A 70743-nucleotide genomic window follows, 5' to 3' on the forward strand; every position below is an offset into this window, starting at 1 on the left:
CTGCAGCCAAATTCTCAGGAACCTTCCTCTTCCATGTAGGATCAGGATTATGTTTTGAATTGTTTTATTTTTTTAAAAAGTGCTAAGCAGATGCTACCCTGTAAGAAGAGGAAACAGAAGCAAAAACTGAAAGACTGTTACTAAAACTAATGAAGAGCTGCAGAGAGTGGAGACCCAGCAAAGCAGACAAATGAATACTGTGAGTAAATAACCTGAAAGCAAATGGGGAAGAAAACCTCCTCTGGGTAATTGTGGCTCTTGGGACCAAAATCAGGTTCCTGGTACGTAGCCTGGCTGAGATCATCCCTTTTCCCTGGATCCCAGACCTGGGATTCAAATGTCATTCTCTGTGTGGTGTCCTTATTTTATTCCTAGGGAAAGGATCCCCAAAGGAGGTGTAAGGATCCGGGACTCTAGTGTCTGCCAGAAGCTTCAGCCACCTTCACAGGTAGAAGTCACTGGCTTTCCTACAATGCCACTAGTGCTCTTCCTGCTCTCCAGATCTGCTCCCTCCAGCAGGACAGAGACACCCCTTAACTCCCTGAGTCCTGATTTCCTGCCATTCAAGGGGCTGAGGGTTTGCATTGCCCCCACCCCAACCATCCGAGACTTTTCCTATGGGAATCTCCCTAGAGCAGGGAAGAAATCTGTTCTTTCATTAGAACCAGTCTGCTCAGTAAATCCACCCACACTGACCTCATCTCAGCTGCTTTGTTTATCCGAGATTAGTGGTATCTTTGGAAAACCCTGAGCGTGTCGGGGTGTGAGGTGGAGCAGGGGATGCAGGAGCTCCAGCAGATTCCCCTGAAGAACACCACCCTGTCTTTCTCTGGTCAGGTTAGAGCTCGCCCTCCATTGCGGAGGTGAAGACCGGATGGGAGCTGCTGGATTGACCTTGATGTGCCATGTCCTTGTGTGGATGAAGGACCTACATCTCAGGGGTGGCCAGCAGCAGATGTAACACATGTGTCCAGGAATGGGCTAAATAACCTACCTTGAGAGGTAAGTAAAATCATGGCCACATGTAGACATCACAGGAATTGGTGGGGATTGACCCAGGGTCCTTCAGCACAAGCCCCTCTCATTCACTGTCAACAAATCCAGCTCCACCCACTTCTGCAGCCTCCTACTGACGGGGGTTCCTGGTCCATGGGACCCCAAAGGTTGGCTGCCCCAGGACTCTTCTCCACCTTGTGAGACACTCGAGGGATTTGGAGCCTGGTTCTGGGCCATTGTAAGGGCTCTGGTTCTTTTGGTTTTAGGCCTTTGGCGAGCTGTTCACAGAGGAGCAGAAAAGATCTTTCCTCCAGGAGGGCCTGCTGGCCATTCACCACCCCCTCCTCCGCGTCAGCCAGGCTGGCCTGGTGCTGACGTATTCCATCCTGGGGGAAGCCGGCCAGCTGCTAGAGGACGAGGTAACCAAAGAGGGGTCACCTGGGGAGAGACCCCTAGGGCCTTTCACCTCCAGGCCATTGAAAATCACTCCCATCCCATCCCCATGTGCTGACCAGGGAGCAAGAAGAGGGTGACCCCAGACAGGTGCCATTGGTCGGTGCCAGCTTCTCCCCTGAGCAGCTCAAAGCAGGGCAGACCCAGCTCCCCAGCAAGGCTATTTCCTAACAGGCGTCACATCAGCACGACACGCTGCCATTGCTCATGCTAGGGTCTGCCAACTCCCCTAGTCCCTTCTGTGAGCCTTTCATCCCCCTCGGGGCCTCAGGCTGGTTCCTAGAGCTCTGGTATCGTGATATCCCAGCCCCCACCTGCTCTGGGAGAACTGGAGGAGTCAGTCAGCAGAGGCTGCTTAAGTGCCCCATTCACCAGAGCCACTGGCCATGGCATCACGTTAAGGACATGGGGATCCCTTGGGGAAAGGTGTCCACTTCCTCTCACCCCCCGGCACTACTGCCCAAAGCCTCCCAGCCCCCGGCTGGAGGGGGCGAGGGTGGCTGAGGGGACTCTGTAGAGCGGAGCTGGATTCCCGCTGGGTTGGGAGGTAGAACAGTTCTCGCGGGGGGACTGAGAGGAGTGGGGGCAGGAGTTCATTCCACAATGGTGGGAGAGGGGATGGAAGTCACTAGAGAAGAGAGAAGATTTCGTCTCGGGGGTTGGGCGGGGGAATCCGTCCCTCAGACATGGGGAGGAAATGTTGCTGGCTCCCGGTGCCGTTAATACCCTTCGTTCTCGTGGGTGTCGGAGTCTCTGATTGATCCTTGTTCCCTTGCAACAGGAGGACATCGCAGCCTACATAAAGATCCAGCTGTTTAACATCAGGGTCTTGGGCCAGGTGCCCGACGCCCTGCAGGGGCTGTGCTCCTTGGGGCAGCACTGAAGACCCCCCCCTCGCATGACCAGCTCGGACCCCCTGCCGCAGGTACTGCTCTGTCTCACTGTGCCTGGGGGGAAGGGCTGGGGGGAGCGGCCATAGAGCCCCCCGCAGCACTGAGAGAAACCAAGGCCGAGCACCTCGCTCTGGACACCCTGCCCCACCCCGACCCCTGGGGCTGGGGCCAGGCCAGATACTGGTTGGGAAGAATCAGGCTGTGGGGCTGGCCCAGAAGTGAGAGCATCCGCAGAGCCAGGGGTTGTGCTCAATAGCCATTGCAGTCTGGGAGGGGTGGCCTGACATGGGGCCCCTCCCCCGTCGTCACTGCTCAGACCCTCCCATGACCCCTGTCACCCCTGACACAGCGAATGTCCGACCATCCCCCACCCGGGGCCCAATCCACCCACCTGGTATCTGAGCCCTTCCCAGCCAGGAAGGAAACTCCCCCCGAACACCCTGGGGCAGGGGAGGAGCCTCCCCATCCGGCAGGTGGGAACTGAGATGCAGAGGAAGGGCTGTGGGCCTGGTCACACAATCCTGGGTGTAGATCTGGGAAGTGGACTGGGTCCCGGCCTAGAGCCTTTCCCCCAGGGGCACCTTCGCTTCTGCCCTTTATTCTCCCCTCCAGTCAGGGGGTCTGTGCGTGTGAAATGAACAGGGAGGGTGACGGGGTCCTGGCACACAGCCTGGATGGGAGCTCCCCTTGGCTTGGAGCCCAGTCTCAGAGATATCTTTGTCACCCCGCTGTCCTTCTGGTATTGCTAGGAAGGGAGTCCCCCGATGAGGGGTCTCCAGGGCTCCAGTAAGTCATCCTCATTCCCGCCCGCATGTACCCCCTGCCCTGCCCTGCCCTGCCCTCCGGTTTCTCGCTGTTGACTCTGGCTGGACTCTTGACTCTGGTCTCTGGCTATGACTTTGGTGTGACCCTTCTTGCCTCCAGATTTGGGTTCTGAACCCCGGCTCAGTATTCTCCTTGCCTTTCTCTAGCCTCGCTCCAGGCCCTCCACCCACCCGCTCCAGCCCTGCCACCTCCTTCTCCTCCTGATCTTCCCCAACCCCTTCAATTTTGACTGCATGGCTTCGATCTTTGCATGGATATGGACTTTGCCTCGTATTTCTGACCACCCGGCTTCGACCTCCGGCCTGGACATGGACACTGGCTCCCGTTCTGCCTGCAAACACTCAACACCTGGCAGCAGTAGACAGGCCCCACCATTAATCAAACCCTAACCCCGCCCCATGACCCCTTAGTCCCTCCCACCTGTCTCCGGAAGTCCCGCCCCATGGGGGTATTACTTCGTGGTCAAGGCGGCCATATGACTGGAAGCCAGGTGTGTCATGTGACTCCTCTAAGAACTCCTCCCACCACCCTCTACCAATCAGGATGGGTTTCGTCCCGGAAGGACCACCCCAAGAGGAGATTTGACCAATCAGGGCGAGCTCTGGGGTGGGAGGGTGACCTATCCCGACGTGTGTCTTGTGACCCCTCTAAGAACTCCTCTCACTGCCCTCAACCAATTAGGATCGGTTTTGTCCTGACAGGACCACCCCCAGAGGGGATCCTGACCAATCAGGGCGAGTTCTGGGGGAGGGTGACCTGTCCGGGAGAGGGCTGTTTGACCCCACTAAGAACTCCTCCCAGGGCCCTCTGCCAATCAGGGTGCAGCACCATCACCTCATAAGTCCCAGCGCCGGACGGACGAGGCCATCTCTCGCCAAGGACCCATGGTTTAGAAATCATGGGAAGGCTGCAGAGAGGAAACCTGGACTCCTTCACCACCCCCATGAGAACTTCAGACTCTGTCTTCGCCCCGAGGGTCTTTGACCATCCACGGAGTAAGCGCTACATCAGCGACAGTGCCGAGGAGGAGGAGGGAGCGACCGAGGGGAGCCCTTTGGCCCAGCCGTTGATGGATACGCCGGAACCCGAACCCAAAACCCAACGAGCACCCCAACGAGCATGGTGGCCTCTCTTTCTTCACCCCCTTAGAGGTGGAATGCGACTGCGGCTCGGGGGAGTCACCGGCGCACAAGGTGAACACAGGTAAAGGAATGATTAAGTCAGGGGTGAAAGTAACTTCCAGGACTTACCGGTACTGCCGGAGTCCTGAGGGGGTGTGGCCTCAACCCGAAGGGGCGGGGCCTCTCAAGATTTAAAGATCCTGGAGCATTGGCTGTGACTGGGAGCCCCAGGGCCTTTAAATTCCCCTCGCAGCTCTGGCAGCCGGGTTCGAGAGTGGATTTAATGGGTCCGGAGCTCCCATGGCTGTGAGGAGCCTGAGCCTTACCCGGCTGGAGCCAGGATTTAAAGGGCCCGGAGCTCCTGCCGCTGCGGAGAGCTCTCAGCCCTTTAATTCCCTGCCCCAGCCTGGGTGCTGGAGCTGCGTGGAGGGGAATTAAAGGGCTCTGGGATCTACGCAGCAATGGGGAGCGCTGAGCCCATTAAATCCTGGCCCCAGCCCAGCTGCTGGAGCTGCGGGGGGGGGGGAGGGTGAGATTTAAAGGGCTCTGGATTCCCAGCAACTGCCGGAGCTCTGAGCCCTTTAATTCCCAGCCCCAGCCTGGCAATGCTCTGTCTCCCTGCAGCCGTGGGAGCTCCAGGCCCTTTAAATCCACACCTGAACCCCGCTGCCAGAGCTGAGGGGGAATTTAAAGGGCTCTGGGCTCCCCTCAGCCATGGGATCTCTGAAGCAGAGATGAAAATAAGCCATTGCGGTCCAGTATGGTGTACCAGGAAGAGCCAATATGCCGTGCCGGACCACACTGGCTTCCTCAGCAGGGATTTGAACGGCTCAGAGCTCTGGTGGCTGCAGGGAGCCGAGAGCTCTTTAATTCCCCCCCGCAGCTCTGGCAGCCGGGCTGGGGCCAGATTTAAAGGGCTCGGTGCTCCCTGCAGTCATGGGAGCTCCGGGCCCTTTAAATCCACACCCGAATCCGGCTGCCGGAGCTGCGGGGGGAATTTAAAGGGCTCGGGGCTCTACGGCGGCCTGAGCCCTGGGCCCTTTCATTTGCCCCTGAGCCCAGGGTTGATTTAAAGGCCCTGGGGCTCCCAGCCGCAGCCGATGCTCCAGGACCTTTAAATCTTGAGGCCCCACCTCTTCCGGTTTAAGCCATGCCCCCTTAGGATTACAGCAGTACCAGTAAATCCTGGAAGTTACTTTCACCCCTGCTCTGAGCCCATTAAATCCCGGCCCCAGCCCAGCTGCTGGAGCTGCATGGGGGAGATTTAATGGGCTCTGGGTTCCCAGCAAACGCTGGAGCTCTGAGCCCTTTAATTCCCGGCCCAAGCCCAGCTCCTGGAGCTGCGGGGGGAATTTAAAGGGCTCTGGGCTCCCCGCAGCCGTAGGAGTTCTGAGCCAGAGATGAAAGTAAGCCGGTACGGGCCAGTACAGCGTAGCGGCAAGAGCCAGTACGCTGTGCTGAACCGCACCGGCTTCCTCAGCGGGGATTTAAAGGGCTCAGAGCTCCGGCGGCTGCGGGGAGCCCAGAGCCCTTTAAATCCCTCCTCCCCTCCCACCGCAGCTCCGGCAGCCAGGCTGGGGCTGGGAATTAAAAAGCTCGGTGCTCCCTGCAGCGTCAGGAGCTCCGGGCCCTTCAAATCCCGGCCCCAGCCCGGAAATGCTCTGGCTCCCTGCAGCCGTGGGAGCTCCGGGCCCTTTAAATCCACATCCGAACCTGGCTGCCAGAGCTGCGGGGGAATTTAAAGGGCTCTGTGCTCCCTGTAGCCGCGGGAGCTCTGAGCCCTTTAATTCCCAGCCCCAGCCTGGCTTCTGGAGCTGCGGGGGGTATTTAAAGGTCTCTGGGCTTCCCGCAGCCGCGGGATCCCCGAGCCCTTTAAATCCTGGCCCCAGCCCAGCTGCCGGAGCTGCAAGGGGAAATTAAAGGGCTCTGGGCTCCCCGCAGTCGTGGGATCTCTGAAGCAGAGATGAAAATAAGCCATTACAGTCCAGTACGGCGTACCAGGAAGAGTCAATATGCCGTGCCGGACCGCACCGGCTTCCTCGGCAGGGATTTGAACGGCTCAGAGCTCCAGCGGAGCCCAGAGCCCTTTAATTTTCCCCCGCAGCTCTGGCAGCTGGGCTGGGTCCAGGATTTAAAGGGCTCGGAGCTCCCGCAGCTGCGGGAAGCCCAGAGCCCTTTAAATCCCTCCTCCCCTCCCACCGCAGCTCCGGCAAACGGGCTGGGGCTGGGAATGAAAAAGCTCGGTGCTCCCTGCCCCGGAGCGGAAGGACCCCCCACTGGCGAATTACCGCCGAAGTGGGACCCGCCGCCGAAATGCAGCCAGGTCTTCGGCGGTAATTCGGCGGCGGGGGGCCCTTCCGTTCCGGGACCCGCCGCCGAAGTGCCCCGAAGACCCGCGGCGGGGGCCCTCCGCCGCCGAATTACCGCCGAAGACCTGGCTGCACCCCACTGCCGAAGACCCAGGCCTATGGGGGGTGGGGGGAACCATTTTACAAAACTGAACTTTACCATCTTTCTCACCGACACCTATGTATTCACTTCAAATACAAAACCTCACAGAACAACCCAACCAATAAGCAAAATATATTTACTGGGCTTCATCCATCCATCATCAGTCACTGATGCTAGTGAATTTTCCCTTTCAGCTGTCTCGTTCCCTTTTCTTCTGAGCTTGTTTTCCCTCTGCTCTAAGGATCTCTCATGTTTCCACCGTACTGTGGAGCAAACAGCATTATTATAAAACACAGGAAACCGTCTTGTAAACTTCAAAACTAAATATTCATTAGGGGAGTTTTCTGTTTAAAAAGTCAGCGCTTTAAACCAAATCATCCAGTTCAGGCTGTACGACAAACACGGGTTTTGAGTTTATTTCTACCACTTAAAACATAAACCAAAAAACAACAAACAAACAAACAACAACAAAAACCTCAAAAACATTTTTTTAAAATGCATCTCATTTTGCAGAATAAAAACCAAACTGCTTTTAAAATCCATTTTAAACCACATTTTGCACAGGAAAAAAACCCTGTTGGTTTGAAACAAACCAAGTACTTTTAAAACCCTACACCTATGCCTTGCCCAGACCCCTCTCACACACAAATCAGCAGCTTTAGAAACACACCAAACCAAGTTTGCCTCCATATACTGTTCAATAACACCCCTTACCATCTTAGCCCTTTGTTCAAACAGACTTCAGCAGAGTAGCTAGCAGGTTAATTTAATCCCCACAGCTCTGAACTAATAGATCCTTGAGGACTTTAGGCACCCCTCCCGCACCACCCGCTGTGGTGATCTGGGGTGGGGGGACCAAGCTGTCTTCACAACAGGGCTTCTTTTTTCTTTTTTCTTTTTTTCTGTAAGTTAAAATAAATGTTTCTGTGGGGCCTTCTTAGAGTATTGAACAGTCTCCATTTCCAATCGGAGGGCCCTTTGCAGAGATCAATGAATGTCTTGGGGCTTGGGGTTGTTTTTTTTAAACACGTTTCTTTCATGCTTAAAGTTTGGGGTGGGGGTGTTTTCTAGAAAGAACGACCCAGAGCATTCAACCAAGTCCAGGGCCATATTTAATCTGTCCAATAGTGTTCCACCAACTCCTGGGGTCATATTGAAACTGTCCAATTGAGTTCTGCCAACTCCAGCAGTTCTATTGAAACTGTCCAATGGCATCTGCGAATTCCTGAGCTTTTATTTCATTTCATATTAATCAGAACTCACCATCCACCCCCACCCACCCCCATCAAATTTAACCCTATGGCAGCAAGGGTAAGTAATCGCAGTCACCTTGGCTATTCAGTGAGGTGGGGTGGGGGTTAAACCCACTCAGTTCAAGAGGATAAGTCAACTCTTTTGTACTCAAACACAGGTCTGAACAGCCTGTTTGTTTTACTGTAAGCACATTTCTTAGGATTTCCCCCGCCCCCCAACATACATTTCAGCTTTTTGCTGTAAATGGGTCACTTTTACACACAAAACCCACAAGCGCTAGGCTCTCACACACAATTGATTTTTGATTGAAAAGACATACAGCTCCTTGAAACCAAACCAAGACGCTTCATTAACACTTCTAGCTCACTTAAGGGCCAAAGGCCTTCGAACAGAAACACAGATAGTCACAAAGCCCTTTTCAATAGGGTTTTTTATTTTTAATTTACAGCTACCAAGTTTTCTATCGCGTGTTTGTCCCCTCCCCATTCTCTAGCTGAATCCTTTTAGATTTCTTACAAATAGTCTTTTCCTTAAGCAGGGATCTGTAACTTTTTGTGCAGACTAGACGGCCAATATCACGCCGTGTTGTGGAAAAACGACCCCGCGTTGTGTTTGGATCAGAATCACCGGAGGCCCCTTTATTACGAGCATGCTGGGGGGGGGGGACGGGGACAGCAAACTGTCATCCCCCTGAATAGAGATTTTTCAACAGGTTTTATAGCAAAAAACCCACAATTCGTGATACACACGTCCTTGTTCACATGATTGCCATAACTGGAGAAATGCTGTGCAAGTGAGTGGAGACCCTGACTGTGTTTTAAAGAAAATGAACCAGAAGGTGCCTGCAATTTTTCCACCCCAGCTGTAAGCAGGTTATTTTATTTAAAACACAGTCAGGGGCTCCACTCAATTGCACAGCATTGAACAAGGTCCCCCCCTTGCGCTAAATGTTCTTGGCTTAGGCACAGACATTGCACAGCAGAACCTCTGGCAATAACGGTGTTTAATCAGCTTTCCAAACCCAGCTCAGCACATAGGCCCCGGAGCTTGCAGTTGATATCTATGACACGTCCCTCGCATTCTTTACAAAGCTTTTCCCTCAGGCAGTGCTTAAGGGCAGCATAAACAGCAACACATACAATAGTCTGCGTGACTTTTTACGCTCTTGACGAGGCACTGGCTCAGTTACTATGCCAAGCCTCCTCTGAAACACCTCATGGCCATCATCCTCAGAGTCCTCTCCAACAACTTGTATCGGTGTTGAGCAAAACCAAGGTGGGCCTGGTTATCTTCCCTGCTTGATGCAACGCTGTCCAGGGTTTCCAGGCCGTCTAGAAAGGCATCATTGAGCTGTTGAGTTTCATAACAGAAACAGTGTAAGCAGCCCACTGCTTGTTTTTAGATTTACACAACCCCCGGTTCCTTACCCATTAAGAAGCGATTGCTTCTTAATCATTCATTTACCTGTGTGACGTCTTTTCTGTTCACCTTCTCCACCGGTGACATCCCTGAGCCTCAATCGCATTCCACCTCTAAGCGGGTGGACAAAGAGAGGCCACCATGCTCATTGGGGTCTCTCACAAGCAGTTGGGTTTGGAGTTCCGGTTCCGGTTTATCCATCAATGGCTGGGCCGAAGGGCTCCCCTCGGTCGCTGCCTCCTTCTGCTCGGGACTGTCGCTGACGTAGCGCTTTCTCCGCGGATGGTCAAAGACCCTCAGGGCGAAGACAGAGTCTGAAGTTCTCACGGGGATGGTGAAGGAGTCCAGGTTTCCTCTCAGCAGCCTTTCCACAATTTCTAAACCATGTGTCCTTGGTAAGAGATGGCCTCATCTGTCCGGTGCTGGGACTTACGGGTTATGGTGCTGCACCCTGATTGGCAGAGGGCCTTGGGAGGAGTTCTTAGTGGGGTCATACGGCCCACTTCTGGACGGGTCACCCTGCCCCAGAATTCTCCCTGATTGGTCAAAATCTCCTCTTAGGGCAGTCCTATCGGGTCAAACCCATCCTAATTGGTAGATGGCGGTGGGAGGAGTTCTTAGAGGGGTCACACGACCCACTTCTGGATGGGTCACCCCACCTCAGAACTTACCCTGACTGGTCAAATCTCCTCTCAGGGTGGTCCTTCTGGGATGAAACCCATCCTGATTGGTAGAGAGTGGTGGGAGGAGTTCTTAGAGGGGTCACATGACACACCTTGCTTCCAGTCATGTGGCCACCTTGACCCCGGAGTTAAACCCCCCCCATGGGGCGGGACTTCCGGTGACAGGTGGGAGGGACTAAGGGTCAACGGGTAGGGCTTGGGAGGGTCAAGGGGAGGGGTTAGGGTTTGATTGATGGTGGCGTTCCTGATAAATACCAAGATTACATGGATACCGTGGAAAGAAATGTGGACTCGTTACCTCTAGACCAGGATTATGACTGCCCTGTTGACCTACTACCTTGGCTGAAAGTTGCTTTTCCCTGTATTTACGCATTGTTGGGACCAGAATTAGTGGATCTCCCTGCGTACAGTCATGAGAACCGGTCCTAAGAGCAGGCCCTTTTGGGGAAGAAGAAATGTGGGATTCTGCAACGCCTCTCTTTAGACAATCAGCTCCTGAACAAAGTGATCATTTGAAACCATTACCCTCTGCTGTGAATCCCACAATTGTTGGCTCACAGGAAATCTGCAAAGGCTTTCATCAACCTTCATCTGCAAGGATTTCCAATCTAAGGCTCATTTGGGCAAGAGACAAATGGAAGACAGATTTCAAAACAGACGACGAACATTTTAACGGTCTGATATGCTATTTGAGCTAACTAATGGTCCCCTGACCTTGCAACACTTCATCAGTGATGTATTTGGGGACAGTGTCATCTATTGGGGTGACATACGTCTCTTTTTGGAGAACCCAGAGCAGCACGCGCAGCACATCCGAACCTGGAGAGGGTTCGGCAGCATGGTTTCAACGCAGAATTGGAAAAGCGGAACCTCCAGCCAACTCCCCACAGAGTTTTGGGGGTACATCCTCTCCCCAGAAGATGTTATGATTGATCCTAATAAGGTGGAAGCCATTGATAAATGGGGCGAAGTTGGAAGTCCTCAAGAAGTGCAGCGCTTCCTAGACTTCACTCATCCTGTGAAATCGAGACATGCTGGCTCTCAGTGAAGCTTAGACGGAAAACCATGCACCCCACACAGAGGTTGGAACCACCCACTCCCAGGTTGTCCTGAGGAGCCATGATTTCTCCAGGAGCTGGGTAAAGGGACAAATTTCCAATCCAAGGCCCGTTTGGGCAAGGGACAAATGGAAGACAGATTTCAAAACACACGATGGACATTTTAACGGTCTGATATGCTATTTGAGCTAACTAATGGTCCCCTGACCTTGAAACACTTAATCAGTGATGTATTTGGGGACAGTGTCATCTATTGGGGTGACATACGTCTCTTTTTGGAGAACCCAGAGCAGCACGCGCAGCACATCCGAACCTGGAGAGGTTTCGGCTGCATGATTTCAACGCAGAATTGGAAAAGCGGAACCTCCAGCCAACTCTCCACAGAGTTTTGGGGGTACATCCTCTCCCCAGAAGATGTTATGATTGATCCAAATAAGGTGGAAGCCATTGATAAATGGGGCGAAGTTGGAAGTCCTCAAGAAGTGCAGCGCTTCCTAGACTTCACTCATCCTGTGAAATCGAGACATGCTGGCTCTCAGTGAAGCTTAGACGGAAAACCATGCACCCCACACAGAGGTTGGAACCACCCACTCCCAGGTTGTCCTGATGAGCCATGATTTCTCCAGGAGCTGGGTAAAGGGACAAATTTCCAATCTAAGGCTCGTTTGGGCAAGGGACAAATGGAAGACAGATTTCAAAACACACGATGGACATTTTAACGGTCTGATATGCTATTTGAGCTAACTAATGGTCCCCTGACCTTGAAACACTTAATCAGTGATGTATTTGGGGACAGTGTCATCTATTGGGGTGACATACGTCTCTTTTTGGAGAACCCAGAGCAGCACGCGCAGCACATCCGAACCTGGAGAGGTTTCGGCTGCATGATTTCAACGCAGAATTGGAAAAGCGGAACCTCCAGCCAACTCTCCACAGAGTTTTGGGGGTACATCCTCTCCCCAGAAGATGTTATGATTGATCCAAATAAGGTGGAAGCCATTGATAAATGGGGCGAAGTTGGAAGTCCTCAAGAAGTGCAGCGCTTCCTAGACTTCACTCATCCTGTGAAATCGAGACATGCTGGCTCTCAGTGAAGCTTAGACGGAAAACCATGCACCCCACACAGAGGTTGGAACCACCCACTCCCAGGTTGTCCTGAGGAGCCATGATTTCTCCAGGAGCTGGGTAAAGGGCACCGGGATCAGCCTCTCAAAGGTAGGGGAGGGTCGTGTGAGGAGAGGGTCTGAGAGGAGGAGCGTAGGCTAGGCTCTGTATTTGGGCTTGGCAGAGATCGAGAGAAGGGAGAGGGCTGTTAGAGGGCAATGCGAGGTGGGAGGGGGGTCGGAGATGGGGGCAAGGCCTGAAAAGTTCAGCTGCTTTAGATCAACTGTGCCAGAGAATCACTGGTTGAAGTGACTGAAAGCTCTGAGCTCGGGCTGGCCAAAATCCTCCTCCTCAGATGGGAACATCCCAAAAGTCTGTAGAAGCTCAGCCTCTGAGGTGAACGTTGTGGCCCTAACCTCTCTCTGCTCTGTACCTCACAGGATTCCAGCTGGCTGTTCCAATCCAGGAGGAAAACCGTGCCACCGAAGTCTCCCAGCACCTGGGCAGTGAAGTGCCACTTAACCCCGCTGTGATGCACAGACCTTGCCCTGGCTGTCTGCACAGGGCTGAATTTCACCCCTTCCGAGTGTAAGGAAATAATTGGCTGAAGGCCTTTTTCTTTCTGGACGTCTGTCTAGTGGGAAAGAACCATGGGGATTTTTAACCTGTTTCGCTCCCATGCCTGGTGCTTCAATGATGCAGAGAAGGGCTGATGCATTGGTTGATTTCCCCACCTTTTAATCTACTCTCTTCTTCTCTTTTAACAGGTATTCTAAGGGCCCCCCGTGCATCATATGGGCATTCTTGGGGGTGCAGATGGCATCAGACCTACACCTGAATAAATAATAGGGACTGAAATATGCAGACACTAAAGTTCTGCAGCCAAATTCTCAGGAACCTTCCTCTTCCATGTAGGATCAGGATTTTGTTTTGAATTGTTTTATTTTTTTAAAAAGTGCTAAGCAGAGGCTACCCTGTAAGAAGAGGAAACAGAAGCAAAAACTGAAAGACTGTTACTAAAACTAATGAAGAGCTGCAGAGAGTGGAGACCCAGCAAAGCAGACAAATGAATACTGTGAGTAAATAACCTGAAAGCAAATGGGGAAGAAAACCTCCTCTGGGTAATTGTGGCTCTTGGGACCAAAATCAGGTTCCTGGTACGTAGCCTGGCTGAGATCATCCCTTTTCCCTGGATCCCAGACCTGGGATTCAAATGTCATTCTCTGTGTGGTGTCCTTATTTTATTCCTAGGGAAAGGATCCCCAAAGGAGGTGTAAGGATCCGGGACTCTAGTGTCTGCCAGAAGCTTCAGCCACCTTCACAGGTAGAAGTCACTGGCTTTCCTACAATGCCACTAGTGCTCTTCCTGCTCTCCAGATCTGCTCCCTCCAGCAGGACAGAGACACCCCTTAACTCCCTGAGTCCTGATTTCCTGCCATTCAAGGGGCTGAGGGTTTGCATTGCCCCCACCCCAACCATCCGAGACTTTTCCTATGGGAATCTCCCTAGAGCAGGGAAGAAATCTGTTCTTTCATTAGAACCAGTCTGCTCAGTAAATCCACCCACACTGACCTCATCTCAGCTGCTTTGTTTATCCGAGATTAGTGGTATCTTTGGAAAACCCTGAGCGTGTCGGGGTGTGAGGTGGAGCAGGGGATGCAGGAGCTCCAGCAGATTCCCCTGAAGAACACCACCCTGTCTTTCTCTGGTCAGGTTAGAGCTCGCCCTCCATTGCGGAGGTGAAGACCGGATGGGAGCTGCTGGATTGACCTTGATGTGCCATGTCCTTGTGTGGATGAAGGACCTACATCTCAGGGGTGGCCAGCAGCAGATGTAACACATGTGTCCAGGAATGGGCTAAATAACCTACCTTGAGAGGTAAGTAAAATCATGGCCACATGTAGACATCACAGGAATTGGTGGGGATTGACCCAGGGTCCTTCAGCACAAGCCCCTCTCATTCACTGTCAACAAATCCAGCTCCACCCACTAGACCACACCGCATTCCAGAGCCCCAGATCCCAGGAACCCTGATTCTCAGACTCAGGCCTCACATCACAAGGCCAAACCTCCTCCCGTTATGGATGCTGCAGAAGGAACGATTGGCAAAACCTCCTCTACATTCCCCCTGTCAGAGACTGCGGCCACGGGTGACAAGTGAATGAGCTGAGATCTCCCCTGTGGGAATCCGAGGGGCTGCACATTTGGGGTTTCACAGGGACGGCCTCTGGCAGCCATTGACAGAGTGTTCCTGGGAGGAGATTTTCCATCTCTCACAAAGGGTTTCTGTTCCCCCAGATCTCAGCCGCTCAGCAGAAAGCGGGAGAGCCGAGTGCTGATGGGCTAGAGGGTGCCAGGAGTCGCTGTGCAGCAAGGGCAGTGTCTGCAGTCACCATGGGCCACACCCTGCGCTCCAGACAACCCAGGCTGGTTCCCTGGATTGCAAAGGGGACTTTGGCTTGTGGAATCGGTGCTGGTGCCTGTGTCCACAACTGGGATGTTTTTCTGAGGCTATTCCATGGTCCAAGAAGCGCCATGCAAGAAAGAGGAGAATGGACATTAGAGAGCGAGGCCAGGACCTCTGCCGGGCTGCTGCAGTCAAACATCCACAGCCAGAAGAGAGACGATGGGAAACGCGCTTCGATGGCTGGCCACAGCCGCAGCAGCTGTCTCAGAAAGCTCTGCTCATGCTCCAGCCAACAGAGGCAGGACGAAGAGCCACACAGGCAGAGCCTGGGTTGCAATTAGCAAGTCACGGTTTTTTCAGTGGATTATGCTGCCCTGACCGTCTATTTCCTGCAATGTGCACATCCAGCCTCCCTGGCTGACCTCATGGGAGTTAGGTTCTCCGTACCCACAGGACAGGGCTGGCCTTACCAGGAGGCGAACTGAGGCGGCTGCCACAGGTGCCAAACTGTGGCAGGGCACCACTAGGACCCAGAGAGTAGAAAATTGTCTGGTGCTGGTGCATATGTTTTCTCTCTGCTGTAGATGCACAGAGATGGTGGAGTGCTGTGCTGGAGGAAGGGGGCACAAGAGACATAACAGGCAGGCAGGAGAAAAGGGGAGAGGGAATAACAGAAAGCAACAGGAGCTGCAGGGAGAGAGAGGAGGAGGAGCCTCTAATGTACCTCTTGAGCACCCCCAGGAGTCTGGACTAACACCAGCTTGTCAGGGAGCTTCCTGTTTCCTGCTGCTTCCCTGAACCCGCTTGAGGAGAACAGGCAGTCAACTGAAGTAGTAGGAGCCGAGTAGGCCCTTAAAACGCTGATCTCTTCCCTCGCTCAGACCCTGCTACCAGCCTGCTTATTTGTCCCCTGCCACTCTAGCTGGCACAGAACAGCAGTCATGAGTGAAAGAAGAAAACGCCCCTCTGGGGCAGCATTCAGAAAAAGCAAGAAAGCAAAGGAAGCTTTTCTGTCTAAGCAGGAAGGAGCTCTCCTGAGATACATAGACACAAATGTTCAAGTTGAGCCTTCCGGCCCCAGTGAGGATGTGAGTGGTGAGGAGATGCCTGATCTTCCAGGTAGTCAGAGTGCAGGAGACCTGGCAGCTACTGCAGCATCCATATCTCCATCTCAAATGGATGTAACCATGCACATTCCTGGAGAAAAGTGTAGATCAGAGAAGAGTGTGGTGGAGGCACAAGAAACAGCTGCTGCTGAGTTCAGTTCCTGAAATCTAGATGATCCAGGACTGTGGACCCACTTGAGCAGTAGCCTGAGGGACTTCCTCGTACTGCCTGGGCCACAGCGAGTGAAAAACTTCATGTTCCCCAAAGACAATGAAAATAGAAGTTTCCATCCAACACATTCCTGGTGTGAAATCCCCAATGGCGACAAAGCGGAGAGGCCATGGCTTACGTACTGTGATAGACCCAGGCCAGTTGGGTACAGCAGAATAGCAGAAGGCAGATATACTGGCCACTGGATTAACAGTTTTCTGTTCCCTGACTGACCAGAGCTGGGGCTGCTCCAGGCTAATGAGAACACCTGTCTCTAATTAACCTGTAATGAGTCAGGTGAGGCCATTAAGCTAATGTGACCACCTGACTCTAATTAAGGCCCTGCTGATACTATAAAAAGGGCTCACTCCAGTCAGACAGGGGAGAGCCAGGGAGACAGAGGAGAGGAAGTGTGGCTGAAGGGCTGGTTACTGAAGACACCCTCAAACCATCGTTAAGGGAGCCCTAAGCTAAGGGTGAAGAAGGGAGAAGCAGGAGAGCTGTGGGGAAGTGTCCCAGGGAAATGTAGCAACTCTGACAGTAAAAGGTTGGCTGCCAACAACTGCTACCATTAGGGTCCCTGGGCTGGAACCTGGAGTAGAGGGCGGGCCCAGGTTCCCCCCAACCCACCACTACAGGAACAGCTCCTGGAAGGGGAAGTCAGGTCCCTCTCAGGACAGGAGGCTGAACAGAGACTGTGGGAGTTCTCTCACCAACCTCCTTGCAGCCTATGTTGAAAAGGGCTCAGTAGACTGTAACCCTAACCCTGGAGAGAGAAGGGCTACGTGGAGGGTCACAGTGAGCCACTGAGGCAGCATAAACCACCTAGAAGTGCAGGACCCACGGGAGCAAGGTCAGAGCTCTGCCACAGTACTCAAAACCCCAGAATGCTGCATACTGTTTTTGTTGCAAACTCTTCCAGTCTAATGTTCCAGCCACACTGAGTTCTACAGGAACAAAGGACTGGACAAATCTGGCTAGGAATGGGGCATGCCACGAGAAGGCAGCAAATCAGCAGAGAGCATCCAGAGGTGGAAAGAGCTTGAGATGAGCCTAAGGTTAAAGGCCACCAGAGCTGATGAGCATCAAGGGAAGATTGCATCAGAGTTCTGAAAAGGCTCTTTGCCATTGTGAGGGGGCTTGCTACCCAAAACCTAGCACTGCGCGGCACTTCAGATCAGCTGCATGTGGTTTGGACAGTACTTGCTTTTTAGGCAAAACAATGAATGATGCAATCTGAAGCTGGTATTGCGTCATACATGATATGAATTGCATCATGTTATTCCTAGAAGTCATGGATGATGCAATCGTAACGAAGCTTACATCACTCTGCTGAACAAATTGCCCTATATCAGCTCTAGAAATCATACAATGTCATGCTCTCTTATTTGTCAGTGTTTGATTTTGCAAAGGGACACATTTCTGTTTAGCCAAAGTGAGCAGAGATGCCTCGTACTTGTGTGAACAGTGCAGATAACTTCTGCTACGTTTGTGGTGAAGTGACTTTTGCATCACAAAAGAGCAGTATAACCACTATGGTTAAGAAAGCCTATCACCTTTATTTTGGCTGCAAAATTGGAGATCAGAACAAGAGGTGGGCCCCACATATATGCTGCAACACTTGTGCAACAAATCTTCGCCAGTGGTTGAACAGGAAAAGGAAATCTATGCTTTTTGCAGTGCCAGTGATTTGGAGAGAGCCAACAGATCATACCAGCAATTGTTACTTCTGCATGGTGCCTCCAGTTGGGAAAGGTGTGTCAAAGAAGAAAAAGTGGACTGTGCATTATCCAAACATTCCATGAGCTATACGCCCAGTACCCCACGGAGAAGGACTGCCGGTTCCTGATGCACCAGAATCATTCTCACTTGAGTCAGATGAGGAAGAGGAAGAGGATGAAACTTCTGGTCCTGAACCATCAATGTCACAGGACCCACATTTTCTCCCATCCTCCTCCTCTGAACCACACCTCATAACACAAGGTGAACTGAATGACCTTGTCAGGGATTTGGAACTACCCAAGAGTAAGGCAGAGCTGTTGGGCTCCAGACTACAGCAGTGGAATCTCCTGGCAGGTGATGTTAGGGTTTCCATGGTCCGTGACCGTCAAAAGGATCTTGTCCCATTCTTCTTCATGGAAGGTGATCTTGTAGCCTGCAACAACATCGATGGTGTGATGGCAGCCCTCAACATCGTTCACGATCCAGATGAGTGGAGACTGTTCATTGATTCATCGAAGACGAGTCTTAAAGCTGTTTTACTGCATAATGGCAATGTTTTGCCATCAATTCCAGTTGGTCATGCAGTCCATATGAAGGAAACCTATGACAACGTGAAACAACTTTTGAGGTGCATAAACTATGACCAACGTCAGTGGCAGCTTTGTGGCGTTTTGAAGGTTGTTGCTCTCTTGCTTGGTCTGCAGACTGGATACACAAAGTACTGCTGTTTTCTCTGCGAATGGGATAGTCGTGCAAGAGATTCCTACTACATCAAGAAAGATTGGCCACTCCGACAGTCATTGGAGCCTGGAGGAAAAGTGTTCAGCATCCACCACTTGTTGAATCAAGGAAGATTTTGTTACCACCCTTACACATCAAGCTGGGTCTGATGAAGAACTTTGTCAAGGCCATTGACAAAACACAAGCAGCTTTCAAGTACCTCTGTGGACAATTTCCAAGGTTAAGTGAAGCTAAGATAAAGGAAGGTGTCTTTGTTGGTCCTCAGATTCGTGAACTTCTTTGAGATGATGCATTTGACCATGCACTGCGTGGCAAGGAAAAGACGGCATGGAAAGCCTTCCAGTTAGTGGCAATAAATTTTCTCGGAAACAAGAAGGCAGACAACTACAGGTTGTTGGTGGAAAACCTCCTCAAGGCATACAAAAGCTTTGTTGCAACATGTCACTAAAGATACATTTTTTGCACTCTCATCTAGATTTTTTTCCACCGAACTGCAGAGCAGTGAGCGACGAGCACGGCGAGAGATTTCACCATGACATTGCAACAATGGAGAAAGGCTATCAGGGCAAATGGAGCCCATCAATGCTTGCAGACTATTGCTGGACAGTGACAAGAGATGCTCCATTTAATGAATACAAGAGACAAGCCAAGAAGCGCTGAGTAGACACTGAATAGGACTAAACTATGTACATAATAGTTTTTTGCCTTTTGTTTCATAATAAATTTTAGTTAGATAACCCTTTTGCTGATTTTTAAAGTGTTACATAAACAGGACAGGTGAAATATTATCATGTAAAGCAACCATAAACACATGAAAAGACCTAGGTTTACAATTTATGATTAAAACTCTACTATCTACACAATATACATAGACATAAAATGTAAAAACTTAAATATCTAAGAAACAGTAGCCAATCAGTTGTTTTAATTGTCATATTTGAATTCAGCACATCAAAATACATAATAAATACCACATTTTATCTCTGAAGCAGACAACTTCTCAAAAATTGTAGACCAGTGTAATTCATAATAAATGACTATTCATCAGAAGAAAGAAAGAACGTCCTAGTTCTTACATCTCCTGCTTTCTTTGTATGTGTCAGTCTTCCTTAGATCATAGGGGCTTTGTATCAGGGAGTGTCCTTACTTTCTCTGTCTTGTAAAGTGCACACTAGTGACACTGACCAGATAAATAATGGAGACATCGCACCCACAAAAAAATAACCAAGCCCTTTGTTATGGAGACTGTTCTCCTCAGTAAAGCTAGCTATAAACATTAGGAAATGCACAGAGGACTAAAAGGCTGCAAAGTGAAGCACTCTCAAGTTAGGAAATACCAGAATAAGCATTGCCTGTGCAACGTTAACTCTGCAAGAAATGAGGCAGGGATCCTACAGGCAACAGACTCCTTCAATACCCAGCCCCAGAGCAGAAAACCCTGTGCTGTGGGAAAGGGGTCCTGTGGGAAAAAAATACTATGGGATCATGTCATTAAAGTCTGCATCATCCTGCAAATGAGCAAGAGGACTGAATTGAGGGTGTCAGGGCAACACTTCTTTGGACATTTGCTAACCTGAGAATGCTTCACTTTGAGGGAAGAGGCTGCAGCTGGAGCCATGCCCCAAACTGAGCGACAGGGCCTTATAAGAAGGCCAGGGAAAGTGGAAGGATCAGTCTCTCTCTATCTGTAGAGGGAGAAGGGCCTGGCTGCAGGGAGCTAGAGACAGGGTACCTGAGTGGAGCAGGGCTGGGGAAAGGCTGAGGAGCTGGGGAGCTCCAGCCTGGAAAGCCCCAGGCTGTGGCCTAGCAGAAGGCCAACAGGTCCTGGGGGTTGCAGAGGGCAGCCCAGGGGTAGGCCAAGGCAGCAGGTCCAGACCCTCCTTGCCGGTGATGAGTGGCTGATCCTGCAGCCTGCCCCAGGGCGCAGGGCTAGACGATGACTGGCAGTAACCATATACTGATCTGAGGTGGGAATAGTGGGTAGGAGGTTCCCCAAGAAGGGGAGACCCTGAGACTGAGGGGTTACTGCCAGGGGGCAGCACCCCTGCTAAAGGGGCACCGGGTCCAGGGAGGGGCACAGGGGCCAGAGGACAAGCGCATCACTGGCCTGCAGAGGGCGCTCCGGAGCTGGAATGAGCTAATTCCCAGAAGTCACCAGCAGGAGGTGCCGTGGAGGTGAGTCCGCACCTTTACAAGCTGTTTAAACAACGAAGCTCTTACTCATGCGTTGGTTCAGTCTATATTTTATTGCCATTGTTAGCTTGGTGAAAATCCCCATTTCACCACTCAGTGCTGTTCTGATCAGAGTATTGAAAGTCATTAAATTAAATTGTATTAAAACAAAACTCATTTCATGCAACTTCAGGGTCAGTGAAAGTTCTCAGCTGTAACCCTGAATGTGCAAGAAGCAGAGAAACAATATCCAAGAAAAAGAGCTGGAATTTTGCATCTTGATTTCACCTAGGCCTTACTGAGGACAGTAGCAAACACCTGCCCTTTGCGAAGGAACACAGCACCGTACCGCAGCACAAACCTCACTGAGCACAGCAGGGGCTGTCCCGGTTCTCCAGCTCTGGCCCTGTTTCATTACAAACTTCCTGTCTGTGATGATGTTCTGGTAACAAGGGGCAACCAGCTGTCAAAGGTAGCTGTTGCCATGGCAGCCAGGGTGCTAGTCATTCTCCCCAAGTATGAAAATGAACTGGAGGGAGGGAGAGCTGAGTGGTGGGTTATCTCTGATGTCACAAGGCTACAGCTCAGGCAGCACCAGTGGGCAGCAAATGTGTGGTGTGTATGTGTGTTTGGGGGGTGGGGGGGAGGCTTTTCCAGTGCTCCTGTTTCCCCAAATTTCCTAAAGAAGCCAACAACATAGCTACCCAGAATACACAGTAATGGTGATTCCACCCATATGATAATTAGTTGCTGAAATTTGATTCAAATCCCGCATGGCATGTTTAGAAACAAGGGTTCCAAAAAAGGAGAGACCTCGTTAAACAGAAAATGTTGATGCTCTGGTGCATTTGTGGTTGTGTTAAAATTGAATACTGTGACTTTAAATGTTGGGCAGGGTTCCTGGGCGTGCTTGCATGCTGGGGAGCTCGGTAGGGCAGCACACAATCGGGGTGTAGCAGCAGCCAGTCAGCAGGTCCCCAGTGAGTTGTGCCTCTCTGTTATAGGCAGTAGCCTGCGTTCTCTTCCTCTGAGTTTTGGGTTCTTACATGTTGTTGTTCTGGCTCCTAAGAAACAAATTAGCGAGATGTTGGGAACTTCCACCAGGAGTATTTTATATTTTCTCTAACTTGTCTGCTTGTGTGCTACAAACCATGAAAGGCACAATCTCATCCAAAATAAAATAAACTTCTCAAGCCAAATGTCCTTTTGAAACAAAAAATGCAACCATTTTATTCTGGTAACGTTGATCTTACTGAAGCACTTCACTTTTCCTTTCCCCTTCACGGGGAGGAGCCTAAATTAGGTTTCCCTAAATCCATGATTGGAATAGCGACGCAAAGCCTCACTAGAAGCCAAGCAGCTCGGAAAGAATGGGATGATCACAATACAGTAGAACCCTGTTTATCTGACCCTCCAGTATCCGGTTCTCAGTATTAACCCCAAAACCAGCGCACACAGTTCCAGAAGTGGGCAATCTCTCCTATGGTCCCTAGATGGCGCTGCAGCCTGGCACATTCCCATTCATCCGATTATCTGACGTTTTGGTTAACCAATCTGGCCCTGGTCCCAACTCGATGGGATAAAGGGGGTTCCGCTCTCCTTGTGAGCGATCGTTTGATGCAGGGGATCTGCTGCTGGTGTTATTTGCTGCTGGTGTTATTCCTTGTGGAAAAGTACAAATTGCAAAATTGATGGGAGGGGCCTTCTGAGGTGGTAGGGAGGGGTCACGCTGTTACCTGCAATGTACACAGGCCCCGCAGCAGGGACGCACCTCGGACTATGCATATAAACAGCTTAAAAGTGCATCACAACAGTAAAGCTGTTGTCAAGATGCTATTCTGTGCAGAGGATTGTAAGACAGCCCCTGTACCTGATCTGAGGCCTGAATGCCATAGGGATATCCCACTCGAGAGCTTTGAGGTGTGTGAAGAGGTCACCCTAAGTGAAAAGACAGAGGTCATGGCTGTGGTGCAGCTTCACTGGCAGGTATTATCAAGCAGGCCAGGCCTGACTCACAAAAGTTGCAGAAGATGATGTCAAGGTTAGACTCAGGACGCTCAGTTTGTTAGAGTACTCTGTTTTATTAGCACAGCTCTCTGCTAATAACACCCAGATAATGTGAGCCCCCATACAAGACCCAAACAGTCTTATTTATACAGATAAAAAGGTGCAAACTAAACAAAGGGACAAAGAGAGCAAAATGCATCTCCTACTTCCTTACTAACTTTTATTGATCTAAGGCTAATATGTCACCAATATCCCTTAAGTGGAGCAATTGTTCTACCTTAATGTCTGCTTTCCTGACACCTGGATCGCAGCATTCTTTTCATTTCTACTTAAAGGCACATCCAGCATTCTTCAATTCATTCTATTTCTTTAATATAATTCATTTCACTTGCACAATGAACACTGTGGAATCACAACCTGCACCCAGCAAAGCATCCCATAGAGCAGGTACATTGCGGCAGCAAGTTCATAAGGAGATGGCAAGCCTGGACAGGGAATAATTAAAGAGTCAAACAGTCCCTGGGATGAGGAGGTCGTTTTGCCGATGTTTACAGGGAGCTCCTCCCAAGTGTGGGGGGCAGAATGGGAGCAAGCACGAAGGGGCTTGTTTGAAGATTTAACAAGGGAGTGATGGGGGTTAGCATCATGGGCCATGCAACTGCGAACACCGTGTGCCCTTAGCCCAGGGGTGGGGAAACCGCCCTGTCTGCAGGCACTGCCTCTGAAGCTCCCATTGGCCGTGGTTCCCAGCCAATGGGAGTTGCAGGGGCGGTGCTTGGGGCATGGGCAGCGTGTGGAGCCTCCTGGCTTTCCCTATGCATAGAAGCCAGATTGGGGATGTGTTGCTGCTTCTGGGAGCCACACGGAGACATGGCACTCGCGTTTTTGTTGCTCTTATCTGGACTCTCTGCAATTGGGTCACATCTTTCCTGAAAAGCGGTGCCCAGAACTGGACACAAGACTCCAGTTGAGGCCTAATCAGTGTGGAGTAGGGCAGAAGAATCACTTCTTGTGTCTTGCTTACAACACTCCTTCTCTTACCTCCATATTACAAGTGACGAACAGAGGCAAAGGGACAGTAAACCCAGGTTTTAAAAAGGTATTTAGGCCACATAAATCCCATTGGTTTCAATGGGAATTAGGAACTGAAATCCCCTTAAAAAATCTGGCCCTAAGTGGTTTGCTCAAGATCACAAAGGAAGCCTGCAGTGGAGGCGGAATTTAAACTCAGGCCCTCAAGTCTTAGGCGAGTGCGATAACCTCAATCATCCTTCCTTTCTCCTGTGTGTGTCTAATGACGTGTTTCTGCCTGTCTAACCCCAGGTCTCTGTCTCTCTAGCCCCATAGAAAAACATCCGTCTGTCTAGTGTCTACCTGTCTGTCCTCGAACAGAACCACCTGTCTGACTATCTAGCTATAAAAACACCTCTCTGTGTGCACCTCCCTTTATTTAATTGTACAGGGTTTTCAGGTGGGGGCTGTGGGAACTGAGATAATAGTGGTGGCAAACGGAAATAATTACAGTCTGAGCATCTCCTCTTTATATCAGCTGCTAAGTTAACCATCATAGTTCAGAAGGTAGTGGAACAAGCAGGGGGAGGTGTCTATATTGCAGAAATCACATATCGGTGCATAAAGGAGAAGCTGTAACACAGTTACTGGACACTGTTTTTCAAGGGACATGGCGCCTTCCTTCATTATCAGGCTTAAGTTCCATTTCCATATTGTTTTGTCCTGTAAATCATATGATGATATGCAGAAATTTCTGCACAATGACTTAATGAGTGAGAACTAGCTCATATCTGCACTCCAGTACTGATCAGAATTTCCTAAGACAGCCTGGGCAAAGAGTGGCATTATACAATATATAATGGCCTCACATCACAAGGCCAAACCTCCTCCCGTTATGGGCGCTGCAGAAGGGCCCATTTGCAAAAAAAACCCTCTACATTCCCCCTGTCAGAGACTGCAGCCATGGGTGACAAGTGAATGAGCTGAGATCTCCCCTGTGGGAATCCGAGGGGCTGCACATTTGGGGTTTCACAGGGACGGCCTCGAAGAAGTGGGTATTCACCCACGAAAGCTCATACTGCAAAACGTCTGTTAGTCTATAAGGTGCCACAGGATTCTTTGCTGCTGTTCCTGGGAGGAGATTTTCCGTCTCTCACAAAGGGTTTCTGTTCCCCCAGATCTCAGCCGCTCAGCAGAACGCGGGAGAGCCGAGTGCTGATGGGCTAGAGGGGTCCCAGGAGTCGCTGTGCAGCAGGGGCAGGGTCTGCAGTCACCGTGGGCCACACCCTGCGCTCCAGACAACCCAGGCTGGTTCCCTGGATTGCAAAGGGGACTCTGCTTGGGGAATTGGTGCTGGTGCCTGTGTCCACAACTGGGATGTTTTCCTGAGGCTACTCAATGGTCCAAGAAGCGCCATGAAAGCAAGGGGAGAATGGACATTAGAGAGCGAGGCTGGGACCTCTGCGGGGCTGCTGCAGTCGAACATCCACAGCCAGAAGAGAGACGATGGGAAACGCGCTTCGCTGGCTGGCCACAGCCGCAGCAGCTGTCTCAGAAAGCTCTGCTCATGCTCCAGCCAACAGAGGCAGGACGAAGAGCCACACAGGGAGAGCCTGGGTTACAATTAGCAAGTTGCAGTTTTTTCAGTGGATTTTGCTGCCCTGACCGTCTATTTCCTGCAATGTGCACATCCAGCCTCCCTGGCTGACCTCAATGGGAGGTAGGTTCTCCGTGCCCACAGGACAGGGCTGGCCTTACCAGGAGGCGAACTGAGGCAGCAGCCGCAGGTGCCAGACTGTGGGAGAGCACCACTATGACCCAGAGCGTAGAAAATTGTGTCTGGTGCTGGTGCATATGTTTTCTCTCTGCTGTAGATGCACAGAGCTGGTGGAGTGCTGTGCTGGAGGAAGGGGGCACAAGAGACGTAACAGGCAGACAGAGCTGGTGCAAGGATATTTTGTGCCCTAGGTGAAACTTCCACCTTGCGCCCTCCTCCCCCCTTCACTCCCCCCGGAGCATCGCTTATTATAAACTTTCAGAAATGAATACTGCATAATGTGGCCTTGGTCATTAGAATTAATACACGTTCAGCTTGAAAACGTATTAATTTCATTAATGAGTCTACATATTGAATACAAATAAAGGAATAACCTGACAGTGTTGAGATTGTTGTTTTCACTTTGCACAACGTAGCCTGGATCTTAACATAAATCACATACATTATACACAGTGCACTGTCCCTTCCTTCCTTCATTCTTCCGTATCAAAGTCTGCCACATTTTATTCTACCTTTAGAATATCCAATTATTGTTATTAATAAAGTTTATAAAATTAGAGCCTTGCATGGGGTCAAGTATCTGGGGGTCGCCGTGTTAGTCTGTATCCACAAAAACAACAAACGTGTTGGACTAGGACTGACCTGAGGGATAGGGGCTGCGGGGGAACAGACCAATGGGGGATACTGCGATAGGCTGAGTCACTGAAAAACCTGCCTAAGAGGGTTAACTGCCAGCAGGGCTCACTGCAAGCAGCGCAGCAGAGAGAGTGCCGGCACATGCACCCTCAGTATGCACCTCTCTGGCCACGTCACCATGCAAGTTGCCCCCTTTGGGGGTATCTCAGTCCCTCTTGACAGATGGGCTCAGGCAGTCTTCGTGCTCACGTCCTTGCCGGTGTTACTTCATCAGTGGCTGGTCTGGGGACCGGGGACCACCCTCTACTCTGGGTCCCAGCCCAGGGACTCTCTCATTAGCAGCCCAGGTGCAACCTTCCCCACACCTCGCTGCTTCTCCCCCGAGCCTGGCCTACTCTCTGGCTCTCCCCTTCTCTGGGCACGCCAAGCCACACTCCCTCTTCTCAGGGAGTGACTGGAAACTCCTTCCCTACCACCCTTCTGTTGCCAGCTTCCTGGCTTATATAGGTCCTGCCTCTCCCTGCCCAACGGAGCCTGTTCTACTTAAATCCCTGTTCCCTGGCTCCTTCTCCAGGTACATCCTGGGCAGTTAATTGGCCCACTCAGCCATCTTAACCCTGCCAAGCCGTGTGCAGGGTGAACTCCCCAACACAGGAGCAAATATTTAACAATGGGCTGTGACGTTATCTGATTACACTATAACCATATAGACCATTGTTGCAATCACTGTTAAATATTTGCAGCAAATCTTGTGCAAAGGTTGTCAAGTGAGGTGTCTACGAAAAGGTTATAATTTGCTGGTTATGATTATGCTAGCTGAATGCATGTATCACTTTTGTATTTGAAGTTGTAAGTCCTGGCGCTATACCTGGATTTCAAATGTTTACTCCCGGGGTAACGCCCACAAGGTAACGCTCAGTACATCTTGGAGGAACCGTTCAAATTAAGCGGTTCATGAAGAAACACTTGGTTGACAATCGACCATGGAAGATGCCCATCTACACTGAGTAGACTGTCATGTAAACATGCTGTCTGGAGGGTAGGTAATGGCTTCCTGCAATGACTGAGGGAAATTGGGCATGAACACGTGACTGGCCCATGTCTCTCCAAACTCCATCTTGTCGCTGTAATTTTCAATCCTGCTTCTTACCTCTGGAGGAACTTTACTACAAACTGAAGCTCTGAACGATGGACTGAATGACCCATCCCAGCTGTGGATGTATTCCAGAGACTCAACTTAGTCCAGCAATTTATTCCATCACTACTGCAAGCCTGAACCAAGAACTTTGCCATTGCTATATGTGATTGATTCCTTCAACCAGTTTTAACTCTCTTCTTTCTTTCTTTCTTTCTTTCTTTCTTTCTTTCTTTCTTTCTTTCTTTCTTTCAATAAACCTCTGGTTTTTAGATACTAAAGGATTGGCACCAGTGTGATTTTTGGGTAAGATCTAAGTTCTATATTGATCTGGGTGTGTGGCTATTCCTTTGGGATCATAAGAACCTATTATTTGATTAGATTGATTGTAAAGAACTACGCATCTCTGAATCCAGTGGTTTCGGTGGTGATATAAGAACTGAAATGCCTTTATGTTTTCTTGTTAGCCAGCCTGGTGAAACAGGAGTTTGCTTTTGTCACTGGTTTGGTCTATCTTAGAACGGCCACCAGTTCTGGGTTGTGTTTGCCCTGTTTCATCCTCAATTTGGCATTCTCAGTTGTGACCCACTTTAATTGGCCTACTCAGCCATCTGAACCTTGCCAGGCCTTGTGCAGGGTGAACTCCCCATCACAGGAGCAAATATTTAATAAAGGCCTCTTCAGTCTAGCACACAAAGGTCTACCAGGATCCAATGGCTGGAGATAAGGTGTAAAATTTTTAATGGTGAGAGTAATTAACCACTGAAAGAATTTACTAAGGGCCATGGTAGGTTCTTCCTCACTGACCATTTTAAATCAAGACTGGTAGTTTTTCTAAAAGTTCTGCTCTAGGAGATATTTGAGGCTCAATCTCTGGCCTGTGTTATACAAGAGGTCAGACTGATCTCAGTGGTGCCTTCTCACCTTAGAATCTATGAACCCCCCTGATAACCGTACCCCCATTGCAACCTTAGCTTTGCCGGGGCTCTGTCCTTGGCCAGCTGTTCTTGGCACATTCAATTGCTAATGAAACAGAGAAGAGAAAATCGCCGTGCGCCTCCTCGTGTTAACCTTGGCCATTGCAAGTTTTTGTTTGGTTCTTCAGTCTGCCACTCGTGGGGCACTTACAGGCAGACCAGAACGAGAACTGTCATGCCTTGCTCGCGTGCCGAATTTCGAAGCATTTGTTTCCTTGAGCAGCTCATTGTGGGATCAGTCATATCTGTTCTCCCTAGCTCTGGGGAGGGCGGAGGCAGGAGCTGTGCCTATAAAAACCTGCCCAGGCGCGTTCATTCCCCAGAGAGGCTTTGGTCGGAGAGATGGAGGCTGCTAGTTTTAGCTAAGACAGGACCAGGTGAGGCTGGATCATGGGACATCTCTGCTCCCCACTGGCCATAGCGCTGCTGGCAACGAGCCTGGCTCAGGGTGAGTGTGGGGTGGAGGTGAGATGGGAGACGGGGCCCTTCCTCCCATGGGGAGGGGAGAGAAAAACTGGCTTGTTGGGGAGGGAATTGGGCTATTGAAGAAGAGGTGGATCCAATCCCTTTGCCATTCATAGAACCCCCACCCCTCCGCCATCTAGCCCCTATTTCTGCATTCACTCCTGAGCTACCCCCTTCAGACCACCTGTTGTTGACTCTGGAACCTACAGATGATGAGTTGAATAGCAATGCTGCTAAGATGTTTAACTCTTGCTATGGATAGCAGGGCTGTTTCAGGAGAGTGGGTGGAGCCTGAGAACTGTGGGTGAAGCAACTGTCACCCATTCTCTCAGAGACACTATGCAGATTGTGTATAATGTACAGCAATGACTGTGTATCACTCCCCCCGCCCTTCACATATTAAAATCTGTGACTTCTTTGCTCCCTAGGTGCTCAGGGGAGTCAGAATCAGGCAGGTAAGACACTCACAGGAAAATGCCATCCTTGCCTGCCGTGGGCATGTGGAATGAGAATGAGGCTGGGAGCCAGGGCTCCTGGGTCCTATCTCAGTCATGGGGCAGGAGAAAGGCATAGTTAGAACAGGGTTGATAAATTGGTATTATCAGGATTCCCGGTAAGGGTTAAGGTTATTTTGGGGTTAAGGTTATCACTGGATTAGGGTTAAGGGTATCATTGGGTTGGGGTTAAGGGTATCATTGGGTGAAGGTTATCATTGGGGTTATGAGAAAGTTTATAATGGGGGGTTAGGGTTGAAATATGGGCTTTCTTGTTTGCTTGCTTTTCCACAGAGTGGCAGAACCAGGGTGTGTTAAAGTTTTACCAGGACAGTTTGTGTTAATTCAATTTTCTTATGTAAATAACACTTTTACCTTTAAATGCCCTGAGGCTGTGCTCGTGAATTGCAAGGGAACCCAGGTGTTCTGGTTGCATTTCACCTCCCAGAATTAGTCTGTGATTTCAATGGGATGCAGGGTTCTCTCTCTTTGGCTTCTAGTCCCCCTGATAATACCTCAGCATAACCCTGATGATAATCCTATACCCATTATAACCTATCATAACCTTAACCCTAACACTATGATACCCTTAATCTTAATCCCACAATAACCTTAAATGCATGGTAACTGTATCTTTACTGTCATGAGTAATCTAACCTCCATGGTAGCCTCAACCCCATAATAATCCCAGCCCTGCCTGCTCTTTCTTCACTCCCTAAGCGCTTGGAACATATCTATACCCAAACTCACCCAGCCATGTACTGGCAGGGACATTATATCTAAATCCAACCAGTGACAATGAAAGGGGCTCGTGGGATCTCTGTTCAAAGCTAAGTTTGAGCTGATTGCCGTGGTTATTGCGAGACATTTGAGCATGGAATCAGGTTTACATAGGATGTTGTGCTCCAAATCTGATGGGGAGTCTGAAAACTGAGCAGCCATGGAGACAGCCTCTCTTCACTGCTTGGATGAGATGTGGGTTGGAGATTTAAAAAGATGATCCACTGGAGAATCTTGGAAGACAGGGACTGTGACGTTCCCCTGGTGTTATGTGGACTGGTGATCTGTTAGGTCCCTCCAATTCTTGGCTCTGGGAGCCAGCCTCACCCTGATGTACTGTGAGAGCCTCCACTCGTGGGCTTTTCACACACAGCCTCTGGCATGTCAGCTGCCCCTTGGATTGTGTAACCCAATGACACTAGCCAATATCTCTGGTCCCAGACACAACCCTAGGAACCTCTGTCTAGTTATGCCCACTGGCTGCTGCAAGCTTATATGAGTTTGTCATTTTAACAAAGAAATGTATATGTACCAGGCTTGTTATCCCAAGGGGAGTCTCTGACATGCTTCAAACCAAACGCACTGCTCCAGGTAGAACAAACACATTTATGACAGACTTTACATGATTATAAGTCAAAGCACAAGAAGTAAGATTTGGTCAAATGAAATAAAATAAAAAACGCATTCCAAGCTGATCTTAACACTTTCAATGCCCGTAGAAACGTAGATGCTTCTCACCCCAGGCTGGCTGGTTGCCCTTCAGTCAGGTTCTACCCTTTGATCAGCGCTTCAGTCGCCTGGTGGTGGAGTCTGTCGATGGAGGTGGAAGAGGGAGAGCCTGGCAAACGTCTCTCCCTTTTATCACAGGGACCTTATGACTGGACAAGAGCAGAAGGTTGGTCCATTACAGTGGAACCGGGTGGGTTGTATCTCAGCTTTATGGGCTGGACAAGGGCTGGAAGAACTAACCATTGGGTGAGAAACACTCGATCAGACAGAACAGCACCTTGCGAACAGGTACAGGCTGTAGACTGTGTTTTATGTTTTTCTTCTACTTGTGACCTTACATTTCCACGTACTGTTCCTTGCCTTTAGTTTGAATCTCTGCTGCAACCTCTGCTAAATAAACTTCAGCTTGGTTTTACTATAGGCATGTCTAGGTGTCAGAAGCTAAGGAGAGGGTTGAACTGAGGGGAGAGCAGGGTGCTGGGGAGTGCTGTTTCCACAGAGGCAGCGGATTGCTGTGCATTGCGGGTGCGCAGAAAACAGGGGACTGGGCACTGGAGTGTAACGGAGTCGGGTGTGTAAAGTGCTGCCTGCAGAGGGATAGAGCAGGGCTCATGGAGCACCTGGGATGCCAGCAGCTGGTGGCTGGGAGGGTTTCCCCTGGTGGGCACAGACTTGCCTCCCTCCTGCTGGGAGCAGGGAGTTACCACAGAAAGTGCCACAGTGCTCGTGGGAGTTAGAATCAGGCAGATAAAGTGCCCAAAGCAGAACATTAGCATTAGCTGCCCTGACATGTGCAACCAGCATGTGGCTACAAGCCAGGACTCACGGGTTCTAGCCCCAGCTCTTGGAAGGGAGTGGGGGTGGATGGATTACAGCAGGTGAGTTGGGAGTCAAGACTCCTGGGTTCTTTCCCAGGCTCTGGGAGGGGAACAGTTGCTCTCTTATCATCAGGGAACACTTATAATTATTTACACTCTCCCCACTTCAGCTCCCTTGCCCGGGGAAAATGCAGTTTCCCTCTTTTCTTCCTAGGCTGCGGCAAGCCGTTGGTCTCACTCTCAGGGCGCATCTTGAATGGTCAAGATGCCAAGGCCGGGGCCTGGCCCTGGCAGGTCAGCGTGCAGAGATACGGCTCCCACATCTGCGGCGGTTCGCTCATCTCCGAGAGCTGGGTGGTGTCAGCAGCTCATTGCTTCGATCCGTGAGTATCCCAGGCAGGGCAGAGACAGTGACTGCGGCTGTTCTGGAAAGACTCCCTCTCCTTCTCCACTGGCTTCCTGTTGTGCAGCATCGCTGTGTGGCTGTTCCCCAGCCGCTCCACCCCAGAGCCGGCTGTACCTCAGCGCCAGGCGAGCTGTCCTTGTGAGGCATTGCTGGGTGGCTTTTCCCTAATCAGATTTTCTTGCATCCAGATCTGTAGCCAATTCATCGTATCGGGTGCAGCTGGGTGAAAACAGGATTGTCAGTGAGGCCCCAACCCAGATGTCCTCATCGGTGAAGCGGGTCATCCCCCATCCCAATTACAACAGTAGCACTTTCCTTGCCAACATCGCCCTGGTGGAGCTGGAGAAGCCAATTGCCTTCACGGCCTCCATCAGCCCCGTGTGCCTGCTCGACGCCTCCGTCCGTGTGCCTGCTGGGGACGCCTGCTGGGTGACGGGCTGGGGGAATATTCGCCCCCAAGGTGAGGCAGACTCGTAGCTGTTAGAGAGGGGAAGGGCAGGGGAAAGACCCAGCACCGGGTGAAGGTTACAGGCGGGGTGATTGTAACCTCATCGGTACACAGAGGGACTGAGCGTTACACAGTTAGTTCCATGGTTATACAGGCACAGTTGTGCGGTTACAGAGTTATAAGGTCGGGAGCTGAGAGAGTTCTTTACAATCACGGATGGAGTGGGAGAAAGCAAACGGGGAAGTGTTATTTACCCCTTCAGATAACACAAGAGCCAGCGGTCACCCAATGAAATGAATAGGCAGCAGGTTTGAAAAAACAAACCAAAGGGAGTATTTCTTCACACAACCCACAGTCAACCTGTGGGACTCGTTGCCAGGGGGTGTTGCAAAGGCCAAAAGTTCAAACAAGAACTAGATAAGTTCAGGATAGGTCCATCCATGGCTATTAGCCAGGATGGGCAGGGATGCAACCCCATGCTGTGGGGGTACCTAAGCCTCTGACTGCCAAAAGCTGGGACCTGACAACAGGGGATGGATCACTCAAAATGGCCCTGTTCTGTTCATCCCCTCTGAATGGCACCGGCCACTGTCACAAGACAGGATACTGGTATAGGTGGAGCCAGTATGGTCATTCTTATGTTCTTATGTTTAAACAGCCACAGTTGTACAGGTCCCCAGTTATATAGTTATACAGGTATGGTCGTACAACCACAGTTTTGTGTTTTCACAGGTACAATTGTACGGTTACATTGTTATACAGCGATAATTATATGGTTATACAGGTAAACAGTTGTACAACCGCACAGTTATGCAGGCACCACTCTACACGGGCCTGGAAGGGTTTGATTTTTGTCAGTCAGTGTTCGTTTCACCCTACACTGAGGAAAACATATTTCCATTGGTAATCACTGAAATTTACAAGCAGGCAAAGGAGGAGACATGCTGTTTGAGAACTTAGAGTTTGATTTAAGGATATTTACTTGGCCTTTTTTGACATAGGTTACTGACAATTTGCATTTTAATTTTTATACAGCATTGATTCTTTGAATCTCAGCCTTTACCGTCATTAAATTATTATTGCTTGGCCCGACCCCATGTTCTTCCACAGCTGTGAAAATTGAAATCAATACAATGAAAAAAAAAGTACTTAATTCCATAATTTTGTGAAAATTTAAATGGAGGAAAATAAAAAGAAACATCAATAATATCCATCCAGTTAGAATAATTGGATTCTGCCAAGCCTAGTTATACAGATACACAGTTGTGCCAGCAACTTTATACGCTTAGACAGTGAGATAACCGCAGCTCTGTAGTTCTACACCAGGGACGACCCCTTTTCAGTATGATGCTGAGAGATGATTTAGTTTCTCCAGTACCTCAAGCTGTGTGGCTGCTCTTATTTTGCTCGAAAACCATGTTATCTTCACCATTTCAGAGCAGGGTGAAGCTAAATGAAAACTAGCCACTTTTGGAGCTGTCTGTATGAGTGTGTGTGTGTGTGTGTGTGTGTGTGTGTGTGTGTGTGTGTGTGTGTGTGTGTGTGTAAGAGAGAGAAAAAGAGCATTTAAGGGACTCAGTTCCTGGCACAATGAAGGGATGTTCTTATTTCGGGGCGGTGTGTGTGTGTGTGTGTGTGTGTGTATTTTTGTTTGTGTGTGTTTGAGCAATATCGCCATCTAGTGGGTGCAGCTCACATGGGGAGTCAATTCCTGGCGCAATGAATGGAGGTTCATGACTGTGTGCCCTAATGTGGGTTTCAAAGCACATCTGTGGGTGTAGTTGGCACCCGTATATTTACCGATGCCGGCTCCAGACCAATAGGAAGCCGTGTCAGAGGTGGCTGCCAGCTGGCACCAAGCAGTATCAAATCACACACCTAATTATATCTTCACGGCCATGTGATAACCTGGCCTGGAACTGAGCAGCATCTGCTCAGAGATTTAAACCCATTGAACCAAAGCAGGGCAAACTGTGTGTAGACAAGGCTCAAAATTTTCACATGCGCCCTACAGACCTGAGTGTTAAAGGAGTTTAGGCACATAAACATTCAGATAGGCTCCAAATGGGGCTCTCAAACATCGCTGTGCAGGTTTGGTGCCTAACTCCCATTGACTCTCCATTAGACTTAGGTTCGAAAGTGCCAGCTTTTGCAGATGCCTATGAGCTTTCCAGAATCCCACTGGGCACCTTAGTGCCTATTGGTGCCCGAATCCCTTTGACAATCTGGCCCCAAGTGGGGCTGCAAAGCTGAGCAGAGCAACACCTAAAATATCTTTAAAATCTGGGTTGTTGCCTTTAGTGTGAATTAAACTGTCCGACTGCCCTGCCCCCCACCCCTCCCAACCACACACACACACACACACACGACCCTGCTCCCCTTCCAGAGCCAGGCATAGCAATCAGGAGATCTGACTTCCAGCCCCACGTGGTATAACCCATTAGACCTGGTAGCTCTCCCCACCCTGCACCTCTCAGAGTTGGGAACTTCTTATAGATCCTTAATGTGACAGCTTTTTATGTGACTTCTCCTCACGCCACGTGAGTCACCCAGCCCTCGGGCCTTTCGTTTCAGCGAGTTCTTCCCTAGCGGAGACGCTGCAGGAGCTGGAGGTGCCCACCGTAGACACCATGATCTGCAACGATCTCTTCCAGGAAGCATTACAAAAGCCTGCGGGTGACAACCCCATCAAAGAGGACATGATGTGTGCCGGGCACATGGAGGGCTATAAGGGGACGGCCCCGGTGAGATTCTCTGACTGAGATCGGGGCTGCTTTGTTTTGGGTGTGGCACTGACCCTGGCTGATATTGCAAACCCCATAGTTCCTAGCACGTTCTCCCTGTTGACTTGGTGGTGTGTGTTGGGGGGACCCACCAAACAGGGGCCCAGATGGAAGGGCTGAGCCCTGAGTTCATTCCCCGGTGTCTAGACAAGAGTATCGAGCCCAGAGAGAACAAAGTCAGCGGGATCCATTAAATCATCCATTCTGACCTGTATGACCCAGTCTACAATCTCACTGGGTTACCCCTTTACTGAGCCCCAAGACTTATGTCGGGATAAAGCATCTCCCAGAAAGGCAGCCAGTGGGGATGTGAAGCCATCACGAGATGGAGAATCCAACACTGTCCTTGTGGATGATGGAGACTGGTCTCCTCCCTTCCAACCCTATTTCTTTCCCTGTCTCTAGGGTGACTCCGGGGGACCCCTGGTGTGTGAGGAGGACGGGACCTGGTACCTTGCTGGGATTGTGAGCTGGTTACTGAAAACAACAGTGAACAGTGTTGCTGCTGGTTACCCCGGGGTCTACGACCGCCCGAATGCCCACAACGATTGGATCCAGGAGAATGTGCCCGGTGTGAGTTTCATGGTGGTGAACTTCACTCTGAACAGTGCCAGTCCCTCTACCACCATCACTACGAACAGTGCCGGTCCCTCTGCCAGCATCCCCGAGGTCCTTCTCCTCACTGTGCTTCTGTGGCTGACCCTGTGACCCCGCTCCTTGACTGGTTCCCCATCCCACACCAGCCCTTCCTCACTCTTGGCGCAGAGAGACCATGTCACCTGTGACACCAGACCACAGTATTCACACCCTACACATTATCGTAACAATCTTTGTGAAAAATGCATCTTGTGAGGTATGATTTGAAAACTAACAACTCTCTGATCGTTCCTATCCGTGTGTGGTGTACGTATGCAAGGGCTGTTAAGGGTTAGGGACATACACTGCAGTGGTCACTAAAATGTGTTCAAACCAGGTGTGGCAGGTGGAGTTGTTAAACAGGTCTCTCCCAAAGAAAGGACTGTGTTTCGCTCCATTTCCTAAGCAGCACACAAACCCATCGAACTAAAAGGGGCGGAGGCAAAAACCTCACACTGAGAAGCGGGGGAGAAGACAGCCTGGTGTCTACACTCAGCAGGAGAGAGAAGCTCGGGCTGGGTTTTACTTTTCCAAAGATTTACTGGGCTATAAAACGGGGTCTGAACCTCCAGTGATAAGCTACTGAATTAATTGGTGTATACGATATTCCTGCATTAGAAGCGTGTACCGAGCGAGGCCTTTTCTGAGAGCCAGTGACATGCTGGTGATGAATGTCTTTGTGAAATGTCTGTAGTAACACTCTAGGGGGAATTATGGACACTCATTGGGGTGACCAGATGCCCCGTTTTTAAAGGGACAGTCCCTTATTTAAGCCCTCCTGCTGGTGTCTCGACTTTTTCTTAAAAACGGGCAAATTGTCCTGTATTTTCTGACTCCCCCCCATCAGTACTGGCGGGTCCTGCTGCTGGCTGGATCCCTGCTCACCAGGCGCCCACCTACCAGGGAGTGGGGGGCGGTCCAGTGGCTGACGATGGGGGTGGGTTTGCGAGGCTGGTGGTGGGGCGAAGCTGCAGCGTGTGGAGCCGGTCGCTCCCCATGCTGGTCCGTCAGCACAGCCCCTGGCCAGCAGGGCCCTGCCCCCTTCCCGTTTCCGGCTGGCGCAGGCTGCGCGCTGTGAGCTGCGGTGACTGGCGCGGGCGGGGAGGCCCCAGGCGGTGGCCTGTTACGTGTCACCTCTGCTGCCCACCCATCGCCCCCTCTCGCTGTCCTCTCCCTGCTTTGCCCCTTCGCCCCACCCCCCAGCCCCGCTGCTCTTCCATAACCCCCCGGCAGGGCCCGTCCCGCTCCCAGCGCTGTGCGGAGAACCAGCCCCTGGTCGGAGCGCTCAGCTCACCAGCAGCCTGGCCGGCAGGCTCCTTCCTTCCTTCCCCCACTGCCTCTGGCTCAGCCGGCACCCGGGGAAAGATCCACTGGCCAGGAGGAGCCGAGCCCTGCATGTGCCAATGCCCCGCACAGCGCTGGCAGGGGGGAGCCTCTCCGCTGCTCAGCTAAGCTCTGGAGTGGTGGGCGGGGGGAGTGATTTCCAGCCTGTTCCCGTCCCGACCCTGCAGGCTTCACAGCAGCCCCCCAGACAGGGGCTTAGCCCCCTCTTCACCCTCCCCCCTTCCCTGGGTCCTGCCCCCAGGGAGTGTGGGGCTGCTCCGTCCCCTGCTGAGCCGCCTCTCTGGCGTCAGTCAGGTTCCCTGGGCCCTAGTGCACAAGGCATCCGTAGGGCTTAACCCCTTCCTGCCCCCGCGGTCGGTGGAGGCGGCTGGGTTATGTCAGTGGCCAGCAGCAGCCGCTAGGTGTTAGTTGCCTGTCGACACTGTGAGCTGGTTCCAGCCACAGGGGATGGGCATGGGCAGAGGCCATGAGCTCTGTAAAGACACGAGCTAGGTCACCCCTTTCCCCCACCTCCTCCCCTGCAGCTGGAAGCAGCTCCCGTCCTTCCCTTCCCGAACAGTGTCGAAAGGCTGCAGCTGGCCACATTCTGGTGTGAACCCTGGCAGAAATCTGGCACGGAGGGGGGGCACATGACCCTATGTGCCCCCCACATGTTGCCTTGGGAAGATGCAGCACCAGGTACCAGTAGAGGTGGGTCCGTCCCGGGGGCCCAGCCAGGCATGGAGGGCGGAGAGCACTGGGAAGGGAGGGTCGGGTCAGTCAGCCAACCCCCCTATTGAGAGAAGTGTGTGTGTGTGTCACCCCTCCCCTTGCGTGTGTGTGAGAGTAGGGGTGTGTGTGTGTCACCCCTCCTTTTACGTGTGTGTGGGAGTAGGGGTGTGTGTGTGTCACCTCTCCCTGTGTAAACCCTAAAGCCTTAAAGACCAGAAGGTAAATAAAAAAAAATCCAACTACGCAGTATTTCATAGAATATAAGGGTTGGAAGGGACCTCAGGAGGTATCTAGTCCAACCCCCTGCTCAAAGCAGGGCCAATCCCCAGACAGATTTTTGCCCCAGATCCCTAAATGGCCCCCTCAAGGATTGAACTTACAACTCTCAGCTTAGCAGGCCAATGCTCAAACCACAGTTCTTTGTAAGAGGAGCTCAGTCAACCTGATGTTAATCTGAATGTTTGTGCTGCATAGTTCTGATCTGGTTGCTGTTGAATTTGCTTGAAGATGAGTAATTTTCCCAGGGGTCCCATATTCAGCACAGGGAAATACGGTCACCCTGACACTCCTTGATAATATGTTTGAAAGCATGTGGAAGGAGCAGTTCCTGCCCAAGCGGGGGGAGAGGGGGAAGCTATTTACCTGTCTCTTAGGTAAATTAAGCCTGGTGGGATGAAAACAATGGAAGCCCCTTTCCCAGGCAGGAAGAACAGCCAGAGGCCATCCTGCCTCTTGAAACAAGCTGTTGACCTTTGGGAGATATAAGCCAGGAGAGACCCCATGTTTGGCCTCCATCACTACACCCTGTGGCAGGGCCCCTCCTCCGTCTGGCCGGGTTCAGCACTTCTCCCGCTGGCGGGGCCGGGGCCGGCAGTAAATCAACCCCACTCTGGACAGGGCTTGTCCGCCCCCTCGGTGGCTATTGATCAACGGTCTCTGGCTAGGCCTGGGCCAGGCCCAAGCAGCGTCCTCCGCCCGACAACAGAAACACATTCGCAAACACAGAATAGAGGGGGACCCCTTCCCCTGCCCCCTCCCTGGCTGGGGGGTGTTGACCCATTGACCCCGGGGTGCCAGCCCTTCCCCTAGACAGGCACTCAGTTTGGTTTTTCCCCTGCCGGGAGGAGATCAGCCACTGACAGCCCCACCAGTCAACTCCCGCACTCCTACAGCACCTCCCACCGGCCAGCGGCCCCACCAATCAGCTCCTCTCCCTCCCTCCCAGCGCTTCCCGCGTGCCAGCGGCATGCAGCAGGCGCTGGGGGGAGTGGGAGGAGTGGGGGTGGGATGCACTCAGAGGAAGGGGCTGAGAGGGGTGGGAAGAGGTGGGGTGGGGATGGGGCCTTGGGGGAAGGGATTGAGTGGGTGCGGGGTCTGGGGCAGCGCCGGGGTTGAGCACAGCAGGAGAAATGACAAAGCCGGCGCCTGTGGGGAAGGGTGTATCTACCCCCAATTAAGTTAATAAGCTGTGACGTGCTCTTGTGTCTTTAAAGGAACAAACGAACCTTACGCTTTCTCTGAGCTGTCCAGGAGAGGGCTGGACACTTCAGGGCACAGAATGAGGAGAAATGGAAGACTGGGGGGCTGGGGCTGGGGTCACCCCTGCTGGTTGTAACTAAGGTTGGTGGAAGGCAGAGTGGGGTTGTGGGGCTGTAGAATTTGTTGGGTTTGGGGGGTTTTTTTGAGAAAAAGTTTTTTTTTTCATGGAAAAATGGGTGTTACGGTGTCGTCACGTGAGGATAATTGTTTCTGTTCAAAGTGGCAGTGGGAGATTCCTTAGAAAAAGGTGTTTTACTAATCAAAGTAGAAATGAAAGAGTAAAACCAACTTATTTTGGGAGCGGGTAGCATTGTGCCCGGTGCTGGACAGACTCTGGCCAAGAGTTCAGGGCCCCCTTTGTGAGAGGCGATTCATAGACCCTAACGGAGACCAGGGCCCCTGCATAGACCCGGATGGAGCACTTACAAGACAGAGGAATCTAAGTAGACAGAGGAAAGGTTTTGGCCGAGCCTGCGAAGTCCGTTACGTTCAGCTGATCGGCGCCGCTCCATTCGGATGTTTGTCTCTCAGGCTGTAATATGGTAGCTTTTAAACACCGCATCCAATCTGTCATCATTTCTGGGAGGGGCGCTTTGTGCGCTGTTGATATCACAGAGCTGATTCTCTCGGGCAGAATGCAGTGAGTCATATTGGGACAGCGCCAGCAGGCCTGGGTTCATTTAGCAATTCACGGGCACACCCCTACGGCAGTTAAAAGCAAAAATAGCCTTGTTATTTACCATCGTTCACACCAAGGCAAATTAAACAGCAGCAGGTGGCTTTTGGAGGTGACCAGCTGCTACCTTCTCGGTATTGACAATGTCCTGGGGAGAAGTTACATAGAAAATGTGACCCAACTGGCCCAAAATCTTTCAGTAACATTTGGAGGCTTTGCCAGATTCTTTGTGTAAGAAGAAGAGGCTGATGCTATGAGTCAGGTCGATTCTTTGGGGCAATCCTGTCATATTCCACATGGAGGCTCTCCACAGCACAACACTGTCACAATAATGACTTCACAGCATCAGCTGGAATTTGCAAGACATACGGGACAGATCCCCCAAATCTAGAGTGATGCAAGGAGAAGTGTCGCACGGTCCAAGCAACAGGGCAGATAATGTCACTTAGCCCGAACCCCATGATAACCCTAACTCCATGATACCCTTATCCCTAATCCCCATGATAACCTTTGCCCTAAATGCCACAATAACTGCAACTCAACAATAACCCCAAAGCCAGCATAATGTTCACTCCATGAGAACCGTCTCACTCTCCTGGGCTCTCTCTGCTTGGCACACTCAGTTGGCAATGACATGGGGAAGTGAAAATCACCGGTGGCCTCGACACAGTGACCTCGGCCATCGCGTGTTTTCGTTTGGTTTTCCAGGACGCCCATCCTGGGGTGACACCAGGCAGAGCAGAATGAAAGCGGTCACAACCTGTTCAGCACGTTGAATTTAGTAGCACTTATTTCCTTGCTTGGGTTACCAGGAAATCAGTCCCCATTATACTCTATAGATCCAGGAAGGGGCACACAGGTGTCCATAAAAACCTGCCCCAGAACTTTTATTCCCCAGTCGGGCTTTGGTTGGAGCAATGGAGGCAGCTGCATGCAGCCAAGACAGGCCTGCGGAAGGCTGAACCATGGGACTTCTCTGCTCTCCACTGGCCCTAGCACTGCTGGCGATGACACTGCTGCAGGGTGAGTGTGGGGTGGGGATGTAGGGACCAGCCCCTCCCTCCCAGGGGAAGGGGAGCGAGATACAGGTTGTGGGGGAGGGAATTGGCTAGTGACTATCAGGGAGATCCAACCCCTTGGCCCTTCATAGACCCCTCCCCCCCGCAGCCTGGATTGGTACATTCAGTACTGAGCTGCCCCACTCAGATCAATGGGGAGTGTTGATTCTTGAACCTACTGGTGGTAAATCAAATAGAAACACGGCTATGAATTTCTGCTGGCACTGAGGATGGCAGGGCTGGTCTGGGGCAATGGGCGGAGCTTGGGAATTATGGGTGGAGCTACTGGAACTTACCTCCACACACCTTCTCAGGTTCCAGCAATGCCTGTGCATAAACCTCCACCCCCGACACTCACACATTAATATCTTTCCTTTCTTGTTCTTCACTCCCTAGGTGCTCAGGGGAGCTGGAAACAGGCAGGTAAGACACTTCAAAATGCCAGCCTTACCTGCCCTGGATTAGTGCCATGAGAATGGGGCTGGGAGCCTGGACTCCTGGGTTCTATCCCCAGCTCTTGGAGGGGAGTGGGGTATATTGGGTTAGAGCAGAGAGGGGCTGAAAGTCAGGACTCCTGGTTCTTTGCTCCTCTCATGTCAATGCTGTTCCTCTCCAGGGTGCGGCCAGCCCAGGATCTCAGGCCGAATTGTTGGGGGCGGGGACGCCCCAAGGGGCCGGTGGCCATGGCAGGTCAGCATCCAGCACAATGGACAGCACTTCTGCGGCGGGTCCCTCATCTCAGCCCAGTGGGTTGTGTCAGCAGCTCATTGCTTCCAATTGTGAGTAACTGGGGTGGGTAGGGACCGGTGCAACAGACAGACGTCCTGCCTGGATCTATGCCAGGCAAGCCACCCCATGAGGTGTTGCTGTGCGACTGGTCCCTAGCTGCCCCGCCCCAGACCCTGCTGCATTTTTGGCCAAGTTTGCAAGCCATTTGATCAGCCTTTTCTCCCCCATTCCCAGATCTGCCCTTATTTCTTCCTATCGTGTGAATCTGGGGGAGTACCAGCTCTCCGATCCCTCCCGGTGCCGGATCTCATCCCCCGTGAGCCAGATCTTTGTCCATCCCAACTACAGCAGCACGTGGAAGTCTGCCGACATCGCCCTCCTGCAGCTGACAGAGCCAGTGCAATACACCAATGAAATTCTCCCCGTCTGCTTGCCAGGCCCCTCCCACTCCTTCCCTGACAACCACACGTGCTGGGTCACTGGTTGGGGGAGAATAGACTCTGAGGGTAAGACCATTCCCCAGGAGAAGGTGCTATCACTCTGTGCCTGAAGCCCCGAGCTCCTGGAGCCCTGTGATTCCTGCAGCATCTTGCAATAATCCCCGCCCAGCTCTCTGCTGCCCTCTGCCAGCTGGCTACCCTGGATCGGCTGTATCCCTCACAGCCATCCGTGAGACAGCTGATCCACAAGGCTCAGTTAAGAACCTTCTGTGTTAGATACAGATGGTCCCTGGTTCAGTCCTCTCAGAAGAGACCCCCTCTAGGGGCAGTGCGGCACAGTCTGGGTCCTATGGGGCTGGGTGCGGCTTTGGAAGCTGGGTGGAGGTGGGGAATGGATGCAGGGAGGAGAAGGGAATGAGACATGGGGAGGGGATGGGGTGGAGGATGGCTAGAGGGGAGGGGAGTGGGTGGGGGAGGTAGATGGGGACAGGAAATTGTCAGGCATGGGGGTGGGTTGCAGGAGGCGATGGATCCAGTACCCTGGTTCTCTCCCCCCCAGTCTCTCTCCCGCCCCCCAAGACGCTGCAGGAGGTTCAGGTCCAGCTGATCAACACTGCAGCCTGCAACGCCCTCTACAACATCGACCTGGCCCCGAACATCGGCAGGGACCCCGTCAAACCCGACATGATCTGTGCCGGCTACGCCGAAGGGCAGAGTGACTCCTGCCAGGTGAGCGAGGGTTCTGGGCCGACTGGATGCACGTGAGCCCCAGTGCGTCTCCCTATCGCCATGCAGGGCCTGCAGTGAATGGAACGGCTGCTGCAGCTGTGCAGTTCCACAATCTGGCTTCCTTCGAGCAGGCGGGAGCAGCTCTGGCTTTTAGATGCCTGTGGACTCACAGTCCCATGTCTAGGCCCCAGCTCTCGGAGTCCTGTGATTAGGGCAGAGCCCCAGCTTTATTTTTATCTAAAGTAATAGCTGAATCTCTGCAGGTGGGTAGAAAGGAGTAAGAATGTGGCTAGAGTGTAACCTGCCCCCACCCCAAGTCTGCAGAGAGCCTAAGCCAGTGGCTCCGAGATGGGAAAATACCCCATGCATCTTTATGGAAGCTGTGCGCTTCCAGTCCCACTGCGCCGTGGAGCCCTTCCAGCCCATCCCGAGTGGGGTTCTCTGCATAGGGCAGGAGCAGAAGGACACAGCCACCCTTTCTGCTGTGACTGTATTAGGGATCCCACTTCTGCCAATGCATCCTTCAGAGAAAGGAGGGAGGGGCACAACGCTCCTTTCACTTCTCAAGTGGGTGTGGCAAAAATATGTGGGTGGGGCCATGGGATGGTCCACGTGCCTAGAGCTCCCAGGGGCTGAGCTGTGGATACTTGGGGCTGGGGGGGCCTCACTAATCCCAATTTCTCTGCCCCTCTAGGGTGATTCTGGGGGGCCGCTGGCCTGTGACCACAATGGGACCTGGTTCCTGATGGGGATTGTGAGTTGGGGGTACGGTTGTGGCCAGCCCAATCATCCCGGTGTCTATGTCCGGACGGTGGCCTACGGCGAATGGATATGGGAGCACATTGGCTCCAGAAGCCAAGCCAGCACCATGGGGAACTGCCCCTCAGGGACGAATGACGCCAGACCCTGCTTCAGCAGCTTCATGCTTCTCTTCACCACTCTCCTGATATCACTCTGACTCCTCCTCCTCCCATTGGGATGCCCCCCATCTCGCCCTCCGCCGTTCGCCCCCTAGTGAAACCTTGCACTGTCTGGGGGCAGTGTGAGATGCAGATAGGACCTGAGAGTTACCAGCAACACCCACATGCCTGAGTCTGCAGAGAGCCTGAGCCAATTGCTGTGAGAAGGGGGAGCTGCTCCAAGTGTGTCTAACGCTGTTTCAGGTGGGATCGCTCAGGGGTCTGTTTATGGCCCTATGCTAAGAATAGGGTCCATCTAGCCCAGTTTCCTGTCTTCCAACAGTGGCCAGTGCCAGGTGCTTCAGGGGGAATGAACAGAACAGGGCAGTTATTGATTTATCCGTCCTCCGTCATCCACTCCCAGCATGTGGCAGTCAGAGGCTTAGGGACTCCCAGACCATGGGGCTGCTCCCTGCCCACCCTGGCTAATAGCCATTGTTGGACCCGTTCTCCATTAATTTATCTAATTCTTTTTGAACCCAGTCGTACTTTTGTCGTTCGCAACGTTTCCTGGGAACGAGTTCCACAGGGTGGCTGTGGGTTGTGCCAAGAAATACTCCCTTTGGTTTGTGTTCAACCTGCTGCTCATTCACTTTATCAGGTGGCCACTAGCTCTTACCTCATGTGAAGGAGTGAATAACACTCCCCCATTCACTGGCTCCACACCAGTCAGGATGTTCTGGACCTCCAGCATAACCCCCGCCGGCCGTCGCTTTTCCAAGCTGAAAAATCGCCGTCTTTTTTCTCTCTCCCCATGAGGAAGCTGTTCCACGCCAGTCATCATGTGTGTGGCCCTGGTCTGTTCCTTTCCAACCCTGGTAGATCTGTTGTCAGCTGTGCCGATCAGACCTCCACACCAGACCGTGGATTTACACTGCAGCCTTTTATTGAGTGAGGATGCAGCGGGATGGTCACTGGAAGGGTACAAGCAGCCCTGGGGAGGGCGGCGGCTCTGAAAGCCTGGCTGATTGGGAAGCAGCCACAGCTGTAGCTGGCTTGATAAGGGCCCAGCCGGCCCTTACAAGAGAGCAGTGGGCCAGGAGCAGGCAGGCTCCCTCTGGCTGAGGAAGGAGATGGACGTGGCTGCCTGAGCGCTAGAGGGCACTGGAGTGGAGCAGGGCTGGGGAAAGGCCAGAGGAGCTGGGGAGCTCCGGGCCAGCAACTCCCCAGGCTGCAGGGCCTGTCCAAGGCCCCTGGAGGTACTGGGCTGCAGGGACATGCAGCAGGTCAAAGCTGCCCTTGCCTATGACGACTGGCTTATACAGCCCAGTGAAAGGGGCTAGATGGTGACTGGCAGTAGCCCATAGGCTGAGGCAGGGTGGGGACAGAGGGTGGGAGTTCCCTGGGGAGGGGAGACCCAGATCTGTGGGGTATTGCCTGGAGGGGCAGCACCCCAGGTAAAAGGGCACCGGGGTCCTGGGAGGGACACGGGGGGGGGGGGGCAGCGGCAAGCAGGACACCGGCCTGCACAGGGCGCTTTGAGAGCTGGAAACAGAGCTAATTCCCAGGAAGCAGCAGGAGGCGCCGCAGGGGTGAGTCCTGCCCCGTTACGGATGTTTTATTACTCCACCGTGGGTTCAGCTCTGGATGCCACAGTTTCAGATTCCATTATGAAAGTGGATTTTTCTCAGGCATCAGCATCTAGGGGTATTTGCCAGTCCCCCCTCGTTAGATCAAGCGTGCTTATAAACCTAGCTCCTCCCAGTGTTTCCAGCAGATCCTCTATTCTGGGCATGGGGTAAGGATCAGGCTGTGCGATAGCATTTAGCTTCCTATAATCCACACAAAACTTCATGCTTTTGTGTCTTTTCGGCACCATCACAATAGGAGATGCCCAGGGGCTTTTAGACTTGTTAATTACTCCCATTTGCTTTCTACCTCTTCCTGAATCTGTCTGTCTTTGTTCCTCTGCCAGGAGCTAGGTGGGGACCTGCAGTTTGAATGGAGTGTATCATCTTACCAGTGAGTCCTGGCTTGTTCGAGAATGTTTGCCTAGGATGCTTTCATAGAGCCAACCTTTCCTTCTTGTGAGTTGAAGTTAAACTCTCCCCCACCTCAACGCTCTCAAGAGGTGTCTCCTCTTTGCTTTCTGTAACCATATCAGCTAAAGGGACAGACATAGTCTCTTCATGGGCACAAGATATACCCACATCTACCTCCCTTTCATGGCATGCCTTCGTCCTGCTAACATGCACTGTCTGCCCAACTCCTTTTCCACGGGGTTTTCTCACATCATAGGTAACCTCGTTAACTCCATCTATTACTTCAAAGGGTCCGTTCCAAATGCCTTGCATTTTATTCTTCCTCACAGGATCCAGCACCAACCCCATGTCCCCTATCTCAAGCGCTCTTTCCTCAGCATGTCTATCATATCAACGCCTCCTGAGCTTCCTGGCTTACCTTCTGGCTTTGCTGAACCAAACCCATCATACTCTGCAACTTTTCCTGAAACTGAGACACACACTATGTCACTGGTTGCGCTGTCTCCTTGGCATTACCTTCCCAAGAATCACGAACCAGATCTAGAGGTCCCCTGACCTGCCTCCCCTAGAGCAGTTCAAAGGGAGCAAAGCCAATAGATTCTTGGGGTACACGCCTGTATGCATACAACAGGTAAGGCAGCATGACATCCCACTCGTTCTGGCGCCTGTCCACATACATTTTCAGCCTAGATTTTAAGGTTCCATTGAACCTTTCCACCAGACTATTGGTGTGTGGGTGGTGGGGAGCAGCTTTTAGATGCGTTAGCCCCCACACATTTCCCGTAACTCCTTAAAATCGACAGACACGGTCAGACAATATTTCCCTGGGAAAGACCACTCTGCTAAAAATCGCAAAAAAGGCTGTTGCCACTGTATCTTCCTCAACATTACACAATGCTACAGCCTCCGGATATGGCAACATCTACCAGCACAAGGATATACTTCTGCCCATAGGTGCCGACACCATGGGTGCTCCGGGGCTGGAGCATCCATAGAAAAAATATGGTGGGTGCTTAGCACCCACCAGCAACCCCTCTATCAACACCTCCCCCTCCCCCCAGGGCCTCCTGCCTGCTGGTGGGCCTCGTCCATCAGCACCTACTGCTCCCTCCCAGTGCCTACCACCTGCCATGGATCAGCTGTTTCGCGCATCAGGAGGTGCTGGGGGAGAGGGGGAAGGAGTGAGGGTGCAGCACGCTTGGGGGAGGAGGTAGAACTGGGCTGGGAAGAGGTGGGGTGGAGGAGGGGAGGGGGTGAGAAGAGGCAGGGCAAGGGAGGCATTGGGGGAAGGGGTGGAGTGGGGGCGGGGCCTGGACAGAGTTTTGGGGGGAAGCTCCCCCCCGCAGATTGGAAACTCGGTGCCTATGCTTCTGCCCGTTCCTGGAAGGCTGAGGGAGTGGTCCCACAATACCCACAGACTGTCTGGCAAATGCCTCCCCAATAATGGGTAGAGGCAGGTGGGGCACCTGACCAGGTCCCCTTAAACCTTTGCACTTCTGGCACAGATCACAGCGCCTGCAATCATCTCTCACTGACTTAAAAAGATGAGGCCAGTAGAAATTTTGCTTCAATCTGTTGCACATTTTGCCTACACCCAGATGTCCTGCAAATGGTCCATCGTGAGCTAACTTCAGCAAGTCATTTCGATATCCCTCAGGTATCATATGCTGTTTGCACCCCCTCTCCTGCCGGGAACGCTTTCTTCATGAAGGAGATTCTCTCTACAACAACCCATCTTGCATGAAAAACCTGCCTCTTCCTTTCCCGGCTGGGACTTGACCCTGAGCATTGTTCCTGGCCCTTTCTAGGGACACATCATTCTGCTGCATCATATTGAATCCCTTCTGTGTTTCACTCAAGTTTGGAACCACCTCTGACACCTCAGACAAATTCTCAACTGGCCTAGGCCGAGAGACACCCTTGGTCTGTTCGTAGCCTCCCTTACTGTCTCCAGGCAGAGTATCTGCCTCAAAATCGCACGCCCTTTGTGATCTGGTTATGACATTAACTTGGTCAGGCACAGCTATTATGTCGTTCCCAAGCAAAACATCCACCAAATGAAATCCCGGACAGCAAGCAACACGGCATCTTTAAATCCTTCCCATTCGAGGTTGACGTTAGCCACCGGCAGTTTTACAGAGTACTCAGAGAGAGTTACCACAGTTATACTCTTCACTGGCAGCCCATCTTCTGGCGTCACACGATGTCCTTTGACCAAAGTAATGTCAGAGCCCGTATCTCGCCATCCCGTCCCTTCAACTCCATTGACTTTTGCTCCCTTTATACATTTCTCATTTCCCTTCCATGCCTCAGTCCTAATGTAGTTTGTAAATTCAAATCCTTCGCTCACATCATCAGAGATCATTGGGGTAGTATTAACGACTGCAGCGACCGCATTTGGACGTAAGATGGCAGTGTTGGGTCTGCCTGCGTGGGCAGAATAACTGGATTAGTGTTTACTGGGATATTTGAGGGTGCCGGTTTTGGGGTGTTCCTTAGATTTTTCCTATCTGGCTTCATATGGCCAGGCATACCACAGAGCTGGCATATAACTTCCCTTTAAGGTAGGAGTTCTTTCATTCTGGGCTCCCCTGAGTTCTCTTATTGAAGTTGGGGTTAGATTTATTTTTAAATCCTTCCCTCCTTTTAAAGAGGGGTGAATAGTGATCACTCTTCCATGGGGCTTATACTCTTCGCAAACCCTATTTTGTGTATAAGCATCTGCAATTTCTGTGGCCCACAAGATGGAATCAGGTTCTCTATCCTAGACAGCTGCTCTAAGATTTTCAGGAAGAATGTCCAAAAAATCATTCCAAAGTGATTAAATCTAGCAATTTTCGGAACTCTCATGAACCTTTGCTCCCACAACCCACTTTTTAACAAAACCCGTTAATTTATGAGCACATTCCACAAAAGTACAACCATTAGACATTCTAAAACTTCTAAAGTTTAGCCTGTACGATTCAGGAGTGACCTTGAATTGCTTTCACACAGGATCTTTAAACAGCTCATAATCGAACACTTCCTGCTCTCTTGATTCATTAAATACCTCTCTGCCTTACCCAGTCAACCTGGTTAGCAGGACAGACCTTCCTCCTTCCGTAGGCCTTGGATGAGCAGCTGTTTCTCTTTCGGTAACAACTTCTTCAGTTCCAGCGAGCGTTTCTCTCTCTTGTATTCGGAGTTTGCCCAGCTTTTCTTCATCTTCTAATTGCCGCTCATTTGCTGCTGGTTTCGTTCTAATTGCTTCTGCAGGGGGTGCATCTGGGATAGGTGATCTTGCTTTCTGATTGTAGTAAGAGGAGGCCCTAAGATATAAACCTTGGTATCAGAGGCCTGGTATGAAGCCTGAGGCCTAAACTAAAGTAATGGTCAAGACTTTGCTAACATAAAGCAAAGTTAAGCTGTGAGCCAGAGGCAGGCCCTGCTCACAGGAGCTGGCAAGGAAAGGGCTGATGCTGCAAGAAGATACGTACCTAAGAGGTACTGAACACTAGATATCAGAACATTCTCATACTTGCACATTCCACACAGATAACAAAGAACAGGCTGGCCCATCCCAATGACAGGGGCTAAAGGGTAATATGATGGCTAGAGTTGTTTTGATCGAATCAACATGTACAAGGTGAGAGGCGGCACCTAAATACGTAGAGGGGTTGTACCTTGCTACGTAGAAGGGTTGCACCTTAATACGTCAGGAGTGATGTGTAACTTGTTTGTATCTGTGTATAAGAATGCATCCCTGGGGCGGTGTCTTTGTCCAGCCGAGGGGGCAGTGGAAAGTCCCGCCACTAACTGAGCCGGGTCCATTGCCAAGAGGCACTTTCTCGTAGTATGCCCTGAGTTAGGCTAAGAAACCTACAGGGAACTGCCATTGTGTCCGAGGTCGCAATAAACCTAGCCAACGTGGCTTTGCATCTTACTAGACTCTGTGGTTATTGGAGGTTCTCGTCGGGTCTGCTGTGTCAGCTATCTGCGCAGAGCTGGGGCAGCACACAGAGGGAACACACACACGCAGCCGAGTAATATCAACATTGGAGAAAGCAAAGCACCACACCGGTAGCACTCTGACAACACTCTGACAACACTGATCACTGGCCAGGAATGGATTTTTAAGTTCTTGCTCTGGGGCCTAGTTCCTAAAAGTCAGACCTCTCCGTGAAGGCATTTTCTGTCATGATCTTCATATGATCTTGGCTCACTCATTGTAATTGATCTTTAACCCTTAAACTCTCAATATCAAAATTAATTCTTCACAAGCACGGGGTTCTGATCCCAAACCGAATTGCCCTGTGGCAGTGTGTATCCTAGCCAGACTGTGCCAATGTGACTGGGGCCCAAGGGGGGCACACTGAGATTCCTTAATCGGGGCACACGGCAAAGAATGGGGCAAACAATCTCCGAAACGGGTGGTTATTTCTAATACTTAGGGTACGTCTTCACTAGCGCAACAGCACTTTCACATGGCTTGTGTAGTTGCAGCATAGCACTGGGAGAACTCCACCTCCATGAGGGGAATAACGACCGCCACAGGGGAATAGCTAGCTCCCAGCGCTGGGAGAGCGGCTCCCAGCACTGGTGCACTGTCTACACGGGCACGTTACAGCGCTGACACTTGCAGCGCTCAGGGGGGTGTTTTTTCACACCCCCAAGTGAGAAAGTTGCAGTGCTGTAAAGTGCCCGTGTAGATAAGCCCTTAGATTCACCAAGCCAGCCACAAAACAACTTCTGCAATACCTTCCTGGTTACCCAGAAGCCAGAAATAAGAACAGTTCCCTTAAAACAATCCAGCCTTGGGCCCCCACTCCGACAGCCAAGTCAAATATGAGGAGGATTACTGAAAATCTTGTTAATCAGATAAAAGGATTGGCCACATTATCCACTATGTCACTGAATATTTCAGATCTTACCCAAATAGTAGCTTACAGCCAATTCTTATTAACTAAACTAACATTTATTAAAAAAGAAAAGAGAGTGTATTGGTTACAAGATCAATATACATCTAGGTATGAATAAAATTCTTAGCTCAGTTTCATAGCAGCGACGGTGAGCTTTAGAGTTGCAAAGAATTCTTTCAGAATTAGTTCCACAGGTTACAGGCCAATGTTCAATATCAGGGTGCTCCAGACTGGAGCTGGAGACCTCAGTCTCGATTCAGATGTGGTGTCTCAGATACCAAGTTTCTAATTGCACCAAATGATATTTGTTTACATTTAATTTGGCGTTTGACTTTCTCTCCTTCATGTTTTTTAATACTGTGTGGACAAGACCAATTCAAGATCTGGTTATCCCTAATTAATTCTGGCACTTTTCTCAGTTCCAAGAATTGTAAAGTATTATCAATAGTGTCTATTACATATTCACCATATTCTGAACCAATAATTTCCTTTCCGATGTTGTGATTTTTCCCCCCTGATCATTATTATATTTTACCAATTGAATAATCTTAATCTGAGTTCAATTGAATATTTTGGTTATTTCATGTGTATTATACACCATAAATCATTCTTCAGTTGCTAAACCATAAATTCCCAGGGACATGGGGTTAATTACTTTGTTAGCTTCTTGCTGAACCATGTAATTAATATGTCTTATTTCCTCCCCCAATATCCACCTGTGACACTGGCAGACCAGGTGTCAGCTTATGTGGAAGGCCGAGGATAATTCACTTGTGTATTAGTAAAAACATAGGAGAAAACTTTTTTATCACTATAATTTACTTTTATAAGCAAGTTCTCTGTGTTTTTAAGCCTGGGATGTTTCTGCATGCTCACTTTTTATTGAAACATATGCGTAAGTACTAAATGAAGGAATGTGTCTTCATATAGGTTTGTCTTTTAAAGTGTTTATTGTGATACAGCATGGCCAGAGGGCAGCAGGAGAGGGTTAGAAGGGAGCCTTATTCCCTCTAAAGGGAAGAAAGTTTGCTATAGATTAACTAGAGCACCTGAAGCCAATTAGAGCACCTGCAGTCAGTCACCTGATAAAAACCCCTGCTTCAGTCAGACAGGGAAGGAGTTGGAGCAGAGAGGATTGGTGTTGGAGCAGAGAACAGTTTGAAGGAGTTGGAGCAGAGAGGATTGGTGTTGGAGCAGAGAACAGTTTGGAGGAGTTGGAGCAGAGAGGATTGGTGTTGGAGCAGAGAACAGTTTGGAGGAGTCGGAGCAGAGAGGATTGGTGTTGGAGCAGAGAACAGTTTGAAGGGAAGCAGAGGACAGTTTGGAGAAGTGCTGCGGTGGGCTAAGAAGTCCAAGACCCTAGGTAAGGGGCACCTGGCTTGTGCAGAGGGAGGGCAGGAAGCCCCCCACAAGCTGAAGGGCAGGAGAGGGAAGTAGCCCAGGGGAAGGAACCGCCAGTTCAAGTGGTTCACCACTATCCTCAGGGCCCATGGGCTGGGACCTGGAGTAGAGGGTGGGCCCAGGTCCCTCCCTCTCCACTCCCCTCCTCTAAGACACTAGTGGGGCAGTTAATATTCCAATTCAGGGGCAAGAAATGGCACCGTGAACCCCCTCCCCCAAAGAAGAGACAGCGCGAGACCCATCATAATAGTGCCGGCAATTTGCCACATTATAAAGCAGAGCTTTATTCCTTTACAAGACTTAACGTAACTTTTACTTGCATTTGTTAAAAAGTTTGGGAAAGAAGCAGCCTTCCTATCTTTGATGTACTAACTCACGGACGCTGTTTTTGCTAACAGGGGCTTTGCTGCAGCTTCAAATTGTTCTTACTGAAAAAATGACCAATGTTAGTCTAAAACATAGGGGAAAATGTTTAAAACTTGTTTGTTACTAAGGGCTTATGGTTTTAACTTTTATTAAAGCCCCTGTATAAAAGGGCTACATGGCAGGAAAAATGATTGGGGTCTGTTTTTTTAGATAAGAATAAAGCAGTTAAAGCAGTGGGGGGAGTAGAGAGGGGAGGGAAGGGAGATGGTTCTTGTTTAAAAACCTTGGGACTATAGAATTGATTCAGGGAAATGAATTCTATGACACTGCTGTAGAACAACATCTGATTGTGCCAATACAAAGGCGGCGATAACAAGCCTGAAGGGCTCTGACCCTGGGAATTGCCTCTTTCAGCAGACTCACTTGAAAGGGTAAGATCTCCCTCTCTCTGACTCAGACACATGCTGTCTATCTTTTCCCTTTGCAAAGGGGCTTTCTTTTCCCTTTTCTAGTCCTGTTCTCTCTTTTAACCTCTCTTTAGATGTTTCTCTTTTATTTAACTCTTTTAAAATGTTCTTTTTCTTAACCAACTCTTATATTTAATACACCTTTTACATTTATCTCATTTTTTAAATTCTTTAATAACATACCAAACTAGGCCTTTAAAATCATCTTTCCTTACTCAACCTCACCAACAACCTTTCTTTCCTTTTTTCCTCTAAACCTTAACAAAGCTTTCTTTTTTAATCTTTAAGCTCTCTCACTCTCTCTCTTCTTTCAACCTTTGTCTCTAAACAAACAATCAAATGTGTGAAAGCACAAGGACACAACATACCCCCTATCCAAACATATTTTTTTTCCAAAATGGCCAATGGTGCCAAACTTTGATGCCAACAGAAATGGGGATGGAGGGTGGGACATAAGCCCTAAATGGGGCATGGAAACCTGTCAAAAATACATGGTGACGAATGCTATCGAGGTGTATACTACTGAAGTATGCCACGTGTTCTCATTATTCATTCTGGATCAAGTGGGTTAAAGGTATTGGAGTCATCTGTTGGACTTACAAGCTGCAAGGACTTTCATCTCTCATGGGAGGCAACCATACTTAAGGTTGCCTCCCAGCCTGCACCTGCAGTGAGTTTTGTAGTTCACTGGGTTTCTTCTAATAAACGACACCATTTAGGACAAGCCTGCAGCACTTCATGACTTTTTCCCCTTTAGTGAATTTCCTGTGGCTGAAATTCTCTTCCCTCAGTGGCTAATCTCTGTCTTTTCCATCTCCTGTTCTAACCATTTAACATCCCTCTTCTCATCTGACCTCTCACCAAGACTGCCTGTTTGTATTTCTTCTTCCCTTTCTTCATTGCTGACAAGCTCTTCAAATCCACCCTGTGCTCCCCCTGAATCTTTTGCATCTGACAGTTCCTCTTTTTCTGGCTCTTCAGAGCGTTCATTAGTCCCTTTCTGTTCTTCGTCTCGTCTGCATTTAGCCCTGACCAGGTAGGTGAGGTGAGGGTCTATGTCCTAATGCTAGTGTATCCTTCCCAGGTCGCACCATAGCTACTGGAATATAGGAGTTGGGTCACCTGGTACTACACTAAAAACATAGACAGGTGGAATTTGCATCTCTGTACACATCTGTCTCACTCTCTATCTCTGGGACACCTTGGGCTTCCTGCCCAGCCTCACTTAGATGCTATATATACTACCTGCTGATGCACATCCTTCAGGATATCACAGGTTTGTTCTAGTGCTTCAGTTCCCTGAACTAATTCTGTTATTTTCACTTCTTGCCCAAACAAACATCCCTGACCCATTGCTGCTCGAGCTCTCCACATTGTAATCTGGTCACCAGCTCTTTGTAATTGCTGTTTATGGCAAACCAGTTCTCTCTGATATATAAACACAGATTTTACTTCCAGTCGCTGAATAAGTTGCTCTCTCAATGTCTCACTCATCCCTTTCTCCTGCGATAAGGCTTGTCTTGCCTGATCCAAATGCTCTATTTTCCTCTTCAATTTTCTCCCCAAAGTATTACCTAGAATATATACACAGCCCATTGCTAGATCTTTCACCTCCTGTATGTTTCTCTTTAATTTTTCTTTCTTAAAAATGGAGATGGGTGGTGGGTGAGGGTTTGATTATTCAGCAATTTTGCTAGCCCTCCATTGTAGATTTCAATGTAGTCCAGCAGAGAGGCCTGAATTGGCCTGAATTGGCACCTGACCTTGTTCAAATGTTACCTGGGGTTCCCCTTGAACCCAAAGCTCTTGGGAACCCTTGTCACCTGAGGTACCACTGAACCCCAAGCTCATGGTAACTTTACTCTTTGCGAGTCAGTATCAGGACAGACCAAGGGACACACAGCACCTGGATGGAGGGGCTGAGCCTTGACTTCGCTCCTCAGTGTTTAGACAAGACAGACACATTTTGGAATTGTGGATGCATCATAGAGTATAAAGTCAGCAGAGTTCGTCCATTCAGTCTGACCCGCTGTATAACCCAGCCCATAAGTGCACCCGGTTACCCCACCATGGAGCCCAGGGACTTGTGTGAAGCCATCGAGAGATGGATAATCCACCTCCGCCCTTGTGGACGATGGAGACTGGTCCCTCCTCAAACCTCATTTCTTTCCCTGTCTCTAGGGTGACTCCGGGGGACCCCTGGTGTGTGAGGAGGATGGGACCTGGTACCTTGCTGGGCTTGTGAGCTGGTCACTAGTGAGAGAAGTGAGTGGGGTACTCACTATTTTTCCCGGTTACCCTGGGGTCTACAACCGCCCGAATGCCCACAATGACTGGATCCAGGAGAATGTGCCTGGTGTGAGTTTCACAGTGGTGAACTTCACTCTGAACAGTGCCGGTCCCTCTACCACCATCACTCCGAGCAGTGTCCATCCATCTGCCACAATCCCCAGGGTCCTTCTCCTCATTGTGTTTTTGCAGCTGACTCTCTGACCCCTCGACTCGAGTGGGACCCCATCCCACACCAGCCCTTCCTCACCCTTCACGCACATAGACCATGTCGCTTGTGGGATCAGTTCCAGTGTTCTAAACCTGACTTTGATAATCAAATTGAAGTTACATTTAATATTATAACTGCTATGTTTGTTTGGCTCCTGTACGGTTATTACCTGGCAATAAATAACTTTAATGGTTAAGGTGGTTGCTTCTTTCTCTCTCTCTCTCTCTCCCCCGCACCCACCTCCCCGTGGGTGTTTTTTTTGGCTTCCTCATTTGCTCTGCAGCAATGCTCCTCGTACCTAAGCTAAAGATCCCTGCAGCGCCCAAAAGTCCTGTGGGGTTTGCTCATCCAGTGGGTTACTACCAGAACAATTGTAACGTGAAAGTGGGGATAGGGACGTGCTGAGCCTGGGACATATGAGGGTGGCAGATGGAAAGTGCTGCTCGATCCAGCTTGCTCAGGCGGGCTCTGTTCTGGTGCGGTGCCCATGGCATATGACGGTGACAGCTCGGTGGTGCTGTTCGACCCAGTCTGCTGAGTCCAGGGACATATAAGGGGTCAGCTTGGGAGTGCTGATTAACCTGGTCCTCTCAGACACGCTCTGTTAGTGTGTGTGTGTGTGTGTGTGTGTTCATCCAGTTCTGGGGCTGGAGGAACTCAGCCCAGGGGAACCCAGGTCCTGCAGGGTAGCTCCATTGGGAGGGAACTTGCAGACGGGAGAAGCAGAGCCCCGTATGAACACACAAGTGACACAAGCAGCACATTGATAGAATTCCAGAACCCCCCACCCTCAGAAGAGTAACACTACTAAATGAGCGTACCCCAAAGTAACGGGCACATCTGGTAACATAGGAGAAGAAATGTTGTCCTAACCGATGAAGATGAGCTAATCACAGAACTAAAAGTTAGTGGTTGCTTAGGTACAAGTGACGATGTACAACAGAAGAAAGTCCAGAGAAGTGACAGAGATATATGTAGTGCTTTAATAGGGCCAATTTCACACAGCTAAAAACAATTCTGAGACATAGCAACTGAGAGGAAGGATATAATCAGAAAAATGTGAATGATAATTGAGAAGTGTTTAGGAACACCTTACTTGAACCCCCAAAAGCCACAATCCCACAATTGAGGAAGAAGATTGTGCTGGTTAACAAACTGACCTGGTTTAAAGGGGAAGTGAAGGCAGCAGTAAAACATTAAAAAAAAATCTAGCAAGTGGAAGAAAGGGGAAGTTGATAGCAATGAATATAAATCAGAAGTTAGGAATTGTGGAAAATTGATAAGGGAAGCGTAGGGGCATAAGAAGAAATCTATGCCCACCAGAGTTAAGGACAATAAGGAGTTTTTAAAATGTATTAGGAACAAAAAGAATCCTGACAATGGTGTTGGTCCATTGTTAGATCAAAATGGTAGAATTATCAATCATAATGCAGAATAGTCTGAACTATTCCATAAATATTCCTGTTCTGTATTTGGGGGGAAAACAGATGATATAGGGTACGCCTAGACTACCCACCGGATTGGCGGGTAGTGTTCGCTGTATCGGGGATCGATTTATCACATCTCGTCTGGATGCGATAAATTTATCCGCTAATCGACGCCCGTACTCCACCTCGGCAGGAGGAGTAAGTGGCGTCGACGGGGGAGCCGCGGCAGTCGACTCGCCGCCGTGAGGACGTCCAGGTAAGTCGAACTAAGATACTTCGACAAGTTGCGCATCTTAGTTTGAACCCCCCCGTTAGTGTAGCCCAGGCCTCTGTCTCATGCTATGGGAATCATAACACTCTTTCCAGTCCTCTAGTGTCTCTGAGGAATGTTAAACAGAAACTACAAAAGTCAGACACTTTAAAATCAGCAGGTCCAGATAACTTGCATCCAAGAGTTTTAAAAGAGCTGGGGGAGGACCTTGCTGGACCATTAATGCTGATTTTCAATAAGTCTTGGAGCACTGGGGCAGTTCCAGAAGACCGGAAGACAGCTAACGTGGTGCTAATTTTAAACAGGGTAAGTGGGATGATGCAGGTAAGTATAGGCCTGTCAGCCTGACCTCAACCCTGGGCAAAATCACGGAGTGGCTGAGATGGGACTTGAGTAATAAAGCACTAAAGGAGAGTAATAGAATTAATGCAAATCAACGTGGGCTTATGGAAAACAGATTCTGTCAAACCAACGGATGTTTTCTTTTGTACGCAGCATTGTTGTAGCCATGTTGGTCATAGGGTATTAGAGAGACAAGGTGGGAGAGTTAATGTGTTTTCGTGGACCAACGGCTGTAGGTGAGGGAGACAAGCTTTCAAGCATACACAGGTCTGGGAACAGGGTGACCAGACAGCAAATGTGAAAAATTGGGACTGGGGTGGGGGGGTGTGGGGGTAATAGGAGCCTATAGAAGAAAAAGACCCAAAAATCAGGACTGTTCCGATTTTCACGCTATCTGGGAAACTACCTCAGAGTGTCACTGCTAAATACAAGGTGGAACAGTTTGTTTAACACAATTAGTTACCAGATATTTCAAGGCACCATTCGAGGTGGAGAGGCCTGTTAACACTGGTTCAGTCACTGGAAGGTAGGGCGGGGGTATGGAGTGAGGGGCGGGGGTTGTTAGTCGGTGGCAGATTGTTGTAATAAGCCATAAATCCCGTGTCTTAAATTCACAACTTCGCTAGACACTAAAAATCACAGACTGAACAAAGACACTGAATTTATGGCTTATTACAACAATCTGTCACCCACCAGCCCCCTCAGCTGATTACTCCTCCTTTCCTCCCCATGCCTGGAGAGGTGTTCACGAACCTCTTTCCCTGAACCGGCCCCTTGCAATACATGTTAACTACATATACTAAAGGGTTCAGGCTTGTATTTAGCAGTGACACTTTGATAAGGTTTCCCAGGCCTGAAGAAGAGCTCTGCGTCAGCTGGAAAGCTTGTCTCTCCCCAGCAGAAGCTGGTGCAATAAAAGATATTCCCTCCCCCACCTTGTCTCTCTAGCTTTTTTGATGAGGTTCCAAGTTTCATTGATAAAGGCAATACAGGTAACGTAATATCTGTAAACTCCTGCCACGCGTATCAATTGGCGCCACACGATATTATGGTTAAAACACGAGACCAGGGGTCGGCAACCTTTCAGAAGTGCTGGGCCGAGTCTTCATTTATTCACTCTGAAGGGTTCGCGTGCCAGTCATACATTGTAACGTTTTTAGAAGGTCTCTTTCTATAAGCCTATAATAGATAACTAAACTATTTTTGTATGTAAAGTAAATAAAGTTTTCAAAATGTTTAAGAAGCTTCATTTAAAATTAAATTAAAATGCAGAGCCCCCCGGACCCGTGGCCAGGACCCGGGCAGCGTGAGGGTTCAGAGAAGAGCCGTGAGAATGACTGAAGGATTAGAAAACCTGCCTTAGAGTGATAGACTCAAGGAGCTCGGTCTATGGAGCTTAAAAAAGAGACCGTTTGTGGGTGACTTGACCCCAGTCTGGAAATACCGCGGGGAACAAATATTTAATACTGGGCTCTTCTGTCTAGCAGAGGAAGGTCAAACAGAATCCAATGGCTGGAAGCTGAAGCTAGACAAATTCGGACTGGAAATAAGGTGTAAGTTTTTCACAGCCAGAGTAAATAACCAGTGGGACAATTAACCAAAGGTTGGGGTGGATTTTCCATCACTGACCATTTTTGCATCACAACTGGCAGTTGTTCTGAAAATTCTGCTCAAGGGGTTATTTGGGGGCAGGTCTCTGGCCTGTGTTATGCCAGGGGTCAGACTGGATTATTAGAGTGGTGCCTTCTCAAGTTAGACTCTATGAACCCCACCGATAACCGTACCCCCATTACAATCTTACCTTTGCCGGGAATCTGTCACTGGCCAGGTGTTCTTGGCAAAATCAATTGCTAAGGATACTCGGAAGTGAAAATCACCCCATGTTAACCTTGGCCATTGTACTTTTATGTTTGGGACAATTCCAGGCAGAGCAGCATGAGTAGGGTCACACCCTGTTCGTGTGCTGAATTCAGCAGCATTTGTTTCCTCGAGTGGCTCATTGTGGGACTGGTCACATCTGTTCTGTAGACCTGGGGAGGGCAGAGGCAGGAGCTGGTGTCTATAAAAACCTGCCCAGGGAGTTCAGTCCCCAGCTGGTATTTGGTTGGAGCGATGGAAGCAGCTGGGTTTGGCCAAGATGGGACCAGGCGAGGCTGGATCATGGGGCATCTCTGGTCCCTGCTGGTCACTGCACTGCTGGCGACAAGCCTGGTGCAGGGTGAGTGTGGGGTGGAGTGGAGATAGGCGCCTGGACCCTGCCTCCCCGGGGGCGGGGAGAGAGAGATGGGCTTGCAGGGAAGAGAATTGGGCTAGTGAATAACAGGGGGATCCAACCCCTTCACCCTTCATAGATGCCCCTGCCTATCTAGCCCCTAGTTCTGCTTTCACTCCTCAGCCACCCCATTCAGAGCAATAGGGATTGTTAACTCTGGAACCTACAGATGGCAAGCTGAATAGTGACTCTGCTAAGATTTTTAACTGTTGCTAAGGATAGCAGGGCTGTTTCAGGAGAGTGGGTGTAGCCTGAGATTTATGGGTGAAGCTACCGGCACTCATCCCCCCAGACACATCATGTCAGACCCCAGCAATGGCACCACCAACATCCTAATATCTTCCCCTTCTCTTTCTTCACTCCCAGGGCAGTCAGAACCAAGCAGGTAAGACACACAGCAAAACACCAGCCTCCCCTCCCCTGGGCATGTGGAATGAGAATGAGGCTGGGAGCCCGGACTCCTGGGTCCTATCCCAGCTGTGGTTGGGGAGTGGGGTCTAGTGGGTTAGAGCAGGAGGGATAAGATGGGGTCATGGGGGTTAGGGACAGGCGGTTAAAGTTATCATAGGGTTGAGGTTATAATGAGGTCAGGACGTTATAGCATGAGGGTTATCATGGGGGTGAGGGTCTGAGTTGAAATGTGGGGTTTCTTTCTTTCTTTCTTTCTCTCTCACATAGTGGCAGAATGAAGACAGGATGAGTTAAAGTTCTACCAAGATGGTTTGTATTAGCAGGGTTCTGGAGTCCCAGGCTGGCAGGGAAAACAGGCTCAGAGGCAGTCTCAGCACATCAGGTGGCAGGCCCAAGGGGGTCTCTGTGACACAATCTGTCACACAAACCACACCTATTGGTGGAGTTTGCATCTGTATATTCACACATGCCGGCTCCAGACCAACAGGACGCAATCTCAGAGGCAGCCAGCAGATGGCACCCAGCAGCATCAAATCACACACCTAGTTATAGCCTCAGGGCCCTGTGTTAGGCCTGACCTGGAACTGAGCAGCATCAGCTCAGAGATTTAAACCCCTTGAACCAAACCAGGGCAAACTGTGTGTGGACAGGGCTCAAAATTGTCAAACGTGCCCCACAGGCCTGAGCGTCAAAGGGATTTAGGCACTTAATGGTGCAGCTGTGCTCCTTACAGGGTATTCAAAGGTAGCTGTGCAGATTAAGTGCCTAATTCCCATTGACTCTCTATCATACTTAGGTTCGAAAGTGCCAGCTTTTATAGGTGCCTAAGAGCTTTTCAAAATCCTCCTTGGCACCTTCCTGCACCCATAGGTGCCCAACTCCCTTTGACTATCTGGCCCCATGTGTCTGTATTATGATTTAGGCTCCAAAATCAGTTCAGGGCTGCAAGGCTGAGCAGAGCAACACCTAGAATACCTTTAAAATCTGGGTTGTTGCCTTTAGCACGTGTTAAACTGGTCAACTCCCCCTCCACCCACCCACACACCCCCCCTCTCTCTCTCTCCAATCTACTAGACACACCACTCCCCTCCCAAAGGTGGAGCTAGAACCCAGGAGTCCTGGCTCTGAGTCCCAACCTCCGCTCTAATACACTGGACCCCACTCTCCTCTCAGAGCTGGGAACGTCTTACAGATCCTTAATATGACAACTTGTAGTGTGACCGCCCCTCACGCCACCCGAGTCACTCTGCCCTCAGGCCCGTCATTCCAGCGGGTATTTCCCGCTCATCGCCGCTGCAGGAGGTGGAGGTGCTCGCTGTAGGCTCCATGAGCTGCAACAGTCTCTTCCGTGAAGCATTAAAAGAGCCTGCGAGTTACAGCCCCGTCACAGAGGACATGATGTGGGCCGGGTCCATGCACGGCTGTAAAGGCTTTGCTTGGGTGAGGTTCTCAGAAGGAGACCTGGAGACCCCCTCTCTGTGCGGGGTGCTGCAGAGACCCCCCCACCTCATTGCTCTTGGCCCATTGTCCCTGTTGACTTGGTGTTGGGTGTCAATGGGACCATCGGGGCCAACTCCATGGGGGGGTCCCATGGCTCAGCTCCTCCCCCTCCCTTTCCCCCCAATCCTCCCACCCACTGGCGGCCCCACCAATCAGCTCCTCCCCCACCTTCCCAGCGCCTCCTGCCCACCACAATCAGCTGCTCAGTGGCATGAAGAAGATGCAGGGGCGAGGGGAGGGATGGGAGCAGGAAGAGGCAAGGGAGGGGGCGGAGTGCGGTGGGAAGAGGAAGAGGTGGGGCAGGCATGGGGGGCTTGGGGGAAGGGGCAGAGTGGGGGTGGAGCCTGGGGTGGAAGGGGGGGGTCAAGCCCCCCCCCGGCAACTCAGGAAGTTATCACCTCTGAGTGGGACTGTAAGGGTCCGGTGTAGGGGCTCGGCCGTCTCAGGTGCGGCCGGGAGCCAGACCGCATCACTACACGGCCTAAATCCACAAATCAGTCTCCGAAGGTCCACGGGCTCAGACCCTCAGGCAGGGGCTGAGCAACAATAAACAGAGTCAGTAGATTAGGCCCCAAGCCCTCAGTCAGGGCGGGGCAACCAACAGCAGTTCTAGCTCAGACCCTCAGGCAGGGGTTGAGCAAACAAAGTCAGTGGTTTACGGGGCTCAGGTCCTTAAGCAGGAGCTGAGCAAACAACAATAGTTCAGGGCTCAAGTCCTTAAGCAGGAGCTGAGCTGCAATAATAGTTCAGGGCTCAGGTCCTCGAAGCAGGAGCTGAGCAGCAACAATAGTTCAGGGCTCAGGTCCTTAAGCAGGAGCTGAGCAGCAGCAACAATAGTTCAGGGCTCAGGTCCTTAAGCAGAAGCTGAGCAGCAGCAACAATAGTTCAGGGCTCAGGTCCTTAAGCAGGAGCTGAGCAGCAACAATAGTTCAGGGCTCAGGTCCTTAAGCAGGAGCTGAGCAGCAACAATAGTTCAGGGCTCAGGTCCTTAAGCAGGAGCTGAGCAGCAATAATAGTTCAGGGCTCAGGTCCTCGAAGCAGGAGCTGAGCAGCAACAACAGGTGAGTCCAGACTTCGGGGTCTGAGCTCTGATGTGAGGGGGAGACTGCCACCCGTGAGAGGGGTGGCGGGGGGGGGGACACAGGCCCACTCACTCCACTGTGTCCCAGCCCGGGGCCCTAACAGCGGCAGTTAGTCTGCTGCTGTGTCGGTGGGGTCCTGACCGCAACACACCGACATCGGCTCGAAATCTGCAGTAGCCAGACTGGGGTCAGCTACCCCCGGGCCACTTCCCATCTCCCCCTCCATGGGTACCTGCTCATCGCTGGTGTCTGGAGAGGGGTCCCATAGCATGGGCTCCTCGTCGTGCTGAGGGTTGGCTAGGTCGGGCTGCTCCTCAGGACACGGGTCGGGGTTACGCTCGGGCCGCTCCTCGGGATACCGGGCCCGGGGAAGGCTCGGCCAGTCCTCCTCGGGGTACCGTGCTCGGGGAAGGCTCGGCCAGTCCACTTCAGGATATCGTGCTCGGGGAAGGCTCGGCCAGCCTTCTTCAGGGTACCTGGCTCGGGGCAGGCTTGGTCCAGCAGGAGCTTGGTCAGGAGCGTCTGTCCTCTCCGGCCGCCGGGCTGCAACTGAGCGCGGGGCCGGGGCTCTTATACTTCCTGTCCCGCCCCTTGACTTCCGGGGGGCGGGGACAGGCGGCAGTGGCTCCGCCCACTGTGGCGGCTGTTCTCGCTCCTCCCTCTCAGGAGCGGCCAGGAGCCAGGCTGCCTCACTACAGGGACCCACCAAACCGTGGTCCTGGATGGAGGGGCTGAGCTCTGAGTTCATTCCCCAGCGTTCAGACATGACACCTCTTAGCGTGAGGCTGCGCCATAGAGTATAAAGTCAGCAGGATCCATCAGCCCATCCAGTCTGACCTCCTGGATACCCCGGACCATAACTGGACCCAGTTACCCCTTCACTGAGCCCAGGGATGTGCGTCTGGGTAAAGCATCTCCCAGAAAGGCAGCCAGTGGGGATGTGAAGCCATTGAGAGATAGAGAACCCACCACTGCCCTTGTGGAGCCCGGACCCCACCCAAAACCCCATTTCTGTCCCTGTCTCTAGGGTGACAGTGGGGGACCCCTGGTGTGTGAAAAGGATGGGACCTGGTATCTTGCTGGGATTGTGAGCTGGTTACTGAGAACATCATAAAATACTTTTGCTGGACGTTCGCAAGGTCTCCTTAATTTGTTTCTTAGGAGCCAGAACAATAACACGTAAGAACCCAAAACTCAGAGGCAGAGAACGCAGGCTACTGCCTATCACAGAGAGGCACAACTCACTGGGGACCTGCTGACTGGCTGCTGCTACGCCCCGATTGTGTGCTGCCCTACCGAGCTCCCCAGCATGCAAGCACACCCAGGAACCCTGCCCAACATTTAAAGTCACAGTATTCAATTTTAACACAACCACAAATGCACCAGAGCATCAACATTTCCTGTTTTACAAAGCCTCTCCTTTTTTGGAACCCTTGTTTCTAAACATGCCATGCGGGATTTGAATCAAATTTCAGTGACTAATTATCATGTGGGTAGAATCACCATTACTGTGTATTCTGGGTAGTTATGTTGTTGGCTTCTTTAGGAAATTTGGGGAAACGGGAGCACTGGGAAAGCCTCTCCCTCCACCCCCCAAACACACATACACATCACACATTTGCTGCCCACTGGTGCTGCCTGAGCTGTAGCCTTGTGACATCAGAGAGAACCCACCACTCAGCTCTCCCTCCCTCCGGTTCATTTTCATACTTGGGGAGAATGACTAGCACCCTGGCTGCCATGGCAACAGCTACCTTTGACAGCTGGTTGCCCCTTGTTACCAGAACATCATCACAGACAGGAAGTTTCTAATGAAACAGGGCCAGAGCTGGAGAACCGGGACAGCCCCTGCTGTGCTCAGTGAGGTTTGTGCTGCGGTACAGTGCTGTGTTCCTTCGCAAAGGGCAGGTGTTTGCTACTGTCCTCAGTAAGGCCTAGGTGAAATCAAGATGCAAAATTCCAGCTCTTTTTCTTGGATATTGTTTCTCTGCTTCTTGCACATTCAGGGTTACAGCTGAGAACTTTCACTGACCCTGAAGTTGCATGAAATGAGTTTTGTTTTAATACAATTTAATTTAATGACTTTCAATACTCTGATCAGAACAGCACTGAGTGGTGAAATGGGGATTTTCACCAAGCTAACAATGGCAATAAAATATAGACTGAACCAACGCATGAGTAAGAGCTTCGTTGTTTAAACAGCTTGTAAAGGTGCGGACTCACCTCCACGGCACCTCCTGCTGGTGACTTCTGGGAATTAGCTCATTCCAGCTCCGGAGCGCCCTCTGCAGGCCAGTGATGCGCTTGTCCTCTGGCCCCTGTGCCCCTCCCTGGACCCGGTGCCCCTTTAGCAGGGGTGCTGCCCCCTGGCAGTAACCCCTCAGTCTCAGGGTCTCCCCTTCTTGGGGAACCTCCAACCCACTATTCCCACCTCAGATCAGTATATGGTTACTGCCAGTCATCATCTAGCCCTGCACCCTGGGGCAGGCTGCAGGATCAGCCACTCATCACCGGCAAGGAGGGTCTGGACCTGCTGCCTTGGCCTACCCCTGGGCTGCCCTCTGCAACCCCCAGGACCTGTTGGCCTTCTGCTAGGCCACAGCCTGGGGCTTTCCAGGCTGGAGCTCCCCAGCTCCTCAGCCTTTCCCCAGCCCTGCTCCACTCAGGTACCCTGTCTCTAGCTCCCTGCAGCCAGGCCCTTCTCCCTCTACAGATAGAGAGAGACTGATCCTTCCACTTTCCCTCGCCTTCTTATAAGGCCCTGTCGCTCAGTTTGGGGCATGGCTCCAGCTGCAGCCTCTTCCCTCAAAGTGAAGCATTCTCAGGTTAGCAAATGTCCAAAGAAGTGTTGCCCTGGCACCCTCAATTCAGTCCTCTTGCTCATTTGCAGGATGATGCAGACTTTAATGACATGATCCCATAGTATTTTTTTCCCACAGGACCCCTTCCTTATTCAGCGCACAGGGTTTTCTGCTCTGGGGCTGGGTATTGAAGGAGTCTGTTGCCTGTAGGATCCCTGCCTCATTTCTTGCAGAGTTAACGTTGCACAGGCAATGCTTATTCTGGTATTTCCTAACTTGAGAGTGCTTCACTTTGCAGCCTTTTAGTCCTCTGTGCATTTCCTAATGTTTATAGCTTGCTTTACTGAGGAGAACAGTCTCCATAACAAAGGGCTTGGTTATTTTTTTGTGGGTGCGATGTCTCCAATATTTATCTGGTCAGTGTCACTAGTGTGCACTTTACAAGACAGAGAAAGTAAGGACACTCCCTGATACAAAGCCCCTATGATCTAAGGAAGACTGACACATACAAAGAAAGCAGGAGATGTAAGAACTAGGACGTTCTTTCTTTCTTTTGATGAATAGTCATTTATTATGAATTACACTGGTCTACAATTTTTGAGAAGTCGTCTGCTTCAGAGATAAAATGTGGTATTTATTATGTATTTTGATGTGCTGAATTCAAATATGACAATTAAAACAACTGATTGGCTACTGTTTCTTAGATATTTAAGTTTTTACATTTTATGTCTATGTATATTGTGTAGATAGTAGAGTTTTAATCATAAATTGTAAACCTAGGTCTTTTCATGTGTTTATGGTTTCTTTACATGATAATATTTCACCTGTCCTGTTTATGTAACACTTTAAAAATCAGCAAAAGGGTTATCTAACTAACATTTATTATGAAACAAAAGGCAAAAAACTATTATGTACATAGTTTAGTCCTATTCAGTGTCTACTCAGCGCTTCTTGGCTTGTCTCTTGTATTCATTAAATGGAGCATCTCTTGTCACTGTCCAGCAATAGTCTGCAAGCATTGATGGGCTCCATTTGCCCTGATAGCATTTCTCCATTGTTGCAATGTCATGGTGAAATCTCTCGCCGTGCTCGTCGCTCACTGCTCTGCAGTTCGGTGGAAAAAAATCTAGATGAGAGTGCAAAAAATGTATCTTTAGTGACATGTTGCAACAAAGCTTTTGTATGCCTTGAGGAGGTTTTCCACCAACAACCTGTAGTTGTCTGTCTTCTTGTTTCCGAGAAAATTTATTGCCACTAACTGGAAGGCTTTCCATGCCGTCTTTTCCTTGCCACGCAGTGCATGGTCAAATGCATCATCTCAAAGAAGTTCACGAATCTGAGGACCAACAAAGACACCTTCCTTTATCTTAGCTTCACTTAACCTTGGAAATTGTCCACAGAGGTACTTGAAAGCTGCTTGTGTTTTGTCAATGGCCTTGACAAAGTTCTTCATCAGACCCAGCTTGATGTGTAAGGGTGGTAACAAAATCTTCCTTGATTCAACAAGTGGTGGATGCTGAACACTTTTCCTCCAGGCTCCAATGACTGTCGGAGTGGCCAATCTTTCTTGATGTAGTAGGAATCTCTTGCACGACTATCCCATTCGCAGAGAAAACAGCAGTACTTTGTGTATCCAGTCTGCAGACCAAGCAAGAGAGCAACAACCTTCAAAACGCCACAAAGCTGCCACTGACGTTGGTCATAGTTTATGCACCTCAAAAGTTGTTTCACGTTGTCATAGGTTTCCTTCATATGGACTGCATGACCAACTGGAATTGATGGCAAAACATTGCCATTATGCAGTAAAACAGCTTTAAGACTCGTCTTCGATGAATCAATGAACAGTCTCCACTCATCTGGATCGTGAACGATGTTGAGGGCTGCCATCACACCATCGATGTTGTTGCAGGCTACAAGATCACCTTCCATGAAGAAGAATGGGACAAGATCCTTTTGACGGTCACGGACCATGGAAACCCTAACATCACCTGCCAGGAGATTCCACTGCTGTAGTCTGGAGCCCAACAGCTCTGCCTTACTCTTGGGTAGTTCCAAATCCCTGACAAGGTCATTCAGTTCACCTTGTGTTATGAGGTGTGGTTCAGAGGAGGAGGATGGGAGAAAATGTGGGTCCTGTGACATTGATGGTTCAGGACCAGAAGTTTCATCCTCTTCCTCTTCCTCATCTGACTCAAGTGAGAATGATTCTGGTGCATCAGGAACCGGCAGTCCTTCTCCGTGGGGTACTGGGCGTATAGCTCATGGAATGTTTGGATAATGCACAGTCCACTTTTTCTTCTTTGACACACCTTTCCCAACTGGAGGCACCATGCAGAAGTAACAATTGCTGGTATGATCTGTTGGCTCTCTCCAAATCACTGGCACTGCAAAAAGCATAGATTTCCTTTTCCTGTTCAACCACTGGCGAAGATTTGTTGCACAAGTGTTGCAGCATATATGTGGGGCCCACCTCTTGTCCTGATCTCCAATTTTGCAGCCAAAATAAAGGTGATAGGCTTTCTTAACCATAGTGGTTATACTGCTCTTTTGTGATGCAAAAGTCACTTCACCACAAACGTAGCAGAAGTTATCTGCACTGTTCACACAAGTACGAGGCATCTCTGCTCACTTTGGCTAAACAGAAATGTATCCCTTTGCAAAATCAAACACTGACAAATAAGAGAGCATGACACTGTATGATTTCTAGAGCTGATATAGGGCAATTTGTTCAGCAGAGTGATGTAAGCTTCGTTACGATTGCATCATCCATGACTTCTAGGAATAACATGATGCAATTCATATCATGTATGACGCAATACCAGCTTCAGATTGCATCATTCATTGTTTTGCCTAAAAAGCAAGTACTGTCCAAACCACATGCAGCTGATCTGAAGTGCCGCGCAGTGCTAGGTTTTGGGTAGCAAGCCCCCTCACAATGGCAAAGAGCCTTTTCAGAACTCTGATGCAATCTTCCCTTGATGCTCATCAGCTCTGGTGGCCTTTAACCTTAGGCTCATCTCAAGCTCTTTCCACCTCTGGATGCTCTCTGCTGATTTGCTGCCTTCTCGTGGCATGCCCCATTCCTAGCCAGATTTGTCCAGTCCTTTGTTCCTGTAGAACTCAGTGTGGCTGGAACATTAGACTGGAAGAGTTTGCAACAAAAACAGTATGCAGCATTCTGGGGTTTTGAGTACTGTGGCAGAGCTCTGACCTTGCTCCCGTGGGTCCTGCACTTCTAGGTGGTTTATGCTGCCTCAGTGGCTCACTGTGACCCTCCACGTAGCCCTTCTCTCTCCAGGGTTAGGGTTACAGTCTACTGAGCCCTTTTCAACATAGGCTGCAAGGAGGTTGGTGAGAGAACTCCCACAGTCTCTGTTCAGCCTCCTGTCCTGACAGGGACCTGACTTCCCCTTCCAGGAGCTGTTCCTGTAGTGGTGGGTTGGGGGGAACCTGGGCCCGCCCTCTACTCCGGGTTCCAGCCCAGGGACCCTAATGGTAGCAGTTGTTGGCAGCCAACCTTTCACTGCCAGAGTTGCTACATTTCCCTGGGACACTTCCCCACAGCTCTCCTGCTTCTCCCTTCTTCACCCTTAGCTTAGGGCTCCCTTAACGATGGTTTGAGGGTGTCTTCAGTAACCAGCCCTTCAGCCGCACTTCCTCTCCTCTGTCTCCCTGGCTCTCCCCTGTCTGACTGGAGTGAGCCCTTTTTATAGTATCAGCAGGGCCTTAATTAGAGTCAGGTGGTCACATTAGCTTAATGGCCTCACCTGACTCATTACAGGTTAATTAGAGACAGGTGTTCTCATTAGCCTGGAGCAGCCCCTGCTCTGGTCAGTCAGGGAACAGAAAACTGTTAATCCAGTGGCCAGTATATCTGCCTTCTGCTATTCTGCTGTACCCAACTGGCCTGGGTCTATCACAGTACGTAAGCCATGGCCTCTCCGCTTTGTCGCCATTGGGGATTTCACACCAGGAATGTGTTGGATGGAAACTTCTATTTTCATTGTCTTTGGGGAACATGAAGTTTTTCACTCGCTGTGGCCCAGGCAGTACGAGGAAGTCCCTCAGGCTACTGCTCAAGTGGGTCCACAGTCCTGGATCATCTAGATTTCAGGAACTGAACTCAGCAGCAGCTGTTTCTTGTGCCTCCACCACACTCTTCTCTGATCTACACTTTTCTCCAGGAATGTGCATGGTTACATCCATTTGAGATGGAGATATGGATGCTGCAGTAGCTGCCAGGTCTCCTGCACTCTGACTACCTGGAAGATCAGGCATCTCCTCACCACTCACATCCTCACTGGGGCCGGAAGGCTCAACATGAACATTTGTGTCTATGTATCTCAGGAGAGCTCCTTCCTGCATAGACAGAAAAGCTTCCTTTGCTTTCTTGCTTTTTCTGAATGCTGCCCCAGAGGGGCGTTTTCTTCTTTCACTCATGACTGCTGTTCTGTGCCAGCTAGAGTGGCAGGGGACAAATAAGCAGGCTGGTAGCAGGGTCTGAGCGAGGGAAGAGATCAGCGTCCTAAGGGCCTACTCGGCTCCTACTACTTCAGTTGACTGCCTGTTCTCCTCAAGCGGGTTCAGGGAAGCAGCAGGAAACAGGAAGCTCCCTGACAAGCTGGTGTTAGTCCAGACTCCTGGGGGTGCTCAAGAGGTACATTAGAGGCTCCTCGTCCTCCTCTCTGTCCCTGCAGCTCCTGTTGCTTTCTGTTATTCCCTCTCCCCGTTTCTCCTGCCTGCCTGTTATGTCTCTTGTGCCCCCTTCCTCCAGCACAGCACTCCACCATCTCTGTGCATCTACAGCAGAGAGAAAACATATGCACCAGCACCAGACAATTTTCTACTCTCTGGGTCCTAGTGGTGCCCTGCCACAGTTTGGCACCTGTGGCAGCCGCCTCAGTTCGCCTCCTGGTAAGGCCAGCCCTGTCCTGTGGGTACGGAGAACCTAACTCCCATTGAGGTCAGCCAGGGAGGCTGGATGTGCACATTGCAGGAAATAGACGGTCAGGGCAGCATAATCCACTGAAAAAACCGTGACTTGCTAATTGCAACCCAGGCTCTGCCTGTGTGGCTCTTCGTCCTGCCTCTGTTGGCTGGAGCATGAGCAGAGCTTTCTG

The 70743-nt window shown here is 50.6% G+C and overlaps 1 protein-coding gene and 2 long non-coding RNA genes across 3 annotated transcripts in view; all 3 read left to right on the plus strand.

The window, feature by feature from the left end:
• Positions 1–436, plus strand: part of LOC123365954 — a 1266-nt gene extending 830 nt beyond the window's left edge. The window contains exons 3-4 of the long non-coding RNA XR_006577853.1: positions 81–199; positions 376–436. This is a non-coding gene — a long non-coding RNA (uncharacterized LOC123365954). The remainder of the gene's footprint in view (positions 1–80; positions 200–375) is intronic.
• An 11867-nt stretch (positions 437–12303) lies between these two features.
• On the plus strand, positions 12304–13569 carry LOC123365800. Its single transcript, XR_006577759.1, has 4 exons — positions 12304–12368; positions 12698–12845; positions 13025–13332; positions 13509–13569. It is a non-coding gene; the product is annotated as an uncharacterized LOC123365800 (long non-coding RNA).
• A 14980-nt stretch (positions 13570–28549) lies between these two features.
• On the plus strand, positions 28550–43902 carry LOC123366670 (serine protease 27-like). Its single transcript, XM_045010315.1, has 9 exons — positions 28550–28607; positions 31660–31828; positions 32040–32311; positions 34874–35043; positions 35488–35786; positions 41443–41469; positions 42010–42281; positions 42775–42944; positions 43639–43902. The coding sequence occupies exons 1-9, from the start codon at positions 28550–28552 to the stop codon at positions 43900–43902; spliced, it is 1701 nt and encodes a 566-aa protein (XP_044866250.1).
• Positions 43903–70743: the final 26841 nt, after the last annotated feature.

Source organism: Mauremys mutica, chromosome 3, assembly GCF_020497125.1.
Source record: "Mauremys mutica isolate MM-2020 ecotype Southern chromosome 3, ASM2049712v1, whole genome shotgun sequence".
Taxonomy (NCBI): Eukaryota; Metazoa; Chordata; order Testudines; family Geoemydidae; genus Mauremys; species Mauremys mutica.

What these genes read in the sequence shown, in the direction of transcription:
- LOC123366670 (XM_045010315.1), top strand. Translation starts at nt 28,550, where the DNA reads ATGGGACATCTCTGCTCCCCACTGGCCATAGCGCTGCTGGCAACGAGC. An exon ending in GCTATAAGGGGACGGCCCCG is followed by an intron (nt 35,044 to 35,487) that starts GTGAGATTCTCT and finishes CCCTGTCTCTAG; the next exon opens with GGTGACTCCGGGGGACCCCT. An exon ending in GGCAGAGTGACTCCTGCCAG is followed by an intron (nt 42,945 to 43,638) that starts GTGAGCGAGGGT and finishes CTGCCCCTCTAG; the next exon opens with GGTGATTCTGGGGGGCCGCT.